The 72,089-nt window shown below is 41.5% G+C and overlaps 2 protein-coding genes across 6 annotated transcripts; both read left to right on the plus strand.

Annotated features, from left to right (window-relative positions):
• The first annotated feature begins 1,194 nt into the window (after positions 1–1,194).
• LOC111833111 (NLR family CARD domain-containing protein 3-like) lies at positions 1,195–33,647 on the plus strand. Of its 5 annotated transcripts, XM_072712721.1 has the most exons (13): positions 1,195–1,314; positions 6,588–6,965; positions 11,140–11,197; positions 11,529–11,589; positions 11,995–12,259; positions 12,408–12,449; positions 12,629–14,420; positions 21,111–21,284; positions 22,232–22,405; positions 22,790–22,963; positions 26,771–26,944; positions 28,227–28,273; positions 31,634–33,647. In XM_072712721.1, the coding sequence occupies exons 4-13, from the start codon at positions 11,566–11,568 to the stop codon at positions 32,164–32,166; spliced, it is 3,399 nt and encodes a 1,132-aa protein (XP_072568822.1). In that variant the 5' UTR covers positions 1,195–1,314; positions 6,588–6,965; positions 11,140–11,197; positions 11,529–11,565; the 3' UTR covers positions 32,167–33,647. The 5 variants fall into 5 exon arrangements, with proteins under 5 accessions (XP_072568822.1, XP_072568824.1, XP_072568821.1 ...); XM_072712723.1 differs by lacking the exon at positions 6,588–6,965 and having other exon boundaries at positions 11,140–11,206; XM_072712720.1 differs by lacking the exon at positions 6,588–6,965.
• Positions 33,648–56,788: 23,141 nt separating this feature from the next.
• On the plus strand, positions 56,789–70,477 carry LOC111833121 (elongin-B). Its single transcript, XM_023791071.2, has 4 exons — positions 56,789–56,939; positions 57,758–57,892; positions 60,571–60,679; positions 68,236–70,477. Exons 1-4 carry the CDS (start codon positions 56,937–56,939, stop codon positions 68,346–68,348), a joined length of 360 nt encoding a protein of 119 aa, XP_023646839.1. The 5' UTR covers positions 56,789–56,936; the 3' UTR covers positions 68,349–70,477.
• The last annotated feature ends 1,612 nt before the right edge of the window (positions 70,478–72,089 follow it).

Here is a 72,089-nt window from a genome sequence, read left to right on the forward strand (position 1 = left end):
ACCCATCCTCTGATGGCTACTTCCAGCAGGATAATGCACCATGTCACAAAGCTCGAATCATTTCAAATTGGTTTCTTGAACATGACAATGAGTTCACTGTACTACAATGGCCCCAACAGTCACCAGATCTCAACCAAATAGAGCATCTTCGGGATGTGGTGGAACGGGAGCTTCGTGCCCTGGATGTGCATCCCACAAATCTCCATCAACTGCAAGATGCTATCCTATCAGTATGGGCCAACATTTCTAAAGAATGCTTTCAGCACCTTGTTGAATCAATGCCACGTAGAATTAAGGCAGTTCTGAAGGTGAAAGGGGGTCAAACACCATATTAGTATGGTGTTCCTAATAATCCTTTAGGTGAGTGTATACTCCTGCGAGCAGGTGGGGAAAGACCGAATCAAAAAAAGACAGAGCCAGTGAAGAATAAGAAAAAAAACCTTCTATCAAAATTCGTCAACTAAGAGCAAACCATCCTAATGACTATCATACACTCGCACAGATGCGACCACGTGAAATTCTGCACACTCTCAGTAAATGGTCGAATTTATGGGCATTTTGGTCTGGAGCCCTATGAGTGCAGCAAGTGTATCATTGCTAAATGTCACAGACCATTCTTAGTCTTCGTTACATATTATGGAAACACTACTTGTGCTTGTAGGCTAACGTCACTGACTACTTAACCTTGACTTTGGGAGCATTCTTTTTTACATTCTGTTTTGTTTAACTGGGCCTCATTTTATTATAATGGCATGCATGGTGTGTTTTTTGATGTTGCAATGTTAAGAATTAAAGTTAATACGTTTTCTTATTAATAAGTAATAAGTTAATAAGTAGAAAAGAATATACTACAATAATTCTCCAAATTCTGACTGTTCTGCTTTTTTGACAGCGTTTACTTGTACTTTTACTTTGAGTACTAAAGCACATTTATCAGGTAAAAACTACTTTTGACACTTAAGTAGGCTTACAGTTAATATCAGATACGTCAAAACTCTGTCTCACGTAGTATTTTAATGGATGATTTTAACTTTTACTTGAGACATTTTCTAGTAAAATATCTGTACTTTATACCACACTGACTGTCTTTTAAATGATACACACCGGTCCTCTATTTACACACTACAGTAACGTACTTTGCTCCTTCCGGAGCTCTGTACATTTCTTCAGCTCTTTCTTACATATACCAGGAAGTGTTGCATTTAACGTGAGATACGGCAAGATCAAACTAACCTGGGAAATAGGACAGAGAACGGGCAAAGGTGACATATATATAACAGCCCCATGAATTTGGCAAGAGGAGACCAACGAAATGTAAGAGAAATTCAGTTTTCCGTCAATGTTGTTTTTCACTTTAAGCGCTTTATAATGTCCAAATTAAGACAATTCAACATTTCCGTGCTGCTATAGAGAATTTAAGGATTTAAAAAGCGTCATGTTTAAGATTGCGTGTTAATGTTTTAAGTGTCACTGTAGTGCTGCTTTTTAAATGCACCAATATGATTCAGAATGTGCGTTATGCTAGAATTACGTAGGGGTTGCGTTATAGAGTTGGCAACCCTGCAAACACTACTAAACGTGTATTGAACGGTGTACATTTGCGTTTCGCTACAAACACTAAACAGATTAAATCTGGTCCCTGTGATATCCATATTAAATTAAATATCAAATTAAATATTTAATATACTATCCAAAACACAAACCGTTCCAAACATATCACACTCAAAACAGAACATGGTGTACCCCCTAAAAAAAAATACAATGTGCATCAGTCAATGTTTGAACTGCCTATATGATCGAGCAATGTGGTGAAAGATCATCCTATTACTCTGTCTTGTATTATTAAATAGAAAGAAAGAAAAAAGGAAAGAAATCGGTTTCCATCGTTTACAAAAGAGCTGGCTCATAGAACCGAGTCTTTTGTGAGCAACACACGCACATACACACGCTTAATGATGGTGTTCATGGTTCATGATGACATTTTACCGGATAGAAAACTATGCTGCTGGATTTGGGCTGCAAAGGAAAATGGCTCTTCACAATTTTCTTTTAAATTTTAAATTGTAATCATAGGCTAATTGATTAAACATAAGTATTGATTTATTTTCTTGACAATATTGTAGTGTAGATGCTTTGTATCAATGATCATATAACAGGACTGTTACGGTACACACAAAAAAACAAAACTAATTGCCTAGAGCAGAGCCCCACTGATTAGCACACATCTCTCCTCAGTAAAGGCCTCAAAACTAGGGTTCCAAATGCAGTTTGGAACACTTGCAGAAACATTATAAAAGTACATAGTAAGCAATGCTGGCAGTTTGTTTTGATCCCAGATATCTGATCACCAAAGTCTTGGCTACATGAAGATGACTAAATGGTGTAGATGCAACATTAATTTGGATAAATAAATAAGAAAAACCTAACTCATGTAACTATTTCTGGCTCCTTTCATTGAATATGTAGCAACTTTCATGTGTATGAATGAGCCATTGTCACCTGGCCACGTCCCCAACCCCCTTTTATGGCGCTGAAGGGGATGTATCTGGATCGCGTTTCACCGTTGCGCTGTTAATCAAATTACCATGCGAATGCGATTTGAATACGCGCTAATGCGGCTATTTAGAATGTGAATAGCGATCTTCGGGTGAGAGCGGTACTACACGCCCCCGATGCAGGTAAAACAAAGTAAGATGACATGGTTTACTTTTTTGCCGATTTAACCTAATTAAAAAAACTTTAATACTTCCGACAATGGACGTTTTGAAAAGAAGACAGATTACGGATTTAGCCAGCGTTTTTTTCATGATTATACATTAAGATTTCAGCGAGATATTTATAAACTGAAATAGACGCGAAAAGTACGCGATGTCGTCGACGACATACTCGACCCCAAAGAGTTAAAAGCATATAACTAAGATCGGTGGATCTGATGGGAATATGGTCGATTTCTGATCCCCTCAAATTAACGTGATCGAGGCCGATCGATCGGTGCGCCGATCGATCGGTGCACCCCTACTCAAAGCAGTTTATATAAACTTTAGCCCTTCCCCATGGAGCAATTAAATCATGTAGGAATTATTAGCTCAGGTAAATTTTAACATCTGCATCAATATGTTTTGAAATTAATGAAATTTTAATTATTATTTAATGATGATTATTAACTAATTGTTATTCTGAATGGTTGGTTCCTACAAACTCGATTGCAAATCCCCATAAGTGTGAGACTTAAATGGATTCTCTAATTACCAGTATTGCTTAGTAACCTAGGTTAGAAGGCTCGTCCTGCGAGCTGCATCACCAGGTAATGTAAACGACTGGTAGCGATGCTCCCCTCACGGCCGTCGAGAGAGGGTCTCAAAATATCTCAGGCGATTTTGAGGTTTCAGAGCATAGGCCTACTAGCTAGATTGCACAGAGGCAGGGATTATTGTGAGCACTCAATGAACAACAACAACAACAACAAATTTATTTTTGTATAGCGCATTATCACAACATTACATTGTCCCAAAGCGCTTTACAGCATCCCCACCCAAAGCCCCCAGTGAGTAAGCCATAGGTGACAGTGGCAAGGAAAAACTCCCCAGAAGGAAGAAACCTTGGGAGGGACCAGACTCAAAGGGGGAGCCCATCCTCCAGGGGCCGGCAGGGAGAGTCAAATACAGTTAAATCTGAAACACAAACGGGGAGCAGGGGGGAGATGACAAGCCGGTGCCACCACTCCCTCCAATCGCCAGGCAGCCAGAAGGCAGGGAGCGGTTCATACAAACGGAGGCTGAAGTTGGGTAAATGACATGCATTTATTCCTAACTAACACTACAACTAACATAAGACAGACATTACACTTAACATAAATACATAAACACGAAATAACGGAATAGAAACAAATAGAATGTAATTATGGAAATGCAATGACCAGATTTAAATGGGTAACCTTATAAGGGCTTCTCGTGGGTTGCTCTTCTCCTCTGCAGGGCTTATGTTCTCTGCCTCTCTCTTCTTTGGGCTCTCCTTTCTCCTGAGGCTTTGTTATGAGGTACATGCCAGGTTTTATGGTCTAAAGTTCATGAATAGGGATGACCAGGAATTCGACACCTGAACCAATGGCTGCCCATCCAGTTGGCAGGCTTTCAGGGGGGTGTCTGTGGCAGTCCTTTTGGTATTTATGACCAAACTGATTCCCCTTTACTGATGATTTTCATTAAACTGGAGTAACTTTTGATACATAGTTTCATGGTAACCACTGACCAGATTTGGAATCAGGAGTGATATATACTGTATATATGTGTCACGTTCTGTCACGTAGGCATGCGGGCGAGCGGAGAAGCAGGCGAGCGGAGCCGTAGATACGGACAAACGGGGTTTATTTGGGGAGAGAGCAGATGGCAACAGACATTACGAAACTTCAATGACAAATCTCACGCATATGGACTTAGAAACGGACTAAATACACCAGACAGGCTGAACTGAACAAGCAAAAGGTGATCACAAGCAGGAATTAACACGAGGTAATGAGGGGGGCGTGGCACACACGAGGATCATACGAGCCGGACGTGACAATATATATATATATATATAGTAGGCCTGTATACTTAAGGAGTACTTCGCAGTACTTTACTTAACAGAAAAACTGGTGTAATATTACATTTGATGTCACTGTGTATTCACGTCGACGTCATATGTTTTTGGTTTTGATCAAACACGACATGGCGAGCGAATTTGAAATTGAGGACTCACTGCCCGATCTTTAATCGGCGGTGTTGCAGCATTTTAGCTTTCCGGTAACCACAAATGAAAACGGCGAGAAAAGCACAGACAAAACAAAAACTGCGTGCAAACATTGTAAAAGACTACACATAGGCCTACACAAATAGCACAATGAACATGCTTCAGCATGTCCACCGGCAACACAGCTCAATTAACCACTGCCAGAGTGAAGATTATTAAAAGGGCAAACCACGCTAAAAAGCCGCACATGCAAGCCTTAGTTTATTTGGCAACACTTTACACTAAGTGCACCTTCATAATGCATTCATTATGCATTTATAGAACATTCAGTGCACCTTCATAACGCATTCATAGAACATTCATAAGCAGCATACAAATACACTTAAACATCCTAACAGCTTTAATATACATTAATAACAAACATTACATTATTATACAATTATAATGTTTGTTATTATATAATATTAGTTATTAATGTATATTACAGCTGTTAAGGGATGTTAGGATGTAAAGGTATACATGCATGATGTTAATGAATGTTTTCTGAATACTTAATGAATAAATTATGAAGGTGTACTGAACATTTTATGAATGCAATATAAAAGCATTAAGAAGGTGCAGTAATAATGTAAATGTAAAGCGTTACCATTTATATCATGATCCACGGGGAAGCAGGCGACGGAAGCCGTGAATATAAACAAAAGGGGTTTATTGCTGTGGTTGCACACTCCAAGACACACGTAACGTTAATGACCGGACTGGGGAAGCAAACGGAAACGCGGACTAAATACAATGAACTAATAACAACAATCAGGAACAGCTGGTAAACACGGGGAATCCACACAGGCTTAACGAGGGGGCGTGGCACACAGGAGGAGCAGACGATCGGGGCGTGACAGGACCCCCCCCCAAAGGGGCGCACTCCGGGCACGCCTAAGGGGAGCGAAGCGACGGGGACCGGGGACACAACCTGGAAAACAAGAGCAAAACACATCAATGGGGCACAGGGAACAAGACAGACACACAGAACAGACACAGAGTCAGCAACTCAGACAACAACCGACAAACCACGGGAAAAGCAAACAGGCACAGGGGCAACACCGGAGACAAGGGGGAACACCAATGGGAGGAACGAAGGGGCCAGGAGTGAACGAAGGAGAAACAGGAGGACGAGGAGCAGACACAGGGGACATAAAGGGACCTAAAGGCACAGAGGGACATGGAGCAAACACAGGGGGCACAAAGGCAGGGGGTAAGGAGGCAAAGGGCGGGGGGAAACGGGGAGCCAGAGGGAACCCCGGCAGGCGAGGGGCGGAAGCCGCAGGGACCACAGGCGACCGCGAGGAGGGAGCAAGAGGGAAGGCCGAAGGAGAGGAGGAGGAAGGCGAAGGGAGCAATGGAGGAGGCAAGGAGGAAGGCAAAGGGGACACAGGTGAAGGGGAGGAGGGAGCAGCAGCAGGTGAAGGTACAGCCGCCGCCAGCTATGGCGTAGGCGACCGACGAGTCAGAGACAGGGGACCCGTAGTCGACCGACGAGGCGTCGGAGGCAGGACCGTAGCCGGCCGACGAGGCGCCGGAGGCGGGACTGGAGGTGACCGCCGAGCCAAAGCCAGGGGAACCGCAGGCGAGCCGGGGGGCAGGGCGGGCGGGACCCGGCGCAGGTGTCCCCTTCTGGGAGACTGAGAGTCGGGGACCCGGCCGGGGTCTGTTACACTGGGGTAATGGTGGAGGAGTCACAGGGGTAGTCACTGGAGTGGTCACGGGGGAAGTCACAGGGGCAGTCACGGGGGAAGTCACAGGGGTAATCAGGGCAATCCCCGAGGGGTCCCACTCAAGCTCCCCCTCCAACTCCACTATAGAGGGAGGAGCGTCGGTGCAGCAGTCCGGGACCTCCTCGGGACAGGGGCCTCGGGTGGCGGCGTCTCAGGCGCAGCAGGGGTCTCAGGCGGTGGCGTCTCGGGTATTGCTGGCACAGGAACCACAAGGGGCGACGAAGCGGAAGGCACCAGGACCTTGGGTGGTGCAGCGAGGGGCCAGGCGCGTCCCGGTGAAGGGAGAAGCAGCTGACGGTTTGGGCAGCGAAGCGGCGGGCAGACGGGCTTTGGGCGTCCGCTCAGGCGAAGCGGCGGTGATGTCACCCGCGAACACCGCCGGGTGGAGAATCGGGAGGGGATTCTCCCAACGCGCAGCAGGGCAGGCAGCGGAAACAGAGACGGCCCCGATGACGAGCGTGTCTGGTGCGTCCTCCAGTCTGTTCCCCCATTTCCTTCTCCTTCTGCGCGCTGTTGTAGTGAGACCAGGCACCTTGTGAGCCAGCTTCGGTTGCCAATCAGCATCCGGCCAGTACAGGCTGGGGTTGCAAAAGGCATAATTCGCCGGGATCATCCTCGGCACCCCGGGAAGATCCTCCCTCAGCTGGTGCGCCGGTGAAGTACCTGGTCTGTGTTTTCGGAGTCCGGTCATTCTGTCACGATCCACGGGGAAGCAGGCAACGGAAGCTGTGAATATAAACAAAAGGGGTTTATTGCTGTGGTAGCACACTCCAAGACACACGTAACGTTAATGACCGGGCTGGGGAAACAAACGGAAACGCAGTCTAAATACAATGAACTAAAAACAATCAGGAACAGCTGGTAAACACGGGGAATCCACAAAGGATTAACGAGGGGGCGTGGCACACAGGAGGAGCGGACGATCGGGGCATGACAATTTATTTGAAGATTTTTTTCTATTATTTACTTCTCAAAGATGATCAAGAGAAATGGACGGCACCTGAGTTAAATATGTCAGCAAAGGTCTGAATACTTACGTCCATTTGATATATCAGATTTTCCTTTTTATTCTAATATTCTATAATTCCATGTTTGTGCTGTCATTACGGGGTACTGAGTGTAGATTCATGAGGAACAAAAATGAATTTACATAATAATTTAATTTTAGCATGAAGCTACAACATTACAAATGGTTGAAAATTGAAAGTGGTCTGAATACATTCTGAATGCACTGTAAACCCAATTCGAACGCACCCACAGATTCGATTGCTTAGCCTTGGTATCCCGGATGAATAACTTGTATTTTTAACCTCGTATTTTTGCATGTGAATTTGGACCATTGAATTGGAGCAACTTTGAAATGTTCTCTTTCAGTTTTTTGTAATATGTATCTTTAAACCCTGAATTTGTTTTGTCATGAATTTGTGAACATAGAAAAATAGCAGTGAACCTGCATTATAGAAAATTTGAAGACTGTAATTCAGAGGTAAAAAAAATCGGATGCATATTTCCAATGCATAAATATCCAATGTTAGAATTTCAGTTAGGGGTGCACCGATTGCAGTTTTCTGGCCGATCAACGATCACCGATCCTTAGGCAACCTTACCTGCCGATCTCGATTTTTTTTTGCCGATCTTGTTTCTTTCATAACTAAAAGACAGTTACTTCAATGTTTCCATTTTTATCGAGTAAATTGATATGAATACTCACAAAACATGAGGTAGTGTCCTCAGATATAAATGAACATATAAATGAGCATTGCTGTTTGAACTACAAAATCATATTTTTTCTTCCAGACTTTAATTTCTCTAATTTTGTAAAAAAAAAATATATATATAGCTGTTATGACACACTTGTCCAAAAAATATTCCATTTGGCTTTCACATTATAACTGGCTTTTCAAGCTTTTCAAGTACTTAATAAAATAAATAACAGTATCTCCGGCTCGGCATGTTATATCGTGGGCTAAGGTGCTGCATCAGGTTTCTGAAACCTTGGTCTTCAACGACTGAAAACGGCTGGCCATCCAACGCCATGAACTCCATAAGTTTTCTCGTTGTAGCTTTGCTCTTTTCGTTGTTCATTAGAGTTAACAGCGAGCTACTGACTGGTTGCGTGCTGCTGCTAGCTTTAGCTTTAGCTTGATCGGTGGCTTCAAAAGCTGCATAGTCCGCTTTGTGGTTGTTTCTTAAATGCCGAATAAGGTTTGTAGTATTGAACGCTTTGTTAGTTACCCCTCCACGGCTTATTTCCGCTTGGCATGAATTGCAAATTGCGAATCTTTGCTCATTCTCTTTTATGGTATAAAATTTCCAAACTGAGGACATGTTGCCTCGAACTCCCCCTCCTCCTTTTTCTTCTTCTTCCTCCTGCACGGCAGCACAGGTGTGACGTATTGGGCGGGCGGGAGGGAGGCAGCCTGCACTGCACCTCTCTCGGGAATGGGAGAAAAGGCTGATTTAAAAGCATATAACTAAGATCGGTGGATCTCATGGGAATATGGTCGATTTCTGATCCCCTCAAATTAACGTGATCGAGGCCGATAGATCGGTGCGCCGATCGATCGGTGCACCCCTAATTTCAGTGGCATATAAAATTCAAATTGTGATGAGATAGACTTACTTCCATAGAGGACACATTTTGCACAGTTTAGAAAGATAAATAAAGGAATTTTTTGAATAAATTTGTCTGTAGCTCATTCTGTTAAAAAAAACATGTGAAAATCATATCGTGAACTCAGAATCGTGAATCGTATCGAATCGTGAGTTGAGTATATCGTTATATCCCTAGTGACAGGGCACAAATACTTAGAAGTAACCCAGTAACTACTGAAGTATAAAACAGGAACAAATATAGTAGCTACTTAAGATAAAAGATGTGTCATGATTCATTAATGATGAACAAACATTAGATAAGCATTTCACTTATGTCAATTATTACTTGTTCCTTCAGTAATTCCTTAGTAATTCCTTCAGTTCTTCACAAGGGTTTACAGAATTAGCTATAATTGCACATGTAACATGAGATCAATATGTAACCAAGTTTCTGATTAAGTAATAGCATAATACTACATTATTTGTGCCCCCTCGAGTAAAGTGTTACCACAAAGTTTAATGCTAATATGGTTGTACAAAGGTCAACAAAATACTTAAATATCAACAGTGAAATTGTAACAGTATCTGTATGTTGGATATAATATCTTGAACAACATATAAAAATGTCTGCCTTTTAAATTACTGAGCATTATTATTATTATTATTATTATTATTATTATTTTAGACTGTTACAGACAGGCACAATGAAGGTAAATATAGCTCAAACAAAACAAGAGACTTTATTTAATGAAACAAGAAACAAAAGGAACCATAGGTCTAAAACATGGCAGGTACTTAGAAAACAAAGAACTAAACAGGGAGCAGCACAGGAACAAACTATACAATTAGGGAACAAAATCCACAAAGCAAAACTGCAAGCAAATGCAAAGCAACATATACAATGACCAGCTGAAGACTAAAGCAAAGGCTGGTAATTAAATAAATATGTAACAAGGATGAACAAGAGACAGGTGTGAATAGTAACAATCACTAGGAACACAAGCACAGGTGAGGGCAATTAACAGATAAAGGATCAAAACACTAAAGAGAGACTAGAAAACAAGGGTAACTGAACATTACTACAAATGGATCAACACGGAACCATAACACAAATACATAGATCAGGAAAATAAACATATTGTAAATGGTCAAAATTACAAACTAGAAAAGGGAAACCTGGATACACAACTGCCTGATGAACCCATTAAGTCAAGTGACAGCCTAGGAAACAGTAGAACACATTAGGAGCTAACCAAGTGACACTGTGGGAACGCAGAATATGATGGCCAGCGGCCAAAAAAGGGAAACGACAGACAATGCATGTATTGCTTTTTATTATGAACTGTTGCAATTTTATATTTACATTATTATTAGCTGTAAAGTACTGTTTGTATATTGCAGTACTCTACTTTTCGTCTTGCCTCTCTACTGTAACTATTGAGTTGTGCCCAAATTGACTTGTGTCCGGTGGTCCTGGTCACAAATGCAGACGTAAGTCAATGAATTCCTGTATAATTATGAAAAATTATATATAATAATTATATATTATAATTGACGGTAATATCAGCTGAATAGTGTGCTTCACCTGCATTTTACATATGTATGTTATAAAGGACTCGTCTTCTCTCTCTCCAGTCCTGACCTCATGTTCTTCATGTGGGTCCTGGCAAGCCAGCTGCTCTTATCTGTTATTCAGTCACCAACTTATGTCAATTAAAATCTAGTCAGTTAACGTTAGCTGGCAAACTAGAAAAATATGTTGCCCTGCCATTATTTTTTTCATGTGAACACTGCTTGTATTACTGCAAATGTTTTTTTTGATATTTGATGTTATTTGATATTTATAACTGGCATGAGGTGTATCACAGTTTATGCAAGGTTTTATAAATGAAATATTTCCCATCCTGCAAAAAATTTACAAACATTTTTTTAAATAAATAAACCCCCAGCACCCTATACTTTTGTTTTCAGATTTGTTACTTGCTACAGACTAGAAGCTCGACTGCTGGTATAACGTCTAATGGAAATATTTCTATGTGCATAGAGCCCATTCCAAACTGAGAACAGCTATCAGCCACTGGGGACCTAAAGACAAGAGCAAGGTATTCTGGGTAAAGTAACCCTGATAACCCTGACCTGTGACAAATACAGCCTTCCAAAGCATATAATTGGAAAGGTGCTTAAAAGCAAAGGATTATGTGCTTATTTGACATGGTAGAACGTATTCTACCATGTCAAATAAGCACATAATCCTTTGCTTTTAAGCACCTTAAGCCCATGGTTATTAATCCAAATGATCAGTGTACATCTCTGTGATTCAAAACTCCCTGTATGTGATTAAAAACTGGCTGGTTTGCATTGGTTAAATGATATTACACCTGGTAAGATTAATTTTGAATATAAAGTGAACATTACCTTTGGTTTTGATTACAGAGTCAGACTGTGCTATACACCCATAATCACCTAAGCGATGGCTCACCATTTCGATGAAGAGGTTTGGCTGTAACGTTTTGGCATATGATGCATGTTGTTGAGGCCAAAAATACCAGACAGTAAAAGGCAGGAAAGATTGAGTTCTTAACATGACTAACTATTTTCAGGTGAAGGTTGCTGAAAATAGCAGATAAGAAGCTCAATCTCTCTTCTACAAGCTACTACCTTATCATACCATACTACACAAAATGTTACTATAGACATGCTGTAACAGAACAGATTAATTTAATGTAATATATATATATGGAGATATATATTTTAAAAAATTGCAGCAGATCTCTCCAGCAGCCACATAAGACTGTGAGCAGGACAACTGATTTCTATTAACAGAAATGTCATTGCATGCGTCTGAGTGACCCAGTACGGGTTCATGAGATCTCGTGAACTCATCTCCAACATTCTGCAGATCCAGACGTCACTCGCGGTCCTCTTGCTGGACTATTTGAAGGAGCTCAGTGATGAAGAGCAGAAGGAGTTTAAATGGAACCTGAGTCACACAGGGTTAAAGCCCATTCCCAGGGGGCAGGTGATGCACTTGGATAAAATGGACGTCATTGACATGATGATAAGTTCTTATTCTGAAGAAGGTGCTCTCAAAGTCACGCTTGAAATATTGAAGAAGATGAACCTGAATGACCTTGCTCAGAGATTGAAAAAAGACATGCGGAAGTGTAATTATATTTTTCTCAATTTTTAATCAACTTTTCTAAATTATAATTTTTTAATCTCTTGGAAAATAAGTATATTAAATAGTATTATCTGGAAAATTATGAAGTTTGTTAGGTACTGATGTTGAAGATAGAAATTAATTTATTTCAGGCAGCCAAGCAGGAAGTGAGCTGTGTGGTACATTGCAGAAAAGTAAGAGCTTTATCCTATTTTGTACATGTATGTGGTGTGATGATGTAAAATTCAAAGTTTGATTTATCACAGTGAAATAGTGAAAAAACTGTGTTTTTGTTCTTTTTATAAATATTCTCCTCCTATACTGGTCAGGATCACAATGAGAACTAATATATTTTCCTGGCATTTCTTTTCAGGGGAACTCATGCCGCAATGTCAGCGGAGAATAAAGTGTAACCTGAAGGAGAAATTTGAGCGTGTATTTGAAGGGAAAGCTAAGGAAGGACAGCCAACACTTCTCAATGAGATTTACACAGAACTCTACATAACTGAAGGTGGGACTGGAGGAGTCAATGATGAACATGAAGTGACACAGATTGAAACAGCATCCAAGAAAAGGTTAACAGAAGATACTACAGTCAAGTGCAATGATATATTTAAACCCTTAAGTGGACGCGTGGCACCTATCAGAACTGTACTCACAAAAGGGGTTGCAGGTATCGGGAAAACAGTCTCTGTAGAGAAATTTATTCTAGATTGGGCTGAAGAAAAAGCAAACCAGCATGTTCACTTCATATTTGCTCTTCCTTTCCGGGATTTGAATTTGATTAAAGATCAGCATAGTCTGATTGAACTGCTTTGCCACTTTGTTCCAGATTTGAAAACATTTGAACCCAATGAACTGTGTAGGTACAAAATCTTGTTTATCTTTGATGGTCTGGATGAGTGTCGCCTTCCTCTAGATTTTCAGAACAATGAGAGTTGGTTTGATGTAACCAAGAAAACATCACTGGATGTGCTGTTCACTAACCTCATTACCGGGAATCTGCTTCCATCTGCTCTCCTCTGGATAACCTCTCGACCAGCAGCAGCCAATCAGATTCCTCCTGAGTGCATCCACCAGGTGACAGAGATACGAGGATTCAATGATTCCCAAAAGGAGGAGTATTTCAGGAAGAGATTTAGTGATCAGAACCTGGCTTGCAGGATTATCACACATGTGAAATCATCAAGGGCTCTCTTCATCATGTGCCATATACCAGTGTTCTGTTGGATTTCAGCCATTGTTCTTGAGAGGCTTTTTACTGAGACTGACAGTGGAGACATTCCAAAGACTCTAACTGAAATGTACACACACTTCCTAATCTTTCAGACCAGTTTAAAAAATGACAAGTATAGGCTCCAGACCCCCGTAACACTGAATAGGGCAGTCTGGTACAGAAAATGGATGGATGGATGCATGAAAAACTATGAAACCAGATTTAATAAACATTCTAAATCTGGCAAGAAATTCCTTTTAAAACTTGGTAAACTGGCTTTTCACAACCTTAAGAAAGGCAATCTCATATTTTATGAGCAAGATCTGACAGAGAATGACATTGATGTCACTGAAGCTTCAGTTCACTCTGGAGTGTGCACAGAAGTCTTCAAAGAGGAATTTGGGTTGTATCAGGACAAGGTGTACTGCTTTGTGCATCTGAGCATTCAGGAGTATCTTGCTGCTTTATTTGTGTTTGTATCGAACTCATCAGCTGACCTGCTGAAGACTGCAGTGGATGAGGCATTAGAGAGCAAGAATGGACACTTGGACCTCTACCTCCGCTTCCTCCTTGGCCTCTCAACAAACTCCAGTAAGACTCTGATACAAAGGCTAATGGCACAGAAAAGAACCAGATCACGTGACATTAATGAGTCAATCCAATATATCAAGAAGAAAATACAAGAAAATTTGTCACCAGAAAGGACTATTAACCTGTTCCACTGTCTGAATGAACTGGGTGACAATTCTCTAGTAGAAGAGGTACAAAGATACCTGAATTCAGGAAGTCTTTCAGCAAAAGACCTCACACCTGCACAGTATTCAGCTCTGGCCTTTGTGTTACTGATGTCAGATGAGGAGCTGGATGTGTTTGATCTGAAGAAATTCATCACATCAGATGAAGGTCGCCAGAGGCTGCTGCCTGTGATCAAGAATTCTAGGACAGCTCTGTAAGTGAAGTGAGGATGTGAAAGTAATGTATGTGGCAGTAATACATTAACATTGTTTGAAACATTTACATTTAACCTATTTAGCTGGAACAATTGAGTGTTAAGGGCTTTGCTCTATCAGCTAACAGTGAAATCATTGTGCCAGTGCTGGGAACTGAACCGGTGCCATTCCAGTCACCAGTACAGCTTCATAAACTGTTGAGCCACACATCTCCAAAATAAATGAAACAATATTTCTCCTTGTGGATTAGTAACCAGGCTGGCTATTTTTTAATAACCTGGAAGTCCAATTTTATAATGAATGAAGGTAGTTATGTAGAAAAAAAAAAACAAAACAAAAAGTAACAGTTCCGTTTAGGACTGGACGATTTATCGATTTCATATGGAAATCGCGATTTGAAACATTAGCAAGTCGCAAAGGCTGCGATTTAGGATATACATTATACAGCACGTCGGACCCAGGGTTTAATGGTGCGTTCGTTTTTCTCTCGGAACTCGGAAATTCCGAGTTGAGTGACATCACGTCCGACAATCTCCCGTTCGAGCTACCACATCTCGGAACAAACATGGCTGCCTCCATGAACACGTTGCTGTGTGTTGTTGCTTTATATTTTAGCAGATTTGGAGTGAGATTATTTTTTCCGAGAGACAAACAAACAAGAAACACGAATTAGTCAAACCACATTAAAAGCTTTATAAAATATTTTAGCACATTCATAGCGATATTCTTTTTTCGAGAGGCAAACAAACTACAAACAAACTAAAGACACTAACTAGTCTGGTAAAAAACTCATATTAGATGCCTGGATACTGTTTACGGTCATGATATGGTATTCTTTGAATCGAACACATGCAATTACATTTATAACTATTAATACATTTAACAAAATAAACATTTTTAAAGATTTATAAAATACAATTACTGTTCAGTGTGTAAGCCGCCATGTTGAAATTACGTCACAGGGGCAACTCGGACAACAAAATTTTGTCTGACATCAACGTCATAAAAGAGGCGTGTTTCCGACGGGAAGTAACGTTTTTCATGACGTTTCGTGACGTTTTCATCCGAGTTCTGACTTGGAGAGAAATAATCGAACGCACCAGTCATTTTCTGTATGTCTGTCAGTTAAATTTTTAATTCAGTATTATTTGTATAACACCTTTCCACAACATTACATTGTTCCAAAGCACTTTACATGATCCCCACCCAAAACCCTCAGTGAGCAAGCCAGAGGCAACAGTGGCAAGGAAAAACTTCCTAGAAGGAAGAAACTCAAAGGGAGAGTCCATCCTCCGGGAATCGGCAGAGGAAGTCAAATGAGCAAGACGGCAAAGTACCAATGTCCCAGTTTTAAGATTTGAGATAGTGTTCCAGATTTGGCTATGGCAGCATAAGTAGGAGGGAGAGGCAAGTGGGAACACAGACATGGGGAGTCCCAGAAATGTCATCACTGCAATTTGACTAGGGAGCATGAGGCTAGAATGACAGCACTGACAGTTCAGTTCATCCAATGCCAATGGCACTGATCCACACCCAGCTCTACACCTCACACTATAAGTCTAACTAGGAATGAGCAATTAGCTAGAACTACAGTGTAGAACTACAGTCAATATGAATTCGACTAAACAAGTGTGTTTTTAGTCTAAACTTGAATATTGAGAGTAAGCCTGAATCTCACACATCAAAACATGATTTTAGGGTTATGCTAATAACTATATTCAGCTGAAGTAGATTCTTTTAGTGCCATGAATTCATTCGGCTTAAGCCAGGTCTCAGTTAGGCATAAGGCACCAATGCTAAAATCAGTAATCATTTAGTTTATTAGTAATGCCTTTGGAACCAGTGAAGTTTTAGCTTACATTTTTTTTGCATTATACTTATCTAATAATGGATTTTGTTTAAGTTATTATGACATAAACTACAGTGGAATAGATCTCCACAGTTAAAAGTGTGGGGAACAGACACATTCTTATTAACCTGAACCCTAGGTGACGACTCTAAGCGACTAGCAGGCGGTCAGTTTTGCAGGTTTTCCTGGTGCCTGGACTTGGCTCTGGCTAGTTCCTTGAGACTATGAGCTATGCTTTTGGACAGAAGATAAACACCACCCTGCGAAGGGTGAATTCCATCCCTCTTCAAAAGTCCAGGCCTACCCCAAAACATCTGCCAATTGTCTACAGTATATAACCCACAACATTTATCGAGCACCATTCTGACAGCCAGCAATGCAGTGATAATCATCTGATGTACATTTTGTCACCATGTCTAGCAGGGATGGGGTCAGAGCACGTTTCTGACAGAGACAGTCAGGTTGCACACCTCTATGAAATTTGTCTCAGTGATCTCCGATTGCTTCAGTCATACAACATTAGTGCTGAAGTGGATATCAATCTGAGAATATTTAAAGTTACTGTTAGCTCGCACTTTTAAATTTGCAGAGAAGTTGGTTGCTCTGGCACCAGGGAGACAATTTACTATGGTCGCTGGAGTCGCTAAGGTCACGGTTCTTAAAATGGAATCTCCAATAACCAGAGCGCTTTTAACAGACGTCTCAGGGGGTGTTTCACTGAGTGGGGAGAACCTGTTGGAAATGCAAATAGGTGAATGGTGCCGGTGTGAGTTAAGTTTGGATTTACAACTATGCAGCCGTGTCGTTACCCACTCGCCTTGCTGCGAAGGCACTGCTGCCAGAGGAGGGGGGAGACTGACTAGCTATCGCAGACATATCTGGAACCACTAACACTGAATCAATAAAACTGTCACGTCCCTCTAATACTCCAGTCTTCTCTGTCAGCCTACTAACTAGGTGACACTTCTCACAGATAAACGTACTGATAATGATGAGAGAAGAATAACTAAACATACTGCGACTCAATGGCTGCAAAACAAGCACAAATCATTATCCATGCTTGACAGTTGGTACAGTATGTGGTGTTTGCCCTTATATGTTGTTTGGGTTTCACCAAACGTGGCTCTGTGAATTTATGCATTATGGCCAAACATCTCCACTTTGTCTTATTCTCCACTTGTGAATAATCTTTCTCACTGCAGAATGTTGATGGATTCAAATTGTTTGGAAATTGCCTTGTTACTTTAATTGCTTCTCTGAGATCATTGCTGATGTCTTTCCTCCTTGGCATTGTGTTACACACCTGAATGCTCCAGACCAGCAAGCTGCCAAAACTTCTTCTTTTATAGATGTGGTCACACTTGCTGATGATCAGATAATCAAGTGCATTTGATTAGCAGCACCTGGCTGCTACTTACCCTCTTAATTCCTATGGTAGCAGTAAGGATGTGCTTAACTTTTCACACACTGCTTCTGTATTTTGGCTTAGTTTTTGTTAAATAAATAATGGCATGGTGTAATGTCATGTGTTGTTCATCTGAGGTTGTCTTTTACCTAATTTTAAGACCTGCTAAGGAGAAGATGATTTTTATTATGTCCTGATACGTAAAACGTTCCAATTGATAGAGGGTGTACTTTCTTTTTCACATGACTATATATTTAGGAGAAGAGGAGGGTTATTTGGTAGGACGACTTTCACTATAACTAATGGAATCACTGCTCTCTATTGGCTCACTGGAATCTTTTTGTTTTTGTGCGACTTTAACAAGGAACCTATCCAATGACAGTTGCTTTTGCCTCCTTTTCGCTTTCACAGAAATGTGACATTGCTTTGTCGTTAAACAGATTCATCGCTTGCACTGCTACAGCCTTATTCGGGTGGTGCTTTTCTACTAAGTTTTGACTATATGAGTGAGGCACGCAGACTGAGACCAAGCATGGGAAAATGATTACCCACAATCCCGCAGTGAGAGAGAGAGAAGAACCATTGGCTGAGTTGTGATCAAGTGACGCTAGGCAGGCAAAGCATAATAGTAATACTCGTACTGCAAGACCTCGCTCGTTTATCAAGTTAGAATTTATTTAAAAATTTAGCTTGTCTTGCAAAACACTCGCAGACTAAGTTACTCGCAATTCAAGGTTTTATTGTATAGATCAGGGGTGTCAAACTCAATCACACGGGGGCCAAAACTCAAAGCACACTTTAGGTCACGGGTCGAACAGGATAAACATTTATTGAACAGACTAAAACTAAACGTTTTTTGAACATAAATATGAATTGAAACAGACAAGATATGATATTATTCCAAAATAAATAAACTTAAAATAACTTAAACTTAAAATATTTTGCTCTCCATAACAATATCTTACCGAGCCCCTAAAGGGACATAGGTGATTTATATATATTTTTTACCGTATCTGGTGCGCACGAGATACTAAAGTATGACTCATGTTTGACACATGTGGTATAGATTATATAACCTATGATAGAGTCGCTCACTGTCAATGATCATATGACTCATGGACAATATACACAGCAACCTAACAGGAGAACCTGTTTTGTGCCAACAGCAGTAGATTGATCCAGTTCCTGAATATCCTACACACAAAACTTCTCAGGAAATTTGTGCTTTGAATTAAAAATGCTAACTACAGTGCATCCGGAAAGTATTCACAGCGCATCACCTTTTCCACATTTTGTTATGTTACAGCCTTATTCCAAAATAGATCAAATTCATTTTTCTTCTCAAAATTCTACACACAACACATAATGACAATGTGAAAAAATTTTTTTTTGAGATTTTTGCAAATTTATTAAAAATAAAAAAACTGAGATATCACATATACAGAAGTATTCACAGCCTTTGCTCAATACTTTGTTGATGCACCTTTGGCAGCAATTACAGCCTCAGGTCTTTTTGAATGTGATGCCACAAGCCTGGCACACCTTTCCTTGGGCAGTTTGGCCCATTCCTCTTTGCAGCACCTCTCAAGCTTCATCAGGTTGAATGGGAAGCGTCGGTGCACAGCCATTTTAAGATCTCTGCAGAGATGTTCAATCGGATTCAAGTCTGGGCTCTGACTGGGCCACTCAAGGACATTCACAGAGTTGTCCTGAAGCCACTCCTTTGATATCTTGACTGTGTGCTTAGGGCTGTTGTCCTGCTGAAAGATGAACCATCGCCCCAGTCTGAGGTCAAGAGCACTCTGGAGCAGGTTTTCATCCAGGATGTCTCTGTACATTGCTGCATTCATCTTTCCCTCTATCCTGACTAGTCTCTCAGTTCCTGCTGCTGAAAAACATCTCCACAGCATGATGCTGCCAGCACCATGCTTCACTGTAGGGATGGTATTGGCCTGGTGATGAGCGGAGCCTGGTTTCCTCCAAACGTGACGCCTGGCATTCACACCAAAGAGTTCAATCTTTGTCTCATCATACCAGAGAATTTTGTTTCTCAGGGTCTGAGAGTCCTTCAAGTGCCTTTTGGCAAACTCCAGGTGGGCTGCCATGTGCCTTTTACTAAGGAGTGGCTTCCGTCTGGCCACTCTACCATACAGGCCTGATTGGTGGATTACTGTAGAGATGGTTGTCCTTCTGGGAGGTTCTCCTCTCTCCACAGAGGACCTCTGGAGCTCTGACAGAGCTCACCATCGGGTTCTTGGTTACCTCCCTGACTAAGGCCCTTCTCCCCCAATCGCTCAGTTTAGATGGCCGGCCAGCTCTAGGAAGAGTCCTGGTGGTTTCGAACTTCTTCCACTTACGGATGATGGAGGCCACTGTGCTCATTGGGACCTTCAAAGCAGCAGAAATTTTTCTGTAACCTTCCCCAGATTTGTGCCTCGAGGCAATCCTGTCTCGGAGGTCTATAGACAATTCCTTTGACTTCATGCTTGGTTTGTGCTCTGACATGCACTGTCAACTATGGGACCTTATATAGACAGGTGTGTGCCTTTCCAAATCATGTCCAATCAACTGAATTTACCACAGACTCATCAGACCAGGCAGCATTTTTCCAGTCTTCAACTGTCCAATTTTGGTGAGCTCGTGCAAATTGTAGACTCTTTTTCCTAATTGTAGTGGAGATGAGTGGTACCCGGTGGGGTCTTCTGCTGTTGTAGCCCATCCGCCTCAAGGTTGTGCGTGTTGTGGCTTCACAAATGCTTTGCTGCATACCTCGGTTGTAACAAGTGGTTATTTCAGACAAAGTTGCTCTTCTATCAGCTTGAATCAGTCGACCCATTCTCCTCTGACCTCTAGTATCAACAAGGCATTTTCGCCTACAGGACTGCCACATACTGGATGTTTTTCCCTTTGCACACCATTCTTTGTAAACCCTAGAAATGGTTGTGCGTGAAAATCCCAGTAACTGAGCTGATTGTGAAATACTCAGACCGGCCCGTCTGGCACCAACAACCATGCCACGCTCAAAATTGCTTAAATCACCTTTCTTTCCCATTCTGACATTCAGTTCGGAGTTCAGGAGATTGTCTTGACCAGGACCACACCCCTAAATGCATTGAAGCAACTGCCATGTGATCGGTTGATTAGATAATTGCATTAATGAGAAATTGAACAGGTGCTCCTAATAATCCTTTAGGTGAGTGTATATTCTTCATGACAGGGAACATGATGGCCTTCAAAAGATGGTCTAAATTTTTAATTTAACTATATTTAATAGTTTTTCTAACTGTAGTGATTTAGGTTACTGCCATGTTAAGCCTGTACTTTCTTTTGGACTGTGCCTCTTATTAGTTTGTTTGGATATTTTGTTCTACTACAATCATGGATGTGTGGGAAATATACAGATCTGTGTGTGTATAATAACAAACTTCTTTTCAGGCTGAACAGCTGTAATCTCACAGAGAAATGCTGTGAGGCATTGGCTTCAGCCCTCAGATCAAACTCCCCACCCCTGAGAGAGCTGGACCTGAGTGACAATGACCTGCAGGATTTAGGAGTACAGCTGCTCTCTGCTGGACTGGGGGATTCACACTGTAACCTGGAGATACTTAGGTCAGTATTACTGGGTATTTTACAATGTAACCTGTGAGGAAGAAAATAAAATCAACTCTCCAATTGCTAAGCAACCCCTGGGTTCGCCACAAAAAATAAAACTCTGGACCTTGTAGTTGGTGAGCAGTTTTCTCCTTTATTCAGCAATCCAGCACAGCACTCCAGTCACACTCTGGCACGAGACAAAAAAGCAATCAGTTAATAAACTGTAACACCTAATACCCTATAAGGGCTGCCAAGTCCTGATTGGTTACAAAACACCAACAAACCAAACTCAAACATTCAACCAATATAATTCTCCACCTCTATTGGTCTACCTTAATATCAGGGTAACATCCACCTATTTTGCTCAGTTGTCAAAACATTCTATTTTTCTGTACTGCTAGACTTCTACTATGGATATGGATATATTATGAGTATTATGGAAACACAACTACAGATACATGATTAATCCTGCTCATGCATTTAAGTTACCGTATAACATATTGCGACTACTCTAGATCTACGATATTTCATGCACCCCCTTAACCAGTTGGGGCAGCTTTGAATCCCTTCCTGCAGGTGCCCCCCCCCCCCCCCCTCCTTTTTGCTGCCCATCTCTCCAAGGTCTTCACGTCCTGCAAAATTGACTACAAGGACACACAGTATCCAAAACAATATCTTCATGCCTAAGGCCTATAACGTACAGATCCACTATGCCTCCCTCTCCTGGCCTACCAATTTTCAATTTTCTTTCCACACCAGTAGATACTGAGGTCAGTATTATTGGGTATTCCATACTGTAAACTGGAGATACTGAGGTCAGTATTCCTGGGTATTTCATACTGTAAACTGTAATTATTGAAATCTTTATTGGAGTAGTCACATTTACTTAAAACTAATAATTGTAATGGTAAGGTGACCTTATTTACTGGAACTAATGCAGTGTTTTTTCTGTCTCTCTGCAGGCTGTCAGGCTGTAGAGTCACAGAGAAAGGCTGTTCTTCCTTGGCTTCAGCTCTGAAGTCAAACGCCTCACATCTGAAAGAGCTGGATCTGAGCTACAATCACCCAGGAGACTCAGGAGTGAAGCTACTCTCTGCTGTACTGGAGACTTCCAGCTGTAGACTGCAGAAACTGAAGTGAGTACAGAATAAAAATTGTACAAAAAGGGACTAGGCATCAGGAAACCCATAATGTATTTCAGCAGTGACATAATAAACAAACACAAATAGCTTCTTTTTCTTTTCCTACTTTCTTTTATCTCACAAATTTATCAGCACTTGTTCCAGGTTGGAAACAATTAATCAGTGAAGCATAGAACCGGTGCTAATTTTGCAGTTAATATTATGCATAAAAATATAATCTACACCAAACAAAACCATGATGATTGGTAAAATACTTTTTATTTAATTCGTTTTTCTAAAAAAAATCTATTCTATCATGGTCCCTATTCTCCTCATTTGCATTTAACATACAGTGCACCTGTTCAAAATCTGCATCTATAATTGTTTAATTTTCCTAAGGGTGGACCGGTGTGAACTCACAGAGAAATGCTGTGAGGCACTGGCTTCAGCTCTCAGATCAAGATCCTTGTACCTGAGAGAGCTGGACCTGAGTGACAATGACCTGCAGGATTCTGGAGTGAAGCTGCTCTCTGCAGGACTAGGGGATTCACACTGTAACTTGGAGATACTGAGGTCAGTATTACTGGGTATTCCATACTGTTACCTGGAGATACTGAGGTCAGTATTACTGGATATTCCATACTGTTAACTGGAGATACTGAGGTCAGTATTACTGGGTATTCCATACTGTTACCTGGAGATACTGAGGTCAGTATTACTGGGTATTCCATACTGTTACCTGGAGATACTGAGGTCAGTATTACTGGATATTCCATACTGTTACCTGGAGATACTGAGGTCAGTATTACTGGGTATTCCATACTGTTACCTGGAGATACTGAGGTCAGTATTACTGTATATTCCATACTCTTAACTGGAGATACTGAGGTCAGTATTACTGGATATTCCATACTGTTAACTGGAGATACTGAGGTCAGTATTACTGGGTATTCCATACTGTTAACTAGAGATTCTGAAGTCAGTATTACTGGGTATTCCATACTGTTACCTGGAGATACTGAGGTCAGTATTACTGGATATTCCATACTGTTAACTGGAGATACTTAGGTCAGTATTACTGGGTATTCCATACTGTTAACTGGAGATTCTGAAGTCAGTATGTCTGGGTATTTCACACAGACTGCTATGATGGGGCATGACATAAGGTATCGTGAGATGATCCACTTAGTGGCTCCAAAAACAAAAAGACTTTATTAAACTAAAAAAAAACATTAAATGAAACAAGTAAATGACAAAACTAAGGCAGGGAAGACCACAGGAAACTACATTAAAACTTAGGTAAGAAGCAACACAGGAACAACCACTCTAACACGGAAAACTACCATGGCTACAAACACACAGTAGCAACCAGAAGGTGACACAATTGAACACCATGACCAACTAAGGAACAGAATGAGGGCATGCACTAGGAACTACCAACCTGGAAAATAATAGGAGAAGGGATGACCAGCGACACCCACTGGCCAAATGGGGAAATGACACTTGGACCAGGGCAGGACAGGGACAGATCCTGATACTGTCAACTGGAGATACTGAGGTCAGTTTTACTGGGTATTCCACAATTGTGTTAAAATGATGTGAGGGGGATATAGGGCTCTTGAAGGAACAAACAGGCACGCTCAAAAACACTTTAATAAAATAATACAAAATAACCTTGCATTAAAATCAATACCAAGATATTGTATCAAAAGCTATGCAAAAATAACCTCATATTACAAGTGATATCAAATAGTATTATATATCACAGGCAATAAAAATAGGTGCAAAGATACGAATATATATATAATATTATATATATATAAAAGAAGCAATAAAACATAGAAAATGTGAATTATTATCACAAGCAGTGATAATTAATCCCAATACTCAATGAAATGCACAAGCAGCTATTCACACTCAAACATGCCATCATCACCCACCTTCACTCTTAGACTGGGGAGCCCATTTCCTGACAGGAGACCAACACATGAGTCCCGAGAAATGCTGGGCGATGCGCACTTTATCCCACGGCTGAGCTCTGGTCAACACTAGGATCTCCCCCTTCCTTTATACTAATTTTTGGCGCTGCGTGCGGGCAGGTGATGAGCTGGCCAGGCTCACCCCTCCCCTTAGCTTCTCAAATTTCCAATATTTTCCGGGTAACGCCGCTTGCGGTTTTGATCAAAAATAAAAAAATAAGTTCCCATAATTAATACGTTCCCCTCTTCCTGAGGATGTGGTAAGCGTCCCACACCCCGATCGCTAGGGATGGTTTCAATAAAAAAAACAATCCATCCATCCATCCATTAACTACCGCTTGTCCGGGGTTCGGGTCGCGGGGGAAACAGCTTCAGGAAAGATACCCAGACCTCCCTCTCCTCAGCTACATCTATCAGCTCTTCGGGGAGGATGCCAAGGCGTTCCCAGGCCAGCCGAGAGATATAATCCCTCCAGCGTGTCCTGGGTCTGCCCCGGGGCCTGTAGGACATACACGGAAAACCTCTCTGGGTAGCCGCCCAGGAGGCATCCGCACCAGATGTCCAAACCACCTGAACTGGCTCCTTTCGACATGGCGAAGCAGCGGTTCTACTCTGAGACTCTCCCGGATATCCGAACTTCTCACCCTATCCCTAAGGGAGAGCCCAGACACCCTGCAGAGAAACCTCATTTCGGCCACCTGTATTCGCGATCTCATTCTTTCGGTCATTACCCATAGCTCATGACCATAGGTGAGGGTAGGGACGAATATGGACCAATAGATCGAGAGCTTTGCTTTCCGGCTCGGTTCTTTCTTAGCCACGATTAACTGGTTAAGCGCCTGCAAAACTGTTTCGATTCGTCTGTCCAGCTCCCGATCTCGCCTGCCCTCACTCGTGAACAAGGCCCCGAGATACTTGAACTCCTCTACTTGAGGCAGTACCTCTTCCTTGACCTGAAGAGGGCAATCCACCTGTGTCCGGCTGAGAACCATGGTCTCGGACTTGGAGGTGCTAATCCTCATCCCCGCCACTTTGCACTCGGCTGCGAACCGCCCCAGAGCACACTGGAGATCCCCAGCAGATGAAGCCAACAGGACGACATTGTCTGCAAAAAGCAGCCAGGCAATCCTGAGGCCACCAAACTGGACACCCTCAACACCCTGGCTGTGCCTAGAAATCCTGTCCGTAAATATTATAGACAGGACCGATGACAAAGGGCAGCCCTGGCGGAGCCCAACCATGCACTGGGAACACGTCCGACTTATTACCGGCAATGCGGACCAAGCTTCTGCCCCGTTCATACAGGGACCGAATCGCCCACAACAGTGGACCCCGAACCCCATACTCCTGAAGCACCCCCCACAGAGCACCTCGGGGAACCTGGTCGTAAGCCTTTTCCAAATCCACAAAACACATGTAGACTGGATAGGCAAACTCCCAGGCCCCCTCCAGTATCCTTGCAAGGGTATAAAGCTGGTCCAGTGTTCCATGGCCCGGACGAAAACCGCATCTGAGATTCGACTATCGATCTCACCCTCCTCTCCAGTACCCCGGAATAGACTTTCCCAGGAAGGCTGAGAAGTGCGATCCCCCTGTAGTTGGAACACACCCTCTGGTCCCCCTTCTTAAATAAGAAACAAAAAACAATAAGATTGGTCAAACAATAAGCGTCCATTATGCCGATCCTCCCCTTCCTCCTTAAGACGAGATAAGCATCCCACATACCGATCCTACAGTAGGTACAACATATTGGGCCAGCTGTTCTCCTCTTCAGGAAAGACCCCTTAGAAAAGCAAAGTAAGTGTTCTTGAACAGAGTGAGCATCCCGTAAATCAGAAATAACAAGATAAGCATCTTTGAACAGAATAAGTATCCCGGGACAAGATTTTTAGGACTAGAGAAGCATCCTAGCCCCTTTCATAAGAAACAAGTTAAAAACAAGTTATACAAGTAATCAGTAAAAAACATGTTTGAACAATTCAACCTTAGCACAATAATATTATGGGTGAATCATGGACGATGTATCTGAATTTCAGGATCAGAATCAATCCACACCTCAATCACCTCATATGTATGTGTGCTAGGTGGGGTTGAACAATCATGACTGCTTAGAATATTACAGTAATAGTAAGACAGTTAACAACTCTTATTAATCTAAGCAATTTACATGGAGGTTTTCCTATGCTACGTGGGCGACGTAATCGTCTGCGAATTCATCCTAATACAGCATTGTAAAATGAAGATCCTGAGGTCAGTATTACACAACAGAAAAAAAGGGTCCAGTGTATTCCACACTGTAGATTGTAATTATTGAAATCTTTATTGGAGTAATCACATTAAAAGTAATACTTTTAACGTAAACTCCTTATTTAAAGAAGAGTTTATTTCTGTCTCTCTGCAGGCTGTCAGGCTGTAGAATCACAGAAAGAGGCTGTTCTTCCCTGACTTCAGCTCTGAGGTCAAACCCCTCATACCTGAGAGAGCTGGACCTGAGCTACAATCACCCAGGAGACTCAGGAATGAAACTGCTCTCTGCTGTACTGGAGGATTCCAGCTGTAAACTAGAGAAACTGAAGTGAGTACAGGGTTTGCATCTGTCTCTGCTAACAACACATGTACATTATATAGACAAAAATATTGGGACACCTGACCATTACACCCTCAGGAATTTTTATGATATCCCATTCTAAATCCTTAGGCATCAGTACAGTCCCCCCTTTGCTGCTATAACAGCTGGCACTGTTCTGAGAAGGCTTTCCACAAGTTTATGGAGTGTATCTGTGGGAATATTTGCCCATTCATCCAGCAGAGCATTTGTGAGGTCAAACACTGATGTTGGACATGAAGGCCTGGCTCATAATCTCTGCTTTAGTTCATCCCAAAGGTGTTGAGTGATGGGGTTGAGGTTGGGGCTCTGTGTGGGCCAGTAAAGTTCACCAAACTCACCCAACCCTTTCTTTATAGATGTTGCTTTGTGGACTGGGGCACAGTCATGCTGGAATAGAAAAGGGTCTTCCCCAAACTGTCCCCACAAAGCTGGAAGCATATAATTGTCTTGGTATGCTGAAGTATTAAGAGTTCCCTTCACTGGAACTACGAACACTAGCCCTACCCATGAAAAACAACCCCATACCATTATTCCTCTTCTACCAAACTTTACAGTTGGCACAATGCAGTCAGGCATTGCCAAACCCAGACTCATCCATCAGATTGCCAGACAGAGAAACTAGATTCATCACTCCACAGAACATATTTCCACAGCTCCGGAGTCCAGTGGCAGCGTGCTTTACACCACTCATTCCGATGCTTGGCATTTTGCTTGGTGATTTGAGGCTTGTAAGCAGCTGCTTGGCCATGAAAGCCCATTGCATGAAGCTTCTGGTACACAGTTTTGTGCTTGTGCTAATGGTAGAGGAAGTTTGGAAAGGTGCAGTTATTGAGTCAACAGAACACTGGCGAGTTTTGTGCACTATGCAGCACTCAGCGTCCCCACTCTGTTACTTTATGTGGTTTGCCACTTTGTAGCTGAGTTTCTGTTGTTCCTAAATGCTTCCTTTTTTTGCAATAATACCGTTTACAGTTGATCATGGAATATCTAGCAGGGAAGAAAATTCACAAACTGCCTTATTGCAAAGGTAGCATTCTATGGCAGTACCATGCTTGAATTCACTGAGCTCTTCAGTACAACCCATTCTTTCACAAATGTTTGTAAACCTATTTGCATGACGAGGTGCTTGATTTTATACACCTTTGCCAATGGAACTGAATGAAACACCTGAATTCAATTATACTTTTGTCTATATAATGTATGTGGAGACGATGCAACAGCTAACACACCTGTACTGCTTCTCCTGTAGTATGGACCACAATGAAGAGTGCAGGACCAGACCAAGGTTCCATAAATGTAAGTTTGTATGTTTTTAGTAATAATACGATTGATAGTATTTTTTGATTGTAATAATGCAATTATTGTGATGTGTGTGTTTTTTGTGCTGTATGTAGAGAGATTTCCATTTTTATGTTTAGGTGATTTTCTGTGTGTGTGTGTTTGTGTGGATTATGTTTATATTACATTGTGTGGACATTTGGTCCCCACAATGTGATAAAAGCCTGTTATTTTGATGTTGTGGGGACCATTTTTTCGGTGCCCACAAGGGGAAACTCAATTTTATAACAATCTGTGATGGTCCCAACAAAGATATGAGTACAGGTCTGTGTATGCGTGTGTGTGTGTGTTTGTGTGTGTGTGTGAATGGGCCATGCTCACAAGGTGTTGTGATGCGTCTGGTGCAATAAGCTAGTGACCTGTTGCATGTAGGGATGCTTGTGACATCTCAATATTAACCTCTGCTGCTGGCTAACCCAGGTTCTGGATAAAGAAGGCCGAGTGTATAAGTCTTATGAGGTTAATACAAAGCCTCTCTACAGAAGCCCTGAAGAGCAAAACACACCAGCAAATACAAAAACATGCCAGCAAATACAAAAACACTACAACATTAGTGGCACTGAATAAGGAAACGGTATGTACCTACTGATTATCACGTACATGTTACTGATTGGACAGATATCACAAAATAAGTTATCTCAAGAAAACAAAAGTTAAGTTATTAAGCTAAGTAATTAAACAAGGGAACCACATTTGTGAAGAGTAATGCTACATTCACACTGCGAGCGGCGAGAGCGTCAAAGCGACCGGAAGTCATTCATTCTCTATGGGAGGGAGCGTCAGGAGGCGTCGAGGAGCGGCACGGCGCGTCGCGACCTGGGCGGCGGGAGCGTCAGACAGAAGTTGAATCCCAGTCAACTTTATGGTAATGAGCTGTGACGCGGTTGGGCGGCAACCAATGGGAATGTAGAGATGCTCCGCTAAAGGGAGCGCCGCAGAACATAAGCGTGTAAACTTTTGTTCCGACCCAACCGTTCCTAGGCACAATGGAGGAGAGACTTGTTATTGCTGTGGCCGGGTACCCAGTTATATATGATGTGTCTCTGTTTGCATACAGGGACATAAATAAAAAAAAATGAGGCATGGACCAGAGCGTCCGAAACAATCGGTGTTCCAGGTGAGATGGTGAAGTGCATAATATATTTTTTTGATCAGTAGTAATTTAGGTGCCATAGCAGAGAAAACAGTGCAAATTGTCGGTAATGTTAAACCTATTTATAGCATTAGTGTTTGTCAAAACATAATTATGTGTTTTAGTAGAACTGTCGTGATACATTTTAAGTACTATTTATCTTAACTAAAGAAACATAAAGCACAAGCAACTACTTGGCGATCATCCATTGTGAGAAGGTAAATTTGAAAAGAAGCGCTACACTATTTATAGGTAACATTTTCCCTCCAGAACGCTTGACTTTAAGCGGGAATGCAAATAACTGGCTCACAACAATATTATTGTCCTATTATTATGTCCTATCAGGAGTCGGCGCAAAGATATAAGCTACACGTTTGTTTGTTTTGCGGCCCCTTTAAAAAGTTCTCAGAGCCTGGCATTCTGAGTGGCCTTGTCCCTGCCCACTCTGACGTTAGAGAGCGTCTCCGGTGTTGGCTAGCGTCGCGTTCAGGGCGGCGGGAGCGACGGCTGGCGTCTTTGACGCTCGCGGTGTGAACGTAGCATAAGACGGAAGTGGTTTCCACTAAAATGGCATGAACAGGTCAGTTGATATGATTTTCATTAGAAAAGTGCCGTGAACAACACCTTTATGGTCTTTGTTGATCTCTTCAAAGCATTTGACCCTGTGAACAGGGAGCTGATGACTGTGCTTATGGCTCGATCCCCAAGACCTTCAGTTAATCCTAGTAGTCCTTGTCAAAACTTTTAACAAGATGGGCTTATCTGTATAAAACCACAAAAACTGAGGGTGATCTGTCAGCAGAGCCTTGGAATACAACACTCACCACCAGTCCTTACAGTCAGCTCAGAAAACTCACAATAGCTCAGTTTTATATATATTAAAAAAACCTGGGCAGCATCCTGGCAGAGGACTGCAAAATTGATCATGAAATACAAAACCAGATCAAACAAGCAGCAACTGCCTTTGGAAGATTACAGCAATGAGTCTTCCAAAACAAGAACCTCAACCTGCACAAAAGGTTTAAGGACCAGATGAAGGTGTCTCTGAAAAAGACCTCACAACCTAGAGAATGCTTCTGCGGACTGCAATACCTGGTGACAGCTCGGGATGAAATAAATATGCTAGAGGAGAACAGGATAGCTAGTAGGCAACAAAAGCAAGCCTGGAGGCACTGAACGCATCCAGTAGTCCAGCCACCGCCTCTGTCCAGCAATTTGTTATATGTGTCTGGGTTTGACAGATGCCAGTAGAACATTACCTGCACGACTGCATCATGCCAACTGTAAATTTTGGTGGAGGAGGGATACTGGTATGGGGTTGTTTTTCAGTAGTTGGTCTAGGCCCCTTAGTTCCAGTGAAAGAACTCTTAATGTTTCAGCATGCTAAGACATTTTGGACAATTCAATGCTTCCACTTTTATGGGAACAGTTTGGGGAAGGCCCCTTTCTGTTCCAGCATGACTGTGTCCCAGTGCACAAAAGCAAGTTCCATAAAGACTTGACTAGCCCACACAGAGCCCTGGGTGGCTAGATGTCCCAATACTTTTGTCCATGTAGTGTATGTTTGATGGATGTTGCTATTTTGTAATTTTATTCACCTGTAATTAAACCTGTTAATTTAGCACACACAACTTTTGGTAAGTCTTCCCACCAGTCATTTTTATGACATGTTATTTGACATGCTTGAATTTCTGTTTCTTTGTACTGTTTTAGTGTTTATAAAACAATAAAGTACAAGCTACAGAAGCATATTACTGCCACAACATAATAAAAATAATATTCTCACTATCAGGTTATAATGTGAAAATATTACATTATAACGTGAAAACATCACGTTAAAATGAGAAATCGTATCACGTGATAACGTGAAAATATTGAATTATATCGTGAAAACATCACGTTAAAACAAGAAATCGTATCACATTATAACGTGATAGTGAGAATATTTTTTTCTATTATGTCGTGGCAGTAATACGCTTCCTAAGCTACCGTGCAGTCTGGTCCCACATCGATCTCTCCATGCGGCATATCTCACACTCACAGCACAGGAGGCAGCCAGAACGTCGCAGTGGCTACAAGAGTATATTGGGAATAAAATGTGTGTTAATGAATGTGTGAGATGTGACAGTGATAAAATGATGGAGATGCTGGTCTTTGTGATGGTGTGCTCTTCCTCTTGTCTACAGACTCTTGTCAGCTGACACTGGACCCCAACACAGCATACATGCGCCTTTCTCTGTCAGAGGGGAACAGGAAGGTGACATGTGTGGCAGAGGAGCAGCCATATCCTGATCATCCAGAGAGATTCATCTGTTGTCAAATTCTGTGCAGAGAGAGTCTGACTGGTCGCTGTTACTGGGAGGCTGAGTGGAGCGCAGACAGAGCCCGGATTGGAGTGACTTATAAAGGAATCGGGAGGAAAGAAGCGAGTGCTGACTGTGTGCTTGGACATAATGACAAGTCATGGATTCTGTGTTGCTCTCCTCATAGTTATTCTGTCTGGCACAATCATAAACCAACTTACATACCCATACACCCCTTAGGTTCCCGCAGAGTAGGAGTGTATCTGAACTGGGAGGCCGGTACTCTGTCCTTCTACAGAGTCTCCTCTGATGGATTGACCCTCCTGTATAATTTCAGCTCCTCATTCATGGAGCCCCTTTATCCAGGGTTTTATATTTATCAAAACTCTTCATTGTCCCTAAGCATGCTGGGATAGCTCAGTGTGTTGGAGGAAAATTTTTTACTTAATCTGGAGTGGCTTTCCCGAAAGCTTTGTAATGCTGTTGTAGTTCATTATCTGCAGGCTACATAATGAGCTAACCAATCACACTTGCTATGCATTCAGTCACATCTTTTGAAGTGGGAAGGTGAGACAGAAATGGCAGAAAGTTGTGCAAGTAAACCAAAGACAATGCTTTCATCCAGGAAGTTAAGTTGCTTGTCTGAATATTGTTTTGCAGGTGGCCATGAACCTTTTGGGCAATTTCATTAATGAACAGTTCATAGAGAAATACAGGCTTGCCTGGGGTGAAATAATGAGCCTCCTTGGTCTGGTGCAGGATAAATTGAAAAGAGGAACACACTGAATTTTCTGCACTGTGCAGCTTTTGACAGCTCTCTGCTTCTACGCCACCAGTGGATTCCTGCAGTGTACCGCATCTGTGCATGCATTGACCACATTTCTGTTACACTGTGTGCACAGCTACATACAATGTCCAGCAGAAGGGGAGGCCTTGCATGACACTAAAATTGGTTTTCATGCCAATGCAGGCATACCTGTAGGTGCACCTGCACCTGTGTAAAGGGTTATTAGCACTAGGCACAAATATCCAAGTGATATGCAATCATCAAGGACATTTGACAGACATTGTTGCCTAGTGGCCTGGGTGTACACATGATGCTTATATCTGGTCCAGATTTGAAGTGAGTCAGATGGCAAAGGGTGGTGTGTTTGCTGGTGGCTGTTTATTGGGAGACATCAGGCATCCTCTTAGCGATCACCTGCCAATTCCAGTGTTGAATCCCCGAACTGTGGCTGAGGAGAGATATACAGTAACACCACACACCAAAGAACACACTGCTGTAGAGCGTGCTTTGGGCATGTGAAAGATGTGATTCTACACAAGTTCTTGGGAGTGCGAAGATTTGCTGATGCTGTGTTGTTCTTGTTATGTCTAGTGTGCTGCACAACATTGCAGTAATTATTCTATTAAAATATATTTTTGACCACCTCCTCAATAAAGGCTTCTTTTGAGAAGTGTTACTTCCTTTTCCTATTGCTGCACTCCATTGTCCTTTTGTTTACAAGGACGCAACATCACATTTTGAGTGCATTTATATAATTTCAACAAATAGGTAATTTTTTTTTTTGTCAATTTTGGTTGTTTTGTTGTGTTTTTATTGATTTTCTGTACTTTTTTACATTTGCATATATCTGGTGTGACAATCATATAACACATACTTATGTTATATATGTTATATATTTCACCATTGAAATGCATGGGATTGATTTTCCTGTTATTGACAGTTTATGATTTTCTTACGCGGAGGCTGAGGAGGAGCCATGAAAGACAGTTACTACTTAAAGGTTCTTTGTTAATTCTGGAATAACAAAGGGTTTTGGGAAATGCACAGACCTCAGTCGTTCTTTACTTACGTTGTTCGTTATCTTTACTCTAGATATCTTTAATTTTTCCATTTTACAATAAACTAAGCATTTAACTAAATTATCTTGTGTTTGCCTCATTTTATGTTGCAGCTGGAGCCGGTTGTAACACTATTCCTTGTGAGGACTCTTGTCGCAGCATTCTGCATCAAGTGGAATTTGTTTAATGATGCAGAAGTGCACCCAACCAATATGGTGTTGCAGTAGTCCAGACTAGAAGTTATAAAGGCATGAACTAACTTTTCTGCATCTCAAATTGAGAGTATTGTTCTAACACCTGCTTTAAAACATCAGTGATTGTTCCGATCCCGAAGAACACCCGCCCAGCTAGCCTCAATGATTATCGCCCAGTAGCCCTGACATCTGTAGTGATGAAGTGCTTCGAGAGGCTCATGAAACCCTTCATCAGCTGCTTCCTTCCCTCCGACTTTGATTCGTTGCATACCAGACAAACAGATCCACCGGAGATGCTGTTGCACAGGTCCTGCACACCACATTGAGCCATCTTGATGAGGGATGTGGTAACTATGTGAGAATGCTGTTCATAGACTACAGCTCAGCATTCAACACCATAGTCCCCCACACCCTCTCGGAAAAGCTCCAGGACTTGGGTTTCAGTACGTCCTTGTGCAGGTGGATACACAGCTTCCTGACCGCGAGACCACAGTCAGTGAGAATAGGGGATGTGTACTCCCATACACTCACACTGAACATAGGGGCCCCCCAGGGATGTGTGCTGAGCCCCCTTCTCTACTCCCTCTACACCGCGGACTACAAGGCCAGGCACCCCACTAACTCCATTGTGAAGTTTGCCGACGACACAGTGGTGGTAGGACTCATCTCCAGGAATGACGAGAGGGCCTACCGGTGTGAGGTGGACGGTCTAGCAAAGTGGTGTAAGGCAAATCACCTCTCCATGAACATCAGTAAAACAAAGGAGATGGTGATTGACTTCAGGAGACAGAGAGATGAGCAAACTCACACCCACCTCCAGATCAACGGAACCCCTGTGGAGAGAGTCTCCCACTTCAAATACCTCGGCGTCCGCATTACGGAGGACCTCACCTGGAATACACACACGGACTTCCTCATCAGCAAAGGCAGACAGCGCCTCTATCATCTGAGGCGTCTAAAGAGGTTTAAGATCTCCGAAAACATCCAGAGGAGATTCTACACTGGAGTCATTGAGAGCATCTTGTGCAACAGCATCACGGTGTGGTACGGGAAATGCACTGTACAGCAACGGAAGGCCCTGCAGAGAGTAGTGCGCACAGCAGAATGCACCATGAGAACCCCTGTACCAGCACTGCAGGACATCTACACTGAAAGGTGCAGATCCCGGGCCATCAGGATCACTAGTGACTCCAGCCATCCCGCTCATAAACTGTTCAGGCTACTGAGGTCTGGGAAACCCCTTTGTAGCCTGAAAACAAGAACGGAACGGTTTAGGAGGAGTTTTTACCCACAAGCAGTGAGACTCCTAAACCACAGCACATAACTGGACAACATGATGGACAACTACACACACAACACATAACGGACAACGACACACAATCTACTATAACTTAATTTCTTCCATCTGGAAATTATAAAAATATCTGTACCTCATGGCACATCTGCACCTTACCTTGTCTGCACCTTATGGCACATTATTTATTACATAGTAAATGCATCTGTACTTCTGTATAAATATGTATATAAATTCGTTTTTCCTCTTATTTTATACTTATCCTCTGTTAGTACTTATTTCTTACCTCTCATTTTCTGGTATGTATAGCACAGTCGGAGAGTACTTTTTCCAGCCAGGGAAACACATTTCACTGTATGTTGTACCAGCTATAACTACATGTGACAAATAAAGAATCTTGAATCTTGAATCTAACTTTTGTGATATTCTTGAGATCGAAGAAAGCAGTTTTAAGACGTCAGCTACAGACTCTGCCTTTATAGTTGGTGTCATAGCTATGATTCCATAAATAGAGTGCTGGTGTTCACTAGAAATACTGAGACCACTGCTGATAACAAAATCCAATGTGTGGCCTTGGATATTAGTGACCCCAGTTACATGCTGTATCAGATCAAATAAAGTAATAGGTTCTTTAGAAGTGCTGCCATTAGCACTGTTGATGTAAATATTAAAATCACTAGTTATAAGAACTCATATATAAGAAATTTAAAATGAGACGTGGCCATTCGGCCCATCAAGCTTGTTTGGGGAGAACTTAACTAATAGCTCAGAGTTCACCGTACGGGACCCTCTATCACGGCTGCACACATAATTATCTACACCTCTAATAACTGAATCCCTTACTACCACAACCTCCCTCCTCCTGGAGGTAGGGGGCTCCTAGGTGCCCAAGGGCCCGCCTGCCTCCCCAGTCTCTTCCGGCTGTAATGCGATTAGACACCGTCACTTCAGGTGATGCCGCCTCTGTAAACTGTGTACGCCCTTTTCTACGTGACCTACCTTCACCAAGTTCTATCGACCTACCTGTTCTTCATTCTCCCCCCTCCCCACTTGTGACGTACACACCGTCTCCCTAAAAGGTGTATTAATTCTCTCCTCTAACTCCTTGTTGTGTCAGATGAGAGCCAGTTGTTCCTCGAAGTCTCGAACCTTGACCATGAGTGAGTCCACTAGCTTACATCGCTCGCAGACACTAACATCCAGAAGGGCAAACATCTTGCAAACACAACACTGAGCTGGCCCCATAATTACCTAACTCACTATGACCCCGTCCTTTACTTCCAGCCCAGTATATTAATATAGCGTATTTAACTTTTAGTTGATCTAATTAATATATAGCTAAAATTATAAGTTGCCCAGTACAATAAAATACTAAATGAATACTTGCGTTAAAACGCAGCTTTTTAAATTATCCGACAGTGTCAGAGATAACAACTCTTGAAATTAAACTTAAAAATAACCTAATTAACAGTTACCTACCCAAGGCTAACTTCCTACTGAACCACGTTTAACTAAAATAAAGCGAAGTTGCTCTAGGGAGGTCGAAAAAAAAACAAAAAACCCTCTCAAAGCAGGCTACTGCCGAAGCGGGAAAAAAAGTGGAAAATGTCCTCCCAGCCCCGACCGGCAACCGAGCAAAGCTCAGGAGCAATTGTCCTTTCCGAGTTAATGTTACCGACGTTAGATAATATTACCCACGGGTGTTTGATGCAAAGGTACACGGACAGAAATGCCGCTCACGTGACACCTGCAGCTATCGATGACACTCGCGCTGTTTATTAACAAGGACAGACAAAGTGGCTGGTGCTTATCAGTCCAGTACAGACATACTGTATGTGCAAATGCATGTGAAGTACAGAATGCAGTGTGGAAGTGTTAGAGGGTGGCAGTTGTTGATCATTCTGATGGCCCGGGGGATAGTAGGGTTGCCACCTTTGATTAGTGGAAAAACCCGGGACATTTTTACAAATACAGCTGAGTGCAAAAGATTGACTTTGAAATGCACACCACACAATATTTTTTATGCACTGTAAGTTTTTTCAAATGCTCCTTCAACATCAAAAGTAACAAAAATGGCCAAAGAGTATATAAAAAGTAGGGATGCACCGAATCCAGGATTCGGCTTCGGATTCGGCCGAATCCTGGGCTTTTTGACGGGGTTCGGTTTCGGCCGAACCTTAGATTTATTTTCCACCGAAACCGAACCCTAGACTTGCACTACGACGTCACACGGCCGTTGATTACGTGAAGGTGTTTACATAGGACCCGTTCGAATGTAGTAGGCTGTAAGAATCTGAAAATGGAACTCGTAAGCAAAAAAAGTTTTGTTTGGCAGTACTTTCAACCAAAAGAAGGCGATTCAAGTTGAGCTTTATGTTCAATTTGCAATGCCAATTTGTCTCGTGGTGGCAAGGACCCTAAGCAGTACACAACATCGCCGATGTTAAAACATTTGCGTCTAAAACATCCAAAAGAATACGAGTTGTGCATGAAGGAATCTACAGACAGCAGCCAAAATGCAGCAACTTCAGGTACGGCAGCTGGACAGTCACAGCTAAAAACGTGTGATAACCAGACGACCATTACTAGCTTTGCTAGCCCTACACCGAACAAACAGCTAGTGGTCCTCAGATCACACACGAGCTAAAGCCATTCATGCAGCAGTTTTCCACTGCTGGCAAAAACGGCAAAGATCTACCTCTGTGCGCCACCGACCGCTGTGCCCAGTGAAAGACTTTTCAGTACTGCTGGGGACATTCGTTCCCACACTCACAACCGGCTGTCACCTGTTAATGCCGAGCGTCTTGTCTTTTTGAAAGGAAACTCTCATTTAATGTGAAAGGTTAGAGCTTTTCCGTTAATTTAATAATGATGCAGAAGATGTGTGTGATCTTCCGTAATATTTTTCGTTTTATTTGGCTACTGTTCTAATCGTAGCCTACTGTTATAAACGAAAACTAAACAGCCCTACTATCCATGTTTAGCCTATTGAGTAAATGTTCAATAACATTAATTTCAGTTAAGTCACCAAACATATTCTGATTTAAAAAAATAAAAACACTTTTCTTTGCATTGTTGCACTTTTATTGACAGGTTTTGGTTTGAACTTGGGTAAGCATAGGTAATTGTCAAAATAGTTTTTCCCACTTGTCATCCTGGCATAATGTTGCTGCTTATTCTTTTTTTATTCTTTTATTTTATTTTTTATTTTTTTCAGTTTATAAAATAAATAAAATAAAATGAAATAAAAATACACTGCTGTGGACGTTGTTTACTTCATTAATGTGTTTTACTGTGTTAATGAAATAAGGATACGAGTAGGATTCGGTATTCGGTTTCGGATTCGGCTGAATCTTAAAAAGTGGATTCGGTATTCGGCCGAACCCCAAAAATCTGGATTCGGTGCATCCCTAATAAAAAGAAAGTGAAAGTGAAATAATGAAAATAATATCAGTTCAAAAGTTTACATCCCCTGTTCTCTAATACTTTGTATGTCCTCATTTTGCCTTTATAACCTCCTCCAATCTTTTTGGGTAACCTTTGAGCAGCTTTTGGATCCTCTCAGGTTTCATTTTAAACCATTCTTCCTGGCATATTTGTTCCAAGTGTCCCAGATTCCATGGCTGTCTATTATACATCGCTTTCTTCAAATCTATCCACAGGTTTTCTAATATATTCAAACCTGCACACTGGAATGGCCATGGTAAAACTTTCACTTTATTCTTCTTAAACCATTCCTGAGTTGACTTTGCTTTGTGCTTTGGATTGTTGTCTTCTTGTAGGATGGTTATGTGCAGTGGTGCATCGGGTGAGCATTTTTCCTCTCTCCTTTACAGCTCCCTGTAGGACCCAGATGGATCTTGCCAGCTGATGGACCAGCATTCCGCCTCCAGCTTGATAACACAGCTGCCCGTCCCACTTACCTACTAGCGTGACTGATTGAATGCCCGGTGTGCTTGGCGACTGGAGATGCCGCTCCCAGAGTTCCTGTCACCTAGGCTTTAGAAGTCTGGCTGAAGCGCCTCTCAAGAGATTTTCTCTGGGTCGTGGGGAGTTTGTTTGTTGTTGCTGCTGTTGTGCTTCTTTTCTTCTACTGGTTGTTGCTCCTCTGATGTATACAGCTCACCCTGTTTATTTTGGTCAGGTTGGGTCAGTATAGATTCATATTATGTTTTGCTTATTGCTGTTTGATTTACTTATTCGCAGTCTGTGATGTGGTCTGAACTAACGTACTTCTGTACATAATGCAGTGTGCAGAACTTGATTATGTTAGACACGCTAGATTAGAGACGGATAACACCCCCTGTAGGTTTTTGTTGTACAGCCATAGAGCAGATAGTTAGATTTTGTTTTTTTGTTTTCAATCAAAGGGATAGGTTAAATTAAACGGTAGGTTGTTTTGTTTTGTTCTGTTCTTTTCTTTGGTGTCGTCTTATGCCCAACTTGTACCATTCCCGTTTACCTCATTGTACAATCCCCGCTTGTCCTGTTCCTCTGGAACCTCAGACACACCCTTTTGAGATAAAGACCCGTAAGACTTTGTTTGGGTATTTTGTCATTATTCACCAGTTACAGTGATTTTCCCGTGGCGAATCAACACCTAGACGTAACAAGGATCCACTGCCTCTTCATTTTTAGCTTTTTGACTGACGGTAGGAAACTTAATTTGCTTTAAAATCTGTTGATATTGTCCTGCATTCATTCTTCCTTCTACATTATACAGAGCTCCAGTGCCTGATGCAGACACAAACCCCCAAAGAATCAACGAGCCTCCATCATGTTTGACCGTGGGAATGGTGTTCCTCTACTTAGGCAGAGTTTTTTTCTTGGCAGATGTATCTGTGTGAGTTGTGGCCAAATAATTCAACTTTGATCTCACCAGACCACATTATCTTATTGCAAAATTAATTTGGTTTGTTCACATATTTTTTTTACCATATTCTAAGCGTGCTGCCTTGTGTCTAGTAGTAAGCAGTGATTTCCTGCGCACTCTTCTCCCATAAAGTCCACAGTTGTACCGACTGCGCTTGACTGTGGAGGTGTGGACTTTTATTCCAATAGCCTCTAAGGACTTTGTTGGGTCCCTTGCTGTTTGTTTTGGATTCATATGTAGCTCTCGGGCAATTTTCCTAGCAGCTCTTTCAGTTATTTTGCTTGGTATTCCACTCTTTGGTAGAGTTTGTGTGCCCATGTTTCTTCCATTTCTGGATTATGGTCTTCACAATTGGTACTGGTATTCCTAAACGCTTTGAGAGTTCATAAAGTTCTCCAGCTTTATGAAAATGTACCAGTTTCATTTAGAGGTTTTCTGACAACTGTTTCCCTGTTCCCATTGTCGTTGCTCTCATTGAGGCTTCTCCTGTAGATCTGCCCACTCACAACTATGGCATGCAGGCCTAATTGAACACACCTGGTGCAACTCATCACCACTAAATGCTGACAATGTTTTTAAAGATACATAATTTTACATATTTAATGTATAGATTTTATTAAAGGGGATATAAAATTTTGAGCTTGCCATTAAAGATGAATTTGTACTTAGACTAAACTATTTTAACTTTTAGGCCATTTCATTAAAAGTTTTCAGAGGAATAACTGTAACGTCCGCCGTGCAGACGAGCAGGCAAATATAGGAGCGGAGCCAGAAATACGGGCAAACAGGGTTTAATTCAGGGCAGACAGACGCAGATGGCAACAAAACATCAATGACCGATCTGGGAAACAGAGGAAGACGTGGACTGATATACACAGGACTAGCCGAAATAACAGGACACAGGTGATTACAATCGGGAATTCACATGAGGTAAATGAGGGGGCATGGCACACATGAAGATCGTACGAGCAGGTCATCACAGAACTCCCCCCCCCAAAGGCGCGCACTCCGGGTGCACCTCAGGGGAGGCGATGGATGAGACGAGACCGGAGACACGGGACCTGGAAAACAAGAGCAAAAAACATAAATGAGGGACCGGGAACAGAACCGACACACAGAACAAGCACAACGGCAGGAACCGGGACAATACCTGACAAAGAACAGGAAACGCAGACAGGCAGATAAGGAAGGGAGACACAGGGGGAACACCAACAGGCGGAACGAAAGGGCCAGGAGTGAACGGAGGGACTACAGGGAGCCACGCTGGCCGACGGGCGGTAGCCGGAGGGGCCACATGCGACTGGGAGGAAGGAGCAGAAGGGGACCATGAAGGGGGCAAAAGAGAGCCGAGGGACAAATGGAGGAGTCGAGGAGGAAGACGGAGGGGGCACCAGGTGAGACAAGGAGGGAGTTGGAGGGGAGCTCGACGCAGGTAAGAAATTAGGTGGAAATTAGCGGGAGAACATTTCAAATTGGATTTAAGGAAGCACTTCTTTACACAGCGTGTAGTCAGAGTATGGAATAGTCTTCCTGATAACGTAGTGCAAGCTGAATCCTTGGGTTCCTTTAAATCAGATCTAGATAAGATTTTAACAACTCTGAGCTATTAGTTAAGTTCTCCCCAAGCGAGCTCGATGGGCCGAATGGCCTCCTCTCGTTTGTATAGTTAAAAAAGAAAAAAAAAAAAAGAAGGGAGGTGGAGCAGCGGCAGGCGACGGCGCAGCCACAGCTGGCGAACGCACAGCCGACTGACGAGTCGGAGGAGGGGGAGCCGCAGGCGACCGATGAGTCGACGTCGGGAAACCCACAGGCGACCGTCGAGGTGTCGGAGGATGGACCGAGGACTGTCCACGAGGCGTCAGAGGGGGACCCGCAGGCGACCGCTGAGCTGAAGCCAAAGGACCTGCAGGTGCCCCCCGAACCAGGGGGCAGGGCGGGCGGGACCCTGGCCCTGCACCTGTGTCCTCTCCCCTTTCGGGACACTGAAAGGCGGGGTTCTGGCTGGAATCAACCTCGTCGGGGTGAGGGCAGAGGAGTCATTAGGGAGGTCCCCGAGGGGTCCCACTCAAGCTCCTCCAAGGGGGAAGGAGCGATGGTCGAGAAGTCCGGGACCTCCTCGGGGACATGGACCGGGGTAACGGGCACCAGGGCATGAGCCACAGGGGCAGGAGTCACAGGCGCAGGTGGAGCCGCGGGCGGAGCAGCAGCAGGAGATGGGGCCTCAGGCGGAGCAGCAGGCGGCACTGGGACCTCGGGTGTGGGCGAAGTCGCAGCAGGGAGCTCGGGCGGTGCAGCAGGGACCTCGGCCGGCGCCGCAGTAACCGCCAACTCGGGACCAGCAGGGGCATCGGCCACTGTAGCAGCAACCGCACCAGGTACCTCAGGCAGCGCCGCAGGAACCGCTGGCTCAGGACCAGCAGGGGGCGCTACAGCCGGAGCCTCACTGGGCGGCGTGGTAGCAGGTTGGGGTCAGGCGGGATAGGCAGATCAGGCAGGACAGGCGCCGGCAAGACAGGTGGGACAGGCACATCAGGTGCCAGTGGGACAGGCAGGACAGGCACGTCAGGCGCTGGCGGGACAGGCAGGACAGGCACGTCAGGCGGATCAGGGATGGGAGCCAGGGTTAGCGCTTCACGTGCAGGTGTTGCCCCTTTAAGAGCCCGCGGGACCCGCGGGATAGCGTCCCACACTGCCCTGGCCGCTTTAAGAGCTAGGCGTGCTTCCCTAAAGGGATAAGGCGCCAGTGGTGGCTGCTCTATGGCGGCTAGGCGGGCTTTGGGCACCTGTAAAGTGAGGCGGTGGGGCTGTCCGAGGTGAGCCCTGCAGAGAGATCGTTGGGGTCTCCTCTCCTTTCGCTTTTTCTTCCTCCGGTTCATTTCAAGGCGCTGGTCCTCGGTCTGCCGCGGTGTATCTTGAATGAGATCGGTCATTCTGTAATGTCTGCCATGCAGATGAGCAGGCAAATATAGGAGCGGAGCCAGAAATATTGGCAAACGGGGTTTAATTCAGGGCAGACAGACGCAGAAGGCAACAAAACATCAATGACCAATCTAGGAAACAGAGGAAGACGTGGACTGATATACACAAGACTAGCCAAAATAACAGGACACAGGTGATCACAATCAGGAATTCACGAGGTAAATAAGGGGGCGTGGCACACACAAGGATCGTACGATCAGGTCATGACAATAACATCTATGAATTATTATGGAAGGATATTTTGAAAACAAAATCTAAAATAAAAGTAGTTTTTTTTATTATTCAACCTGGGTCTAAGGGAGATGCTATTGATGCTATTGCCTCTCTCAGATGCAGTTGCACTCACTCTGGACTCCTTTGTCTGCTGCCATCCCTTTCTGAATTAAATAAACTAATCATGAAGTCACAATTACTTTGTGATTATTTCACACTAGATCATCTATTAAGGAGTATTAATTCACAGTTGCTTTATTTATTAATTGCTATGCTATTCCAAGTAATGGTAGACAGTGGGTACAGTGGTGTGCAGTGATTAAACCTCATTCCCTCACACTAAGAAACTTGCTAGCCACAGATGCTAGCACCCATGGGTTTTAGCCTCCTTGTCTGCCTCCCATTCCAAGCTGCAACTTCGAATACAATGCAGCATTGTGCTTGTTTACATAATGCAGCTTACATCCACAAATTTTCATTTAGAGTCCATGCATTTGATCAACCTGTTTGACAGTTCAGCAGCACCTAATTAAATATAACTGTAGTATACTGATTTTTTGTGTTGTCCAATTATGTGATGGTGGCGCAGGAGGTAGTGCTACTGCTTGGCAACCAGAGAATTGCAGGTTTGAGCCCCAGCTCCTCCTGACTCTGTCAAAGTGCAGGACAAATTTGGGGTTCAGTGTCTTGCTCAAGAAGTGTCCGTGGGCAAGACACTGAACCCCAAATTGCTCTTGATAAAACTGGCTAAAGGACAGGAAGCAACGGTTAGTTATTAGAGGCACAATTTCACAATGGGCCTGCGTTCAGAGTGGGGTACCGCAGGGTTCAATTTTAGGACGACTACTGTTCCTAATTTACATTAATGATATTGACGCATACAGTAAACTGGTTAAATTTGCAGACGACACCAAGGTGAGTGGTGTAGCAGATACTAAACTAGCAGTACAGAGGCTGCAATGGGACTACCCAGCGTGAATTCAGAGATTGCTGTGTCTTTGTTTTCACGGAGACATTCTGGACGCCGCCATTCAGCTAGCCAGGCTAACCACTTTTCATGCTGAAAGAAGCGTAGCGCTGTGCGGTAAGTCTCGTGGCGGTGGTTTGTGTGTTTATATCAACACGGAATGGTGCAAGAACTCTGTTTTACTGTCCAGCTTCTGCGCACCGCTGGTGGAGTTAGTGACTGTTAGATGTAGACCTTTTTATTTACCACAGGAATTCACCACTGTGTTAATTGTTGGAGTGTATATTCCCTAAACAGGCGCTTTGTGTGTGTTCTGTAATTCTGTAATCAGTGGATTACACATTACAGAACACACACCCGGATGGACTGGTTATTATTGCTGGAGATTCAACCACGCAAATCTCAAGACAGTTCTCCCGAAATTCCATCAGTATGTGGACTTTGCAACGAGAGGGGAGAACGCGCTGGATCTTGTTAACACAAACATTCCCAGCGCGTATCGCGCGGAACCACGCCCCCACCTCAGATACTCAGACCACATTTCTGTTATGCTAATTCCAGCATACAGACCGCTCGTCAGATGCTCTAAACCGGTTCTGAAGCAGGTGAGAACCTGGCCTGCAGGAGCCATCTCTGCTCTTCATGACTGTTTTGAGCACACTGACTGGCACATATTTAGGGAGGCTGCTTCCAACAGCGACAGCATCAACTTGGAGGAGTACACGTCATCAGTGACTAGCTACATCAGCAAGTGCATCGATGGTGTCACTATCTCCAAGATCATCACCGCAAGGACAAACCAGAAGCCGTGGATGACTGCGGAGGTCAGCATACAGGGAGGAGGTGAAACGGCTAACGGACTGGTGCAAAGTCAACAACCTGTCTCTGAATGTGGACAAAACAAAAGAGATGACTGTTGACTTCAGGAGACCACGGAGCGTCCACTCACCGCTGAACATCGACGGATCCTCTGTGGAGATCGTCAAGAACATCAAATTCCTCGGTGTTCACCTGACGGAGAACCTCTCCTGGTCCCTCAACACCAACTCCATAGCCAAGAAAGCCCAACAGCGTCTCTATTTTCTGCGAGGCTGAGGCTGCCACCACCCATCCTCACCATTTTCTACAAGGGGACGATCGAGAGCATCCTGAGCAGCTGTACCACTGTCTAGTATGGAAATTGCACTGTAACAGACCGCAAGACCCTACAACGGATAATGAGAACGGCTGAGAAGATCATCGGCGTCTCTCTCCCCTCCATAACCGACATTCATCAAACACGCTGCATACGCAAAGCCACCAGCATTGTGGATGACCCCACGCACCCCTCACACAAACTCTTCACCCTCCTGCCATCTGGTAAGAGGTACCGAAGCATTCAGGTCCTCACTACCAGACTCAACAGCTTCTTCCCGCAAGCCATCAGGCTTCTAAACACACAGAGACTGGACTGAGACACACACACACACATTGTTGCACTTGTCTCGTGTTTGTTTACCTGCTGTTTCTGCACATGTCTGCACACGTGCACTTTACCTTACATACGTGCAATTTACGTTTTTTTTGTATTGTCCCAGTCCTTTTATGTAGCACCATGGTCCCGGGGAACGTTACTTAATTTCACTTTGTACTGTACCACGTATATTGTTGAAATGACAATAAAAGCAACCTTGAACCTTGACCTTGATTTAATTAGTGACTGGACTGATACCTGGCAGAAGAAATTTAACATAGATAAATGTAAGGTAATCCATGCAAGGAGCAGTAATATAAAGTATAGATATTTTAGGGGTTCCACTGAAACAAAGGTAGCTGATTATGAGAAAGACCTTGGTGTGTATGTTGATGCTTCCATGTCCCACTCTCGCCAGTGTGGGAAAGCAACTAAAAAGGCCAATAGGATGTTAGGTTACTCTCTATGTGTGTGGAGTTTAAGTCAAGGGAGGTGATGCTACGATTATAAAATTTCTTGGTAAGACCCCACCTAGTATATTGTGTGCAGGTTTGGTCACCATACGTTAAAAAGGACATTGATGCCTTGGAAAAGGTTCAACGTTGGACTACAAGAATGATTCCTGGTCTTAGAGGAATGTCTTATGAGGAGAGGTTAGCTGAGCTGAATCTGTTCAGCCTCGCGAAAAGGAGATTATGTCCCCCACATGATTCAGGTATATAAGATTTTAACAGGTCTGGATGCTGTTCAGCCAAATGGCTACTTCAACATTAGTTTAAATACTAGAACTTGTGGCCATAGGTGGAAATTAGTGGAAGAACATTTTAAACTGAAATTGAGAAAACACTTCTTTACACAGCGTGTAGTCAGAGTATGGAATAGTCTTCCTGTTCAAGTAGTGCAGGCTAACCCTGGGTTCCTTTAAATCAGAGCTAGATAAGATTTTAACAACTCTGAGCTATTAGTTAAGTTCTCTCCAAATGAGCTTGATGGGCCGTTTACGCTTGTAAATTTCTTATGTACTTAAGTTCTTAAAGATGATGTGAGGCATTTTTTTAGAGGAACTTACCTGGCAAAGTTCATCCCTAGGTTGTCGACTATATCAGCGCCACTTAGGATGTTGCTGAAACAGAATAATGTGTGGATGTGGCTACAGCAGCAAGAAGATTGTTTCCAGACAATGAAGAAAATTCTCATCTCAGAGCCTGTGTATGACCCAAAAAGAGAGACAAGAATTTCAGCAGATGCATCACAGTTCGGACTAGGAGCTGTCCTTCTGCAGCTGCATGAAGAAACATGCCAACCAGTGGCCTATGCATCTCAGGCTCTCACTGGGCCGAGGTCAATAATGCGTAAAGAAAAGAATTGTTGGCCACTACATATGCATGTGAACGTTTCCATCAGTATGTATATGGACAGACCATTGAAGTAGAGACTGACCATAAGCCATTGGCCGCTATCATGTCCAAGCCATTGACGGACTGCGCAATGAGGATGCAGCACATGTTAATACGCCTACAGAAATATGATGTGAAGATGATGTACACAGCAGGAAAATACATGTATGCTGCAGACACCCTCTCGAGAGCAGTCGACAAACACAAAAGACCTGACAAAGACAAATGTGCTGACATACAGGCATATGTGGATATGATTATGGCATCACTACCTGTGTCAAGTGAAAGAACAGAACAGATTAGACAAGAAACTGAAAAGGATGAGACATTGAAAGATCTCAAAAGGATGACTGAAAGTGGATGGCCTGAACACAAAAGTGACTGTCCACTAAAAGTTCAAGACTACTGGACATGCAAAACAGAGCTGTCAGTGGTTGATGGCAACAAATTCGTGATTCTGTCTTCAATGTGAAAAGACATGCATGTAAGGGTTTTAGTTGGGGAAAAGAGGACGCTGTCGCGGAAACAGGTGCGAAGTGATTTTAATAACAAACAAAGGTTGTCAGTAGTCCAGATTGTTTTACTGGCGAACGTATCGCTCAACATAAACCAAAGGAGCGGACTGGATCATTGTCGTGGGGCAGACTGGGGTCGGGCGATGTGCGGAGTCGATCTCGGGGGCTGGGCAGGTCTCGTAGTCAGGGTCAGGCGATTCACGTCGGGCATCGAAGGGGCTGAACAGAAACTCGGGGTCAAAACGGCAGAACAACGGTCAGAAAACACGGAGAGGCATAAACAGGAAAACGCTCGAACTCAGAGAAAACTCTAGAAGATCTCGCATCAGGGTGCAAGATCCGATGGTTAAAATAGTCTCTCTAATTTAGAAATGACCTGCAACAGCTTGCGGTAGGTGGTTGCAATGAAAACCAGAGAAACCGGACAACCCAGTATAGCTGCGTAAAGCTGACAGCTTGTCAAAACGGAGAAGGTAGGATCAAGGAATCCCCGGAGGCGTGGTCTTCCTGACGTCAGTCGGGGATCCCCGGGGTTGATCCGTGACAATGCTACAGCTGATACACACTTGGGTGAAGGAAAGTGTAAACGCAGAGCTCAGGAAGTTATGTACTGGCCATGAATGAACCAGGACACTGGCCATGTCACAGCTTCATCTGAATTATGCTTGACTTACCGATCAAAACAGCAAGCAGAGCCACTCATGACATACCCAGTGCCAGATAGGCCGTTCTACAGAGTAGGAGCAGATCTGTTCGACTGCGATGGTATCATGGTAGGAGCCATATACTGTAGTAGTGACAGACTACTTTTCGAACTACCCAGAAGTTGCAACACTTCAATCGACATCTAGCAAAGCAGACATTGTATTCTTGAAAACAGTATTTGCAAGATGTGGTGTTCCTTGTGAACTTATATCAGATAATGGTCCACAGCTTGCAAGTAGTGAGTTTGCTGACTTTGCCAAAGAATGGGAGTTCAAGCATATAACATCTAGCCCACATTATCCCATATCAAATGGCCTTGCAGAGAGCTCAGTAAAGGTGGTTAAAGGTCTCATGAAGAAAGCACAAGATGGAAAAGAAGATTTTCATCAGAGCTTGATGATCTACAGGAATGCACCACTGCAGAATGGGTTGTCTCCAGCTCAGATGCTGATGGGATGATGCATACGCACCAACTTGCCAATGCATGAAGATCTGTTGACACCCAAGGGAGCACACAGAATTAAATTGGACAAGGAAAAGGAAAAACAGAAACAAAAACAAAAATATGACGAAAGAGCAAAGCCGTTACGTGACTTGAAACCAAGGGAACAGGTTAGAATCCGAGATCATGTGACTGCCAACTGGAACATGCAGGGTTCAGTGCAGAGAGAGGTGGCTCAAACGCTCAAACGAGATACAGACAGAGCATGGAGGATCATGGAGAAGGAATCGCGTTGATCTCAAACCACAAATGTCAAGCCCGACTGGTCTGGAATAGCCCTACAAGGAGCAGCGACTAGGAAACAGCACAAGTGACCTACAGGGAAGCATGCTGCAGATCCTGAAGTGCCAACAAATGGGAATCGCTCTCCTGTGAAAACACCTTGCAGACCAAAGCGAGTTGCTCAGCCTCCTGAGAGACTCATTGGAAGTTGTTGATTACTAGAGACTGTAAATATTTTGAAGTGTGAATGCAAAGGTTTTTGACATTACATGTTCAAGTGCGTAAAGTGGAATCTTACGGTAAGATAAGCAAGGCCCGTATGCTTTGATAAGTTTGGCAAAAGAAATATGATTCTTTTTCTAAGGGGGGAGATGTGTTGTTATACGCTAGTTTAAGAGAACTGCATTACACAGAAAGCATAGCGCACTCATGGAGAGTGCCTGGTGGTTGTTGTACGGCTGAATGGCGGCAGTAAAAGTTCTGTTGAGAAACCCACACAGACTGTGTGAGTGTGTCATTTAAGAATGCACTACATGTCATAACAGTTCTCACCAGTGAAACTGTTACCAAATATGTAGCAGAGCTATGCAAGGGCTGTATATATGTAGATACTTTGCCTGAAATGTTGAGAGACATAGTTGTTTGTGGGAATAATGACGACCAAATCCAAATGCAGTTATTATCATAAACAAATCTCACATCGACCCTGCACTGAAAATTTCGCTGTCAGTGGAGGCAGCCAGTAAAAACATGCAAGACTTGCAAAATAAAGGCACAGCTCTTCCGTGTCACAAGAGGAAGGAGTGATTGTGCTGAAAGGACACTGAAAGGACATGCTACAGATGCAAAGGAGTAAACCATGCAACAATGGACTGCAGGTTTAAAACTGAAAAAGTATCTATATGGCTGACAGTTTACAATTTTTACAGACCATTAGCCTTTAATGTCTAACTTCAATGAGAAAAAAAATCCACAAATGGATTCCCTTAGAGTGCAGAGATGGGCAGTGTTATTAAGTGCTTACGAGTACACCACTGTCTACAAACCAGGTAAGAAGAATCCTGGCACTTAAGCCGTTTTAAGCACTTAAGCACATCATCATGCCTTAAGTTGATTGTCAGTCCCTGAGGATGTCCAAGAAACCACAAAAGCTGATCAAGTTTAAATGATGGATGTCATGGAGGGGAGACCCATGTACATTGACGAGATCAAGTGTTGCACAGCCAAGGATGTGACATTGTCCAAGGTTTATGAATATGTCCTGCAAGGGTGGCCAGTCGAGGTAGAATGACAATTTCGACCATACTATCAGAGAAGAATGAAACTGAGTGTGCAGCATAGGTGTGTTCTTTGGGGAGCTAGAGCTGTCATACTTACTCAAGGACGCTGCACATTACTAAAGTTCCTACACCAGACCCACACAGGTATTCAGGGATGAAAGGGTGAGCCCGATCGTACGTCTGGTAGTCAGGCATGGACTAATGCAGGGGTGGCCAATCTTATCCGCAAAGTTTGGTAACAGTGTATGCAGGTTTTTGGGATAACCTGTAGGTCAGCTGTTCAAACCCAGGTGTGAGGACTCTTCAGCCAATCAGTCCTCTAATTAGTAATCTAATCTAATTAGGGAGTTGCAGCAAAAACCCGCATCCACACCGGCCCTTTGCGGATAAGATTGGCCATCCCTGGACTAATGGCTTAGCTGAACGTGCAGTTCAAACCTTTAAAGTGGGAATGAAGAAAATAAAGGGTGAAACGCTGGAAACCAGACTGTCCCAGTTCCTATTCAGCTACAGAATCACACCACAGTTGACTACAGGATTGTCTCCAGCCAAAATAATGATAGCTCGGCAGTTAAAGTCGACATTTGATTTGCTTGATGCACAGCGGAAGCAGCTTCAGCAGAAACAAGGTCATGACAAGAACACCAAAATGGGAAGTTTCTTACTTGGTGATGAAGTCTACAGCCATGGAAAATATTAAGAGACCACTCTATATTTTTAAACAAATGTGCATTGTTAAATCCTGTTTTAATTGTGGTCCTGCTGGCAGAAGGTTACACTGAGCAGCAGGTTGATCCCAGGTTCAAAATATGTAAGACAACAGTACATAAGAATAAGGTGAAGCAGGAGACACTGAGAACGACCAGAAACCAGCCAGGTAAAGGATGGAAGTAACTTTCTAATGCCAGAGATGACCAACTTATCTGACAGCTTCTCATGAATTATAGGATGACATCAAGTGACCTTCAAGAGTAATGGGAAACATTAAGTGCAGGAAACATTAAGTGCACTGCTAGGACAGTTCATATCAGGCTCCTAGAAGCAGGACTGAAGTCCCATAAAGCAAGGAAGAAGCCCTTCATTAATGAGAAAGAGAAAAACCAGGCTGCAATTTGCAAAAAAAGAAAAACATATACAGTCGAACCTCGGTACAACGTACCACGCTTATAACGTTTACACCAATACAACGTTCAAATTTCAATGTCCCGAATTCGCGTAATGCATTATTCCATTTGCCGGTATCGCTTAGAACGTACACCTTTACAGCGTAAACTTCGATATAGCGTATGATTTTCAGAGGAAAATAGGCAAACTGACCTTCCTTACAACGTACAGCCTCATCTTCCGAGCGCGCGCACAATTCAGAATCGGCTGTTGCCGGCCATCTACATCGCTTATCAACGCCTAACTGTATGAACCTATCCTCACGAAGTATTCCACGCCGGCCTGACTCCTTGCATGCAGCCCCCGTTTTTTCATGATTTTGCATGGTGTCATGCTGCCGCATATCAAGCAAGATGCCTGCTAAAAGGAAACAGATTTCGCTGACCGACAAGGTGGAAATAATTCAGAATTATCATAAAGGGGTTTCGCAAACAAAACTAAGCGAGGATAATGGATTGGCGAGGAGTACAATCTCCACAATCATACATAACGCAAACAAGATCATGGCCGAGTATTATTGGGGTAATTGTGTGACATATAGTGAAAGAAATTAACAAAAGACAGGTGTCTATTCAGAATAGGAATTATATTCTTCAAACTACACAAGCTGTATGTCATAGTGTCAACTTGAATGGTGTTTTATAAAAGTTTTTTTATATACATCTTGTGTTCTATCATTCATTTTGAGGGACTTGGTTACAACATACTATGGTTATAATGTACAAATTCTTAATCTCCCCCGAGGTACGTTGTAACGAAGTTCGACTGTATTATTCACAGAGCCAAACCCTTAAATTTAGTGAAACAAAAAAATGTGTTGTGGTTTCTTAATTTTTTCCGCAACTGTATGTCTGGAATTACAGCTATGGTCTTTGGTGGGCTCCTGCAGTGATAACTAGCTGCTCGGGTCCCTTGTCGTATGGAGAGCTTTATGGTATGGGGCAAACCATAAAACTTCATCTGGATCAGATAACTGTCATGATCATCCAGAACAGAAGACTATTTTTTGATCAGGTGAGGAGTGAGGTCCGGAAAGTTGTAGGTGACTTACCAATCATTTCTCTGGATGTCCAGGAGCCTACTGCAAATGACTACTGGTCAGTGGACTGTTGCAGAAAAGGAGATTTCAGTTGTTCGTGCCATGCCTTCTATGAGGAGGCCGACCAGAGAGAGACATTCCCCTATTTACCTATAAGACTTTGTTAAATAGCACAGTGATTTTTTTCACTGTCATCTGAATCAAGGCATCTTTTGCTTATTTACACATTGTGTTACACTTGCAGTAGTTGACAGATTGGATCATTTCATAGTTTATTGTATTATTCTGTAGACCTGTGACTCTAGTTGCTAAATTTGTTGCAGGTGCGGGATGTTTATGCTTAAGAGGGGGAGGATGTAGTATACGGATTATTTTATGTTGTTATATTAATGTGAATCATATGTGTGATTGGTGGATGTCCGGCTCCATTCATTGGTACAACAGAATGACATGGGAGAAGAGATGTTCTCAGGTAAAAATGGAAAAAGGGAAAGTTTGTTCCCCTTCTGTGAAAGTTAAAAGTCAATTAAAACTGATTAATTCTTGATCTGTGTTGCTACAATAACTTTTTTCAAATCAGACTGGTCATCAGAGACAATCATCTACATATTGCTGCATGACGCAATGGTCAGCACCACGGGCCTACCCAGTAAAGTTAATGAAACACATGAAGTGTTCATCATTACTAAACCATTAATTCACTTGTGATACTCTTTTCTATAGAATCACAACACTTTAAGCCTTTGCTAATTATGAATTCATCATTACCCAATGAGTAATTCAAGAAAAATGTACACCTTCAAGTAGTCACAACGCGATAGTAATTGTAAATCATTAAGTCACTATTACTTCATTATCTGTTCACTGATTTGTTACCCCCTGAAATAAAAGCAAGCCAATGATATGTAACTAAAACAGTACTTTATTACACATAAAACATGTTTTATTAGAAAGACATAGCTGATGGCCTGTTCTAATAATCAATACAAGTATTCACGTTCACCTTACAGGCAGTCATATCAAATGCATGGACCCAAAATGAAAGTTTGTGGATGTAACCTGCATTGAGTAGACAAGCACAATGCCACACTGTATTAAAAGCTACAACCTCGGGCATGAGAGGCAGGCAAGGGGGCTAAAAGCCATGGGTGCCAGTATCTGTCGCTAGCATGTCTCTTAAGGTGTCAGGGAATGAGCTTCACTTACTGCACACCATTGTACCCACTGGCTACCATTACTTGGAATAGGTCATTTGTTGGCATATAAATTAATGAATGAAGTAACTGTGAATTAACACTCCTTAACAGATGACCTAGTAAGTGTGAAATTATCACAAAGTAATTGTGACTTTGTTTATGGTAATCAGCAGGACTTCATGATACATTTTGCATGAATTCATACATTAAATCATCATCAGTCATGAATTATATAACAATTACTTAAGTATTTGATTTGTACCCATATAAAGTGTTACCAAGGAAACCAAGCGAGGTTTTATTTACAAAATTCTAAATTAGATGTACATTTTCACAAAAATCCAGGACAATTCGTGTCCAAGGAAAGAATGTTACTTTTCCTGGATAGCTGCTCAAAAAACAGGACAATCCCAGGAAAAGAAGGACAGGTGGTAACCCTAGGTTATAGACTAATCTGAAGTCTAGATGTTCTGGTATTAACACTCCGGTACCTGTCAGATTTGGTGAGCAGGATGGGTGGGATAACTGATGACACTGCTAGCCCATCTGCAGGTTCTCCTGTTATAAATATCTCACAATGAAGCCCAGATGAATCCTAATACAGTAGAACCTTGGAACTTGAACGCCTCTTAACTCGACCAACTCGGACATCGAACGAGTTTGTCTGTTGAATTTTTTTCGACTTGGACCTTGACCGGCATCTTGAAACTTGACCGTTCTTGCTAAAACTTGTATGACACGTTCAGCTCTACTAATTCGGACCTTGAATGGGTAACTGCAACTTGACCGAAAACTCAGAACACAACAAAACAAAACACACCTGCTAAAATTTGTACGGATTGAGATCTCTGATGGGCTGAAACGAAGGCACACAGACCTACTGGGATGCTGATGCCTTTGAATCGCTCTCAGTTTTGCGGTACTTCTCCAATGAGTTCGCCATATGAAAGCTGTGTTCCTGTGTTCGGTGTGAATTTTTGGTGCTTTATCTACAGTACATTTAGTGATACAGTAATTAGGGATGAGCGAGTACAGCATTATCTGTATCTGTATCCGTATCTGTTAACCATATGAATTATCTGTATCTGTATCTGTACTCGGAATGGGCGGGGCCTAACCCGGAAGTGGGCGGGGTTTGACCTGGAAGTGGGTCGGGTTGTCTTTAAATGGGCGGGGCTTTAACCGGTATGTTATTTTAAGCATGCAATTGATATGGGTTGATCAGAAATTGTTATATTTATTGCTGATTAGAAAACTATTTACATGACAGCATCAGCATTGAGCTTCAGATCAGTGGTTTTGATCACGATAACAAACGAACTATATACAGAACAAGTTTTGCAACAATGAATACAACACATGCGGTTGCAATTATGAAGTAAAATGTAATGAACAAGAGTTTTCATCTCAACATAACTTTCTTTAACTTTTAATTTTTTTATGATCAGTGTGATTTCTTTTTTTTTGGTTCTTTTTTTATTTTTTTTATTTCCACACCAGGTATGTGTGAGTGTGTGTGAGTGAGTGAGTAAGAGAGAGACAGAGAGAGAGAAAGAGAGGGGGGGGAGTGTGTGTGTGTGTGTGTTTGTGTGTGTAGCTTAATTTGTAATATTAATTATACCACAACTACCTTTATATTTTTTTATAAAATACAGCAAGAAAGTGTCAGACACTCAGTGCGTGAAGTAAAAAAAAAATGGTTAGAGCCAGCTGACGGTTTAAAAAAGAAAAAAAAAACTCCGACAGGCAGAGACGCGAGTCGCATTCTACAAACAAACCTGAAGCTAAAGAAACCCTAAACGTTAACGGAAAAAAACCCGCGATCCTGAGTGACTGAGGGAGCGACAGAGAGAGAGAGAGAGCGCTGTTCTCTTCTCTTCTCAGTGTTCTGTGTGTGAGTGAGCAGAGCGGGACACAGCAACACAATAAATCTGTATGTGTGTAGGGGAGGGGCGCTGTGACTAGTCTATCACAGAACGCAGACACAGTCAGCTACCCAATAAGAATTTTTATTCAATCCGAGCACAGATATTAACTTGTATTACTCGTATGATACTCGTACTCGTCAAAAGTGCTTTATCCGTACCGGATACTCGTTTCAGCCGAGTATCCGGCTCAACTCTAACAGTAATCATAGCCTAAGTGAGCAGTGATAGCACCAAACCAGAATTTAAATGAAAGTAACTATAGAACATAAAAATGAAATTATAGCGAGACTTGAAGATGGTGCACACGTGTCTGCTCTTGCTTCAGAGTGTGGGATTGTCATTTATTTAATGTTTTTTGGTTTTGTATGTATGCTTTTTCATGTGTATTAGCTTTATACTGATTGTTAATTCTTTTCATCATTAGTTAGGTAGGCAGATATGTTTAAATAGGCAATCATTTTGGGGGTCTGGAACGGATTAAATTTATTCATTATTTCTTATGGGGAAATTTGACTTGGACCTCGACAGAATCACATCTCAATCAGCCTTCTAGAACGAATTAAGTTCCAAATTACCACTGTACTGGCTGATTTGTGTACAATCAACAGCACACGCCTTAAGGTCACTGTTGCCAACTCTTCAGCAAGGAAAGTCGCTATTGGCTGTCCCAAAAGTCGCTAGAAGTCGCTAAATGACGCCATCGCCTCATTTGCATAACGTGTATGTAATCGTAATTGACTCTAGGAGAGAGGAATCATGTCGTGGGAGAGACAAAAATTGTTTTTACATAGATACGTTTAGAACTACAAATGAACTTTCTTCTGTGGATATATATATATATATATATATATATATATATATATATATATATATATATATATTACAAGTCACAGTAAACAACTGAACCATTAACATTTTTAATCATAACATTTTTTGTATAAAATCTACATTAACAATCTAAATGGTCCAAAAAAGGACAATTAAAAAAAACCTGTCAATGGCAATGTTTGAAAATGATGCACATCTCCTGCTATGACTGCAGCTGGGCGGGGCTGCTCCGCGCGGACTGGACACCTGTGAGTGCTTTGGGACGGAGAGGAGCCCACGGCTGCACCCGCTGCCCGGTGAGAAGAGTAAGGACGATACGTGCTTTCGCGTCAGAGTCTCCAAAAGTCTCCAGTAATACCAGAAAAAGTCGCTAGATTTGTCGCTAGTCGCTTTTTGAAAACGAGTCGCTAGAGGGATCTAAAAACTCGCTAAATATAGCGACAAAGTCGCTAAGTTGGCAACACTGCTTAAGGTAAAGGCGTGCAGCTGTACCTGGTTATAACCAATAGGGGGCCTCTGGCTGAAAACTGCTCTGTGACACTCGCAGTGCATTGTGGGCCCACTGGCTCAGTCAAAAACAGACCGTGCAAAAATGGTGAGTACTCATGAGCTGACCTTAAAATACTATTAATGGCTCATTACTGGATTCGATTTTACAGGTTATGTATTTATTGTGTATTGCGTAGTATAACCTTGGGCAGAGATGTTTGTTACAGATGTATAGTCTTTATTTGGCTCCTTTCTTTCGCTATATGCTAGCTAATTAGCCAGCAAAACCGCCGAGATAGAGGTGGCTGGTTTGATGTCGCTCTACATGTCGCATATTTGTAAAATTGTTAAACCTCGTAGGCCTACGAATGGCGCTCTTTGTGTGTATTTTTAAAAGTTCATAGTAAGTTAAATGACTTTGCTACGATCTGGCGATTTTAGAGAATCCTACCGTTGGATTGATTACCTCCCGCTTACAACCTTGATGATTTAATTCGCCATCTAACTTTATTAAATTGATGTAGCCAGATAAGAGTTGCGGACTGGACGTATAAAAACAAATGATCGTGTTAAGGGATAGTCATCCTGTCCGTAGCCACACTTGTCTAAAAACTATGTAGGGTACGTTTTTAAACACAGTGTCTGTGGTTAAAAAAGTCATTTTGATCATATGGTCTGTTGGAATTCGCCGTGGTGTTGACTCCTGACCGCGCTGAAGGCAACGATACCTTTGGTTATTAACACGGTTAATGTAATCGTAACGTTTTTAATATGAACAAACACATGCATGCATTTATGAATGAATATGAGGAATAAAAGAGATGGAATAGATGGCAGTTTATTTAACATTACCTCTTGAATTTATTTTGCTTACAGAGACTGAAATAAGTAAATGTATTAACGCCTGCGGTGTTTCGCCCCCAGGATGTGTTTCTTATGATCCGCCGTCACAAGACCACCATTTTCACAGACGCCAAGGAATCCACCACTGTGTTCGAGCTGAAACGGATTGTGGAGGGAATCCTTAAAAGGCCACCAGAGGACCAGAAGCTCTTCAAGGTAAAACTTGTGATTCCCTTTTTTTTATTTTTTAGCTTTTTCGGTTTCAGTTGTTTCACAGTATCCAGAAATGCTATTTAACCACACAAAGTGCTTGAAAATCTACTGTAAGTACAGCGCACTTGTATTTATTTACTTGGCTGCTGTTTTTATCCAAAGCAATGTATAATTGAGAAAGCAGGGTCAATTAGTCCCTTGCTCAAGGGCCCAATAATGATATCACTGCTGGCCAAAGTATTTGAATCAGCAGCCTTCCACTCCCAAACACAGAATCCTAACCCACAGATCCACACCACCCTACATTCAGTATTGCCCTGAACAGTGTTCTACTCATGGTTGATGGGCAGTGTTCTGTTATGGCAGAATGCTGTTGGTCAACATTAATTGATTGAACCTCCTTGAGAAGCTACCCTTACTTAGACTTGAAAAAATATGGCTTTTTGCAGTAACATCAGTATTCTTATTCCAGATATGTCAAATAATGAAGTTACTGAGAATATTGTTAATTGTTTTTCTGCAGCTCTGAGTGGACATTTGCACACTTTATGGGTGATGTCTCTGAGCATATTCATACAAGATTTTCTTTTGTGTTTAGATAGATAGATAAACTTTATTAATCCCTCGGGAAGGTTCCTCCGGGAAATTCAGTTTCTAGCAGCAACAATACACCGGTATAATAGTACAGTTACACGATAATAAAGTAATAAGTAATAAAGAGTAATAAATAGTGGTTATAGTATGGTTACTAGTCAGCAGTAATTTTCAGATGGCCTGCAGTGTTAGGATTAGTGCACACTGTCTAATTTAATGAATAAACTAGGGGTGTAATGTTATTCAAAATGAACAGTTGGGTACACGCCTCGATTATTGGGTTCAGTGTAATTTTGGTACAGCTTGAAAACAGAATTTGTTTTGAAATTATGATTAAAACTACAAACACATGAACAGTTGTAAACCAAATATAAGATATAACAAAACATATTGTATAAATAAAAAGTCAGGGAATTTCTTTTTCTTGAACATTTCTCTTCCTCCTGTACCGATTGCTGATTTTTTTGTGTGTGTGTGTGTGTGTGTGTGTGTGTGTGTGTGTGTGTGTGTGTAAAGCAACCTTGGGATTGTGAAAGGCACTATATAAATCAAACTTGAGAATTCAAAAATTACTGCATCATAAGAATCATAATTAGGGCTGCCACTAATGTTTTTCTATCAATGAATCTATGAATTATTGTACTGATTAGTCAGTTAATCTAAATGATTAATTTTCCTCCAGAAAGTCAAATTGACTGTTTCACTTAAGTAAATTTTATTTTGACAATAAATTATGACAAAAATAAAACATATAATAAATATATATAATAAAACAGCTTGAGGCCAGGACAAGTACAAATTAAGCTTGGTATTAAGATTTTTGTGCTGCATGGCAAAGGATAGTAAATGATACAGTAAAGCATACCTTGATGGGCTCTCCTGTTAAGAGTTTGAGAGTGGAAAAATATGAATAAAGTACAGTCTTCCTGGAGATGAGTTGCATGGGACAGTGACCGATAGTGTCATCCTATGATATGACTGGAGTCTTTTTGCTTTGATTGCAGTTTGAAATGTACGTCTACATGCTGTGGAACTCCTAGGCTGGCCCAGTACCAGCCAATGACAGTCATTTTTTTTGTCGATATATTTAACATGTAAACAATGTCATTTAAGACAAACTTTTTTAATGCTTACATGCATTATTCACAGAATAATGTGGTCCACCTTGCATCAACCAACTGGAGCTGGACCTGCAATTGAGTAGGATGCTTTGTCATCTAAAGGAAATCCTCAAATGTTTATTGTTGAAGCCTTTTTCTGGATGGTAGCCACATCTAGTGCATATAAACAACCTACATTTAGCTTAAACATATCGGAATGTGTCGCATACTGTGGTTTGGATTAGGGCTGCTGTGACACTGAAAATGCATGAACATCAAAATTTTAAATTGATACGTTTTTTAAAAATTATTTTAATGAAATTACTTCTATGATTTCTAAAATGCTTCATCGTGACTTCAGTACTTACTGCTTCTATTATTTATAAAAACAAAAGCATGTGGTTTTCCGCTTACTAAATTTAATAAGCATAAAGATTACTAACTTGTGAGCATCACAATGCGCATCTCATTCATAATTTAAGCATACTATTAATCTGCTTATTGAATTGTGGGCAAAGATAATATCCGTGTAGTGTCGAAAAGCTGGCGTCCATTATATGAAGTTCTCAAATGACATAGTTTGTTGTCAAAATAAAATTACCCTAAATTAAATGGTCTATTTGATAATCTGGAGGAAAACTAATCATTTAGACTAATCGTCCAATCGGTAAAATAGTCACTAGATCAATCCATAGAAAAATAGTCGTTAGTGGCAGCCCTAGTTTGGATTTACAAAGAATAGATTTGTTAGTATAGTTATTAATATCGTTATGTGCAGATTTTTTTGGAAATATGGGAGTGTTATGTCTATTCTGCATTCACTAATAGTCATAAAATGTATAGCAATATGTATAGACATACACAATAATCTTATTGTTCATTTTTGGATTTGTTCACGCAGCGGATATGTTTAAAATATGACTTTGTTATCATGTTGTAGTTTATATTCCATGGCTTCCTCTACTAACCCTTTTTTCCTGTTTTAAGGATGACCAAACGCTTGAAGACAGTAAGACGTTAGGGGAGTGTGGCTTTACTAACCAAACTGCGAGACCCCAAGCTCCAGCCACCGTTGGACTGGCTTTTCGTCTGAGTGGTGCGTATCTGTAACCTCTACTCTCTTAGTAGTAAACAATACCAGTAGGGATGCGAAAAATTATTTTGATAGTTGAGTAATCTTGAAATCAGATGATCCACTAATTGATGACTCTGGCCAAAACGCAGGGTTTAATGAAAAGCGCAAGTACTTTATTTTAAAAATATTGAAAGGTATTTAAGTCACACTTCTAATTAAAACCTTACAGTGTGGAAAGTCTTTCTTTAAAGTGCCTATCAATAATTGTATTTTATGGGTACTTTTCCACTGTACCAGGTCTTTAAAAAATCAGTACTGCCCTTTTCCCTTTGTGCGTTTTTCCACCGCACCAGGTACCGTACTTTCGGTACTTCCATAAAGTGCTGAAAGTTTGGTACTTCTTTCATGTCGGTTTTCCACTGGTGTAAAAAATGGTACCGGAGCCAAATGACATCATCAGTGACCGCCCCTGACTGACAGCCCAAAATTAAAACTAACAGTTGAGGCTGGAAAATGCGGTTTATTGTTATGTCAGCTTCTATCACAGTATAAGATTCAGTAAAATCTAAATCATGCTGCCATCAATTACGTTTACGTAGGTACACTTACTTTGGCTAAGCCGATCAAAGCAGTAAGAATTAGCTTACTGCTAATTAAGTCTTTTGAAAGCAAACAAATTATTTAATTATGTTTTTTGATTTTCAAGCAGCATTGTTCGGTGTTTCGCGTGTGCCCCATTTCTTCCAAGCGGCTTGGTATTACGGTATTCCGGGTTTCCCAGTTTCCTATGTTCCTCCTGTCTATCAGGAAATAATGTTTCCCCTAATATTAAAGCAAAGAGGTATGTGAAATGTCTGAAAATCACCCAGGTACATTATTACATGTGAATGCAGTAGATCATCACGCATAATATAGTCTTATAAGCAATACTATACCGTTTTCATCAAGAAATATTTCTATCCAGCAAATTAAGTAATTTCATTTATTATCTGTAAAAACAAAAAACATAGAAAAGGCATGTGATGTTTTAAAATTAATATATGGCTTGTTTACCTCAAGAGCTTCGTAAAAAGACATGGAAACAACAGTGAAACTGTGTACAAATCAGCGCGCGACAGGGGAAACATAGGAAAACTGAATTGCCCGGAACGGCAAAAACTTTTATTTCGAGTCGTGCCATCCAAATCCCACTGGATCTGTTCATCCGACCATGTGGCAATTAAAGCCTGTGTTTCCTCGTTTGTCCTTCCTTTCATTTTACTTTTTTATATTTTTGTTTCTATTGCTTTTTATTTTGTTTCTCGCTGTGATCGCTCTGTTTGCTGTGTGTTTCAAAAGATGGCGGTTGTATTTTGTGTTTCAGCGGCAGGCTATTTGCATAACCAATCGACAGCAAATACATTTGCAAGTCCCAGCCCACAGTACCGAAGTACCAAAGAAGTACCCAACTGGTTTGGCACTTTCGGTACTCGAGATTTCGGTACTGGTACTCGACCGGAAGTCAATGGAAAAGCGAAAGTACCGTACCGAAAATACCGTACTTTGTGCGGTGGAAAAGCGCCCTTTGATATCTGGTCCATTACCACAGTACCAAACAGGCTAGGGTACTGGTTTGGTACTTTAGTACTTTGGAGTGGGACTTGCAAACATATTTATTGTCGATTGGATATGCAAATAACCTGTCTCGCAAACACAAATTACAGCTGCCATTTGGAAAAACCGTAGTTATGAACTTGGAAAACAACGATAAACAAAGTAAAAAACTAAATAATAATGGATTTGTGAACAAATGAAGAGATTTAAACATTAATTGTGATCTGGTCTGAAGAACAGATTCAATGAGATCTGGATGGCATGACAAGAAATAAAATACTTTCTAGGGCTGCACTACTTGGACAATTTTTCTATATTGTGATGTGAGTTTTTTGCGATATTGTGATATTTGTGAACTTAAAAGTTAAATTTACCATAAATAAACTATAGTCAAATAAAACTTACCTACAGATGTCAAATAAGTTGGTGGTGTTGCAGTGAGCCAACAAATAAACTGCTTTTGCTCAATATCTCTGGAATCTGAAATATTTCCGCACAACAGAAGGTGAATGGCTGAGTCACCAGTTCTTGTTTGCTTTCTCCTCCCCCACTTATTTTGTTTGTTTATCACAAACGCCTTTAGGACTATGGAGCCCCTAAGAGGTCAGTGTGAGAAAATATTTTTTGAAATAGTTTTTACTTCCCACGCAATACTTTTGTGATCCCACCACACTTGCCGACTTGCTATTTGCTGCAATGTGATGGCAAAGATAAACCTGAATAATACAAACATGTCCTGTAAAGTGTGGTTTAAGCATTAAAGTATGGGGGACAATGTACACCATGTAATTTATATTATTATGTGTTTTTATGCATATTAATAAATAACACTGTGTCAATTTACTGCCAGTGACATTAAACAAGACTGCTGGGCTATTGAACATGAAATACACACACAAACATCGAAATATATTACAAACACAAAGATATTATAGCTGGAAAACTGCATATAAAGCTAACTTTATGGTGGTGTTGGAGAGAAGGTTTAAACTCGAACCCTCTTTCTGGAATACAGTGGTACCTCAGAACTTGAATTTAATCCATTCAGAACTCGGGTTCGAATCCTAAAAAGTTTGAGTTCTGATCGAATTTTCCCCATAAGAAATAATGGAAAACCAATTAATTGGTTCCCTGCCCCAAAAAATTGTACCTAAATATGTTTTTTTTTTGCATTTAAACACAAAATGAACAGGATAAAACAAGAAGCGCATATACTGTACTAAACACATCTAAGCACATTTATCAAAACAGTAATTTGTAAAGTAAGAAAATAAATGTATCCAAACAATGTGTAAAGTTAAAAAAAAAAAACTGTGTCCTTCCATGTGTCACGCCCCCTTGTTAACCTCGTGTGGAATCCCCAGCTGTTTCTGGTTGTTGTTATTAGTCCTCTGGATTTAGTCCGAGTTTCAGTTTGTTTCCCCAGTCCGGTCATTGTATTGTCCGTCTGCGTTTTGCCTGCCTTACCTGTAATTAAACCCCGTATTCCCCGATACCCTGACGTCTGCGCCTTTGTCTCCGTTACGTTCCCGCTCGGCAGGACAATATTATTATAATTAAATGTATTAATGGTTTATTATTAATGATATTAAAATAATTAATAATATATTATTTTAAAATGTATTTTATTAGACAGTAATAGTAATTATTATATATCTGTCTAAATGTATTTTTACTGTCTAAATATATGTATTCAGCTAGTATAAACATGCACAATGCTATCACAGTGAATGCGAGGCTGAGACTGAAGCATTACCCTTTGTTTACGTGGAGAGATGTGCCGTGTGACTCATTTCCTCACGCGTACAAGTTTCCTTAGGTCGGTGTGACACCATGATAAACTACACCATGGTAAAGTTAACTTACATTCAGTTTTACAGCTGTAATGTCAAACAACAAAAGCAAGCAACACCCCTTGATTTTCCAGGTTTCTTTAAAAGTGAATTTTAATATTTCAATGTTTGTGTGTGCACTTCACATTCAGTAGCTTTACTGTCTTATTTACAGTCACTAGTGGTGAGGACATGATATCGTTTAGGTTTATACTTATTAGTCCATTAATTCTGTTTTTTGTACTTCAAATGGGCACGATACATTTATTGGTAACGGACAACTATTGTGATGGAACGCAAAACTATTTGAAAAAATATTTTCTACCTTGACCACTTGGGGGCTCCATATATAAGTGATTGAAACTGCAATAATGATTATGATTGGCTTGGAGAGCGCATTTAGCACTCAGGCCAAGCGGTGGCGATAAACTTTAACCTGATTTTTTTTTAACCTGTGCTGTAAAAAGGAACAGTGTAAAATTGCAAAGCTTGCTATGTTTTGTTTTGTTGCTATGTTTTAGCTAAGCTTACTCCATGGCACGTTTGGATTTCAACATACCAGAATTATATTACGAACTGTCATTGTTTTTCAAAATACCATATACTGTGGTATATTGTCTGGACAGTATGAAGGTATAAAAAAGATTCATCTTAGCCCAGTTGACTTGTGGTATTTGCAATGTGAAAATTGTATGTGCTGTGCATAGGGGTGGGCGGTATAACCAAAATCTTCTATCACGGTAGAAGCAATTTTCTACCTCGATAACGATATATATCACAATATAGCAATTTGTATCTGGAAATGCATAAATAAAAATTCAAACACAAAGAAACTGTTTTATATAATGTAATTTTATTTAAAATTGCAGCATTACTTTAAGTAAAAAAAACAACCATACTGTTTACTGCAATGTATTGTACTGCATTTTTTGACATATTCGTTTGGATGCTTGGATTTGAGATGATAGAAAAGGTTTGATGTGTTTCCACCACTTGCTAAAACAGTGTTCTTGCATACCTTGCAAATCACGTTCGTCTCATTCGTATTCACTTTTCCTATACTCAAACCAATTCCACACCAGAGCATGTGAGCGGAGCGGAGCGGTGAGAATTTCCGCTCCTCGCTCACGAGGCTGTTGGCTCCGCCCGCTCCTCCGCTCTAATTCGCACTACGCCGCTCCGCTCAACACCGCTCCTCGCTCCACTAAAATGTCCTCCCGCTCCAGTCAAATCGCTCCACGCTCGCTCCAATTTAAAAGAGGGACAAATAATCTGCATGCCTAACAAATGTCACCTTAAACCGAAGCCTTATGTCATAAAGAAATATGAGCAACGGCAACATTGCCAGTCAGAACAGAAAATATTTATTTTTAAGCAACCTATCGGCAACAACGGACAGGTTTGGAAATGGCATTCCACACAAAAATAGGCTTAAAAATAAAGGAATCAGTGGGTTTAATAGCCTAAAGAATATACAGACACGTTTTAAATTCCTCAATTTTTTTCTGTTGATGCAGCACGTCTCTAAAATATAATTTTACGTTACGTGAAATAAAAAAAAAAATCTTATTAGACCTACTTTGAATGACAAAACGAATTTATTTGATTACCAATATTTACTTTATAGGCTTTTATACTTTATAGACTTGATATGCTACAAGTTACAACCATATAAACCTTGCACGCATTTTGCTCTGGCTTCCGCTTGTTTGCGTAGCACACTCATGTTTCTGAGAAAAGTGATTCCAAAGTGAATCTTTACTCACTGAAACAGTTTCACCACATTGTTGTTCTTGCTGTACATTCTTGTCATCTATATGTTTGATAAGAATAGTACACTTGTATGATTTATCAGTTTCCTTTGTGAAATACTTTGCGAATTCCATCTCGGCCAATTTGTGTAACAGTCTTGATAAGTGTACAGATGAATTCTGCGTAGATTTGGGCACGCCTCAGAATTGTAGTGTGAGCGGTATCGGAGCGAAATTGGAGCGAGACAAAGCGACCGCTCCAGTCTTAATTAGAAAACCCACTCCGCGCTCTGACCAAATTCCGCCCGCTCCGCTCCTCGCTCACGCTCCGCTCCGCTCACATGCTCTGTTCCACACCACAGACGATGCACCTTTTTTCTTTACAATCTCCTCCTTGTTGGTTTCGTCACATGTAAGCAAACTCACCGCTGCACCGTCTTCTTCCATTGTCGAAGTGAATGTGTATTGCGTGGTTACCCAACGTGCAACGTCACGTGATCTCAATCGCGATTAAGACGATAGACCAAAATCTCTATCGGTTGACAAATTTCTACCGGTTAGTCGAGTCTACCAGTATATCGCCCACCCCTAGCTGTGCATATTAATATTGCTCATCATCCAGCACTTCCGTCCAAATTCTGTCAAAAAACGCCCTGCGTTTGTGATGATAGCATTCTGTGCTGGTACAAATTTTTTACACCAGTGAAAAACAAATAGAAGAAGTGCCATTGACTTTCGTACTGTTTACAAGTACAAAAGTTAGGCACCTGGTGCAGTGGAAAAGTGCTCTACTGCGGTATATTTGACGATATTTTCAAAAGCAATGTTATTCCAGCATTTTGAAATCTTGCCGATAAAATATGCCCAGGTGGTGGCCCTGGCTAGTTTTGTCACAAGATTCCAAAATACCCCAATTTAATGCATTTACATAATACCAGTCAAGGCCAGTGAAAACTTAAAAATTGTTCATAAACTTTTACCCATTTCACTATAGTGCTTTTATTTTTATTAATCAGTTTATCTGCGCTCTGCTGGTCTTGTGCAATATCATTGCTGTACACAAGCGGCCACCATGTGTCCAGACATGTAGTATGTATACAAGTGTTCGCACCATGGATCTTGTGCGGACAAGTGAAGTGCGAACTAGGCTTAATGTTGCTGAGTGTTGATGTCATTATGTGCAATTTATGTAGCAAACTGCAAAAATGTCAACTATATTCCCACTTCATCTACATTATTGATTAGTTGTTCATACCATAAACACAAGGACCATATGAAGCAAATACAGTTAGGACCATAAATATTTGGACACTGACATAAGTTTTACTATTTTACTCGTTTATTGAAATATATTCCAATTAAAGTTATACAATGGGCATGGACATAAAGTGCAGATTTCATTTTAGCGTATCCACATTCGAATTAGATGAAGGGTTTAGGAGTTTCAGCTCATTAACATGTGCCACCCTCTTTTTAAAGGGTCCAAAAGTAATTGGACAATTCACTTAAAAGCTATTTCATGGACAGGTGTGGGCAATTCCTTCGTTCTCTCATTATCAATTAAGCAGATCAAAGGCCTGGAGCTGATTTGAGTGTCTTGTGTGCATTTGGAAGATTGAGGTGTGAACACAAAACATGCAGTTAAAGGATCTCAGTATGCAGGTGAAACAGGCCATCCTTAGGCAGTGAAAACAGAAAAAAACTTGAGAAATTCCTACAACATTAGGAGTGACAAAATCCACAGTTTGGTACATCCTGAGAAAGAAGGAAAGCATTGGTGAACTCAGCAACGCAAAAAGGCTGGACGTCCACGGACGACAACAGTGGTGGATGATCGCAGAATCATTTCCATGGTGAAGAAAAACCCTTTTATAACAGCCAACCAAGTGAACAACACTCTCCAGGAGGTTGGCGTATCAATATCCAAGTCTAACATAAAGAGAAGACTGCATGAAAGCAAATACACATCTGTAAAACATGGTGGTGGCAATGTGATGGCTTGGGCGTGCATGGCTGCCAGTGGCACTGGGTCTTTAGTGTTTCTTGACGACGTGACACAGGATGAAAGCAGCCGAATGAATGCTGAGGTGATCAGAAACATCATGTCTGCTCAAATCCAGCCAAATGCAGCCAAATTGAAAAACTTTGTCTCTGTCCAAATATTTATGGACCTGTCTGTATATTTGTTTCACCTTTTTTCCCATCCTAATTCTGATTTTGTTGGTCTCCTATTAATGAGTGGCTTTATTTTTATATCTGGATAATTGGCCGCAGCCACTGTGCATGAGCTCCAACCCACAAACTTAATTACCGCACCGAATGGCCTTTTTTGAACCCAAACATTTACTGATACACTTGCTGAGTTCACATCGCTTTTTTTCTGTTCCCCACCCCTCCCCAGATGAGGTCTTTGAGCCGCTGCGGCTGGATCCGTTCTCCAGCCCCCCAGAGCTCCCGGACGTCATGAAACCACAGGATTCAGGCAGCACCACCAGCGAACAGGCCGTGCAATGAGGGGAGAAGAGCTAGCGAGGATGGGAGGGGAGGCTGGAGCGCGTGGCTGTCGGGGCTGGGGGAGCTAGGGTGCGGGTCAGGGGGAGCTGGAGAGAATATGGAAGAAACTTCTTGAGACATGGGAGTGAGCAGCAAGGATTCAGTTGGCAAAGTTAGGTACCATCTCTGTGCTTTCTTCCTGTAGCCTTTGTATAGCAAACACATTATTAACAGTTTCCAAACACATGTTCACAACACACTTTAGAATCCATACTTGTAGACAGTTACTGCGTCTCTCATGGACTGGCATCCTGGCTCAACTTCTGTCAGCCTTTGGGATTCTGAGGAGTGTGGGAGAATGTTCCAGTGCCAGCTAAACATCCATCTCCAGCTGCTGGGGGGTGTGCGACTGTGTTCAGTGTTTAATGTATTATTGTTTAGTATCGTTATGATTTGGGGGATTATTGGGTAGGTGCAGTTGTTGGTCCACTTTCAAGGTGTGCATTTACCAACTGTGGTGGAGTTAATTGAGCCTACATTTGTTGCTGGAATGTACTTGTGGACATTCATGCATAGAATTTGAAATATTGCACGGCAAGATGCCATTTATGGAAATAAGGATTATTTTTTCCCAGGCTTCCATGTTCCTGCTGTTTGGTGCCTTTTTTCCTCACCCCAGTCCTGTGAATTGCTTTTCGCTGTTTTGTTCCTTGGCCACTATTATTCAGTTTAGAAGCTAGAAAAAAATGTATAACAGATTTAAAGTTTCTTTCAGTATTTTGTTCAGTCAAACCAAAGATCTGGAATCAAACTAAATTTGGAGTTAAGTGGAAAAAATGCACTGGAACTCACTGGAAAATTGCAAGGTCTAGGTGGTAAATTTATGGAATTCAGAACCATGACAAATTAACTCCGCTTGACATTGACAGGGCTTGGGGATCGACTGGGATTGCCCTTAGCTGTGCCTGCTGTGCGTGTGTGATACACTCTGACAACATATGCTTTAAACATAAATGTTATTAGTTGAATAAAGACTACTTTTTTAAAAACCTTGTGGCAGTTAAGCATGTTTTATTTGCATTTGTGTCATCTGTTGTAAGCTTTTGTGTTTTGATAAATCAAGGGCGTCTTAGTGATTTAACATCAAGCTAATTCTATGGTAGGCCTTATTTTTTGATGCTGTGGAATTATTCAAGCAGTTTTTTTCCAAGTGGAGGTTTTGAAGTCTATTATATTTGAGCCTATTCTGGTTTATAGCCATGTTTTTATTTTATTTTTCTTGCTTTTCTATAATATACTATAATTTTATTACTAATATCAGTGTATGTAAAGTTCATTTCTTTGAGTCAGGCACGAGTGTACCAAGTTTAGAGTAGTATTTGCATATTGATTTAATGGCTGTTTGTTATACGTGAAATGCATTGTAGTCAGTTTTTTTTTAATTTTTTTTTTATTTTTTATTTTTTATTTTTTACCTGGAGTTCCCTGTTCATAATTTGATGTGATGCCACTTTCTGTTTTCCCGTAAATATTCAATGGAGAATTTCAATTACTGTGAGCGTTGGATGTCCCAAAAGTTTGCCATGCAGATGAATCACAATTACTCCCTCCCCTCCCCTTTTATTGTCATTACAGTATACAGTGGAACACCACAAATTAATTTGTTTAATTCATATTATGTTAAATTCAATGGCAAGCTAGGAAAAATTTGGGAGTCTTTGTTTATGTAAAATGGTTATGTGTTTTAGAGACTGACTGTAGATTGAAGTGTTTGGTACCCTCATTTAGTCTGACAGCACTGAGAAAATCCGGGATGCATTCTGTCATTGTGTCCTGTGGAAATTAAGCTTTTCTCATTTAAAGTAGATTTCCTAAATTATCTTAGTGTAATCATGGTTTAGTACATGCAGCCTTAACATTTTAAAATTACAGCATTGACTATGTTTTACAAAGGTTGAAATTATACAGCCATTTTGCAGTCAAAATATTTTAAAATGTGCAATATTTAAATGTTATTTTCAGCAGCTGATCTGTAGGCCTTACTGCAGTTATTCAGGAAAAAAACGAATGTGTTTTTTTTTGTGGCTGATTTCGTCTGTTCTGACTGTAGGGTTATTAATTTGACTTCAATAAATTGGTTTTGAAAGAAATTTGAGTGTTTTTTAGTTTGTGAGATGATATCACACAGAGGGCTGCAAAGCAAGAATGAATAAATTTTGCCATGGCACATTTGGAGTAAATTTTGGGACTCGTGTATGCAGGGTACATAGTTTCCGTTATCTGATAATTAATGGACTTTGACCCAGGAAATCTGTTGAAGTCTGAAAAATGTATATAAAAAAAAACTGGTCATAATGTCTGGTGAAATAATTCCCTGTAAGCACAATTAAGTAAAATGTTTTAGCCAGATAGGCCAGCATGTATTTTTTGGTTTGTTTGCGAATTGTTTTTTTTTTTTTTTTAAACTGTTTTTATTTTATTTGAGAACATGTGGAAGTAAGCTGAAAGGAATTTTGTGTTTACGTGTTACACAGTAGGCTTGTGTAATATTTACTTATTTTTGCGTTATGCACATGAGTCTATTGATGGGACTTATTTGAAGAAGCGTACTTTTAAATAAAAAATATAAATCTATTTGCCTTGATGTAATTCTTTATATAGCCTGCCTATCAATTTGTTTTATATTGAAATCGTCCCAGACACGTTGACTGGCACCAATGGAAACACTGAACATGTTGTTCAGATATATTGTGAATGAACTGAAAGGTGATCTAATGAAAAATTGCAACATATTCAATAAAAAGTCAGTGTGGTCTAATCTAACAAGAATTTAAAATCCATGTTGCCTGAGTGATATTGCAGGCATCTGCAATAAAGTGTTTTTTCTTCTAAATACAGTTTGTAAGATTCACTGCATCCAGCATGAGTAATAAATTGAACAAACAATGCTCTGAATCTTAATATAGACACCTATTCATGTAGGGGTCTATTCTTCCATCAGATGCCTAAGTCAAAAAAACAACACACTAAGCATTAACGCAACCTAGGAAACAGGAAAGACAGGGACAGGATTTGGAACTAGTGATGCACCGATGAGGAAATTTCTGGCTGATACCAACACCCGATTGTTTAAAAAACAGACACCAATACCAGACCCAATTGTTTGGGAGGTTCTGCTTAAATAAGTCAAGAAATGAATTACTTTCCAAAATTATGAAAGTATTTATTTTTTGGTAACAAAACACATAACATACTATAACAACAGTCCCAAAGCACTACATTTTATAATGGTATGCATTTAATATATTTATAACAGAGAATGGGTCAATCATCAAGTATGACAAATTTGTAATATGTTTTGATTTTGCACTGTCTGCAATGAATTTTCTTTTCCTTCCTTATTGGAACGGATTTGTTTTTTCAGAAACTTTTCATATTCTTCACCGTCTCGCCTTAAGGTGAGTAATCAAATTTGTTGCATAACCCTAATCGTAACTTTGATAACCCTAAACCTTTCCCAGACCTAACTTTAACTATAAATAACCTAACAAAATACAAGACTTTTGACTCTTTCATCTTAGTTTTTGGATTGCATTCACAGATTAAAATAAAAAGGTTTATATTGTGGACACCTGATAAATGTCCCCACAAGCTAAAAAGTAACAGGTTTTACCACATTTTGGAGACATTTGGTTCCCATTGGTTTGCATGCAGTGGTCAGTATCTACCGAAAGTGACTGGCCAACTAGTGAACTGGTGACA

Source organism: Paramormyrops kingsleyae, chromosome 5 (assembly GCF_048594095.1).
Source record: "Paramormyrops kingsleyae isolate MSU_618 chromosome 5, PKINGS_0.4, whole genome shotgun sequence".
NCBI classification, from domain to species: domain Eukaryota; kingdom Metazoa; phylum Chordata; class Actinopteri; order Osteoglossiformes; family Mormyridae; genus Paramormyrops; species Paramormyrops kingsleyae.

Bases quoted from the DNA above. Each gene is read 5' to 3' on its own strand.
- LOC111833111 (XM_072712721.1), top strand. From the start codon at position 11,566: ATGGCTCACCATTTCGATGAAGAG. The intron at 21,285-22,231 runs GTCAGTATTACT...GTCTCTCTGCAG, and splicing joins TGTAACCTGGAGATACTTAG to GCTGTCAGGCTGTAGAGTCA. The intron at 22,406-22,789 runs GTGAGTACAGAA...AATTTTCCTAAG, and splicing joins TGTAGACTGCAGAAACTGAA to GGTGGACCGGTGTGAACTCA.
- LOC111833121 (XM_023791071.2), top strand. The intron at 57,893-60,570 runs GTAAAACTTGTG...TCCTGTTTTAAG, and splicing joins AGGACCAGAAGCTCTTCAAG to GATGACCAAACGCTTGAAGA. The intron at 60,680-68,235 runs GTGCGTATCTGT...ACCCCTCCCCAG, and splicing joins ACTGGCTTTTCGTCTGAGTG to ATGAGGTCTTTGAGCCGCTG.